This window comes from Podarcis muralis, chromosome 4, assembly GCF_964188315.1.
Source record: "Podarcis muralis chromosome 4, rPodMur119.hap1.1, whole genome shotgun sequence".
NCBI lineage: Eukaryota > Metazoa > Chordata > Lepidosauria > Squamata > Lacertidae > Podarcis > Podarcis muralis.
Window position 1 is genome coordinate 58,320,635 of NC_135658.1, and position 51,385 is coordinate 58,372,019.

Genomic DNA, 51,385 nt, shown 5'->3' on the forward strand with positions numbered 1-51,385 from the left:
TCTTACTTTATTTATATCCATTGCAGTTCTCCAGAGCACACTTTGGATCAAATAAAAATGGTTCTAGACAGAGATTCTGGATGGCTCCCCCCTTTTGCCACCTCGCCATCCCTCTTTTCAATGCCAGAGTTGGAAGGCGGAACCCCAAATTGGTCACAAAGAGATCAGTGAAAAGCTGCAGAGAAAGAACAAACCGAACGTTTCACGAGGAGCTGGGTGGGAGAGATGGCTCAAACTCAAATTTAAGCCCCTCTAAAACCAAAGTGGCCCACTTGCTTTCCATCCAGCCAAATCTGACTGTACAGATCAAGCCAAAGAATGTTTCCTTTGTTGTGTTCATGATGCTTACTCATCTACCAGCCATTCCCCTTTTAGAGGAGTCTATTTTTACAGCATAATTTCCATCTGTCTTTTGATCTTTTACCACATAAGAGGCTCAGATATTAACAACACCCAGCCTGCCCAAACCTAAAGAGACTGTGACAGCATGGACTCAGGGGGACGTCTGCCTTTTGCAGGTCCAGCCTCCTGATCAGATAGGCACTTGTGAATGGCAAGATCTGCTCCCTCTGCGCTCTTCAGCCCTGGGTACAAGCCTTTATTTTTAACCATCTTGGCGGCTCTGTTACCATTTGTGCGCACTGACATTAATCCTCCAAACACTACAGAAATATATGGTGGAACTTCCATCCCCCGTAAGCCCAGTGGGAGGTGATTTTACAGTTCCCGCATAATTTCATAAGTATCAAAGGAAGTGAGCTTAGTATCGGTTGTATGGTACTTTTTTCCGCTGTTTAGTTCCATTTTGCTCATCATTAGAAGCAGATTGTTAACATTATGCTCTTGGCACATAAAGCCTAAGCAAAAAAAAAGTTTTAAAGATTGGACACAGAGGGCGGAGAGGTGATGAGTTCACTCTGTCTTTCTGATCATTAATATGTGAGTCTTGGAGAGAGCTTGCTTAAAGCAGACTTCCAAGAGAGCAAGGAGAAAGATGCAAATGTATGCATGTTCATTCAGTTGAATGACAAGGCAATACAATACGCCCTGTCTGACCAACTGCAATAAGTCAGTACCTCTTTCTTTCTCTCACACACAGGATTCAATTCATAAATCTAGCATCAATAACTTACTCTTCAGACAAAACCTCATCAAGGTGACTTTGGAAGAAGTTACACTTGGCAGATATTTTCCTGAAAAGTATTTCTCTCTCCCGCCCCCCGCCCCCCAATTTGAAATGGCAAACAATTAGCAGAGGTGCAAATGAGTTTGTCTCTGACCAAGTGATCTGGCAAATTTAGGTGGGGCAGAATGAAGTTTGGACCTGAACCTCCATAGCCTTGTATGCCATCACAGGAAACATCCTGGAATTTCAGTGTATTTGCATCCAGTTTTCCAGTTCTCCAATGAGAGAAGTCTGTGCAGAAGAAGGAAGCTTGACTGGTGGTGTTTAGTGATTTCTCAGATAACAAGAGCTTCACATTTCTGTGGAATTCCCATTTGCTTGTGAGCTGCCGCTGCCGCTCGCCTGATTGATATATGACTGCAATGGCACTTTTCCATTTGACATTCTCTCTCTCTCTCTCTCTCTCTCTCTCTCTCTCTCTCTCTCTCTCTCTCTCTCTCTCTCTCTCTCTCTCTCTCTCTCCTGCTTAAACAACAGCCCTAACTTTTGTGTGTTGCAAATATAAAAGGCAAGCCATGTGACAGTGGGACAGAAGAACAAAAGCATTTGGAAGTAACAAGACCTCTTTTTCGCTCTGAGTTGCCGGAGTCCAAAGGAAGGTGAAAGCGGCGCGTTTTGCAAAGGTAAGCAGGCAGGGAACGGAGAGATTGGATCAGAACGCCAAATATCGCCTTAATGTGCTTAATGAGAATGATTTGTCTTTTGACAGCCCCGCGCTCTTTAAATATCCTGCTTTATTGTTCACGAACTCAGATTTCATTAGCCATTGCCTAAAGATTCGCTGCCTACTAGATCTTTTTTATTTATTTATTGCCAGCGTGCCTTAAATTATGTGTCTCCTGAGGATGCCAGGGGGCAGTCAGTGGGGAAAAAAAAAGAATGAGTCCTTCTGGGGGATAAAATAACTGCAGCATTAAATCCATCTCATCTCCGCGCAGGGGCTTCTCGGTTTGCACTGACCCTCGTTTGTACGAGGCTGAACTGGAAGGGTGGACAGGCAGCTGAGCTGTGCGAGTCCAAAAACGGGGCTGAAGGGTATCTCCAGCGCTGCCTTTGTCCCATTACAATGGGACTCCATGAACGCAGGCGAAGCTCCTGCTTTAAAACGGAGATGTGTTTACTTTTATGACAACTAATGTATGCTGATCCTCTGCCAGTCATCTGCTGGAGGGCTTGGAATAATTCGAAACAATAGGCAATATTTATTTCTAGGGTTGGGTGTCATCCTTTGCGAGGTTTTAGGTTTTGTTTAGGATCTCCCCCCCTCCCCCTTTCCCCCCTTTTGTATTTATCCAAACTTCTGGGAAGTTTTGCCACGGGGTGCACAGCACTGGTTATGGATTAGGATGGATTTAATATGTGCATTTGATTGGTTAGGAACGGCGAGGGAATCCACAGTGTTTGTCTTGGCTGCAGAACAGAGGAGATATATTGAGCAGTCGGCTTACGCCGTCAGCACAACCAATAATGCAGGGGGATGTCTGTTCGGCAGATCAAACCAAGGATGCTCCGGCAGGGCAAAGCTCTCAGAAATAATTTGCCAGCCTCCCCATACCTCCTGTTGAAAGAAGTTTCTGACGCTGCCCTGGAATCACTGGGTGATAGCTCGCTAAACCATATTGCAAGCAGATTCATTGAAACCAATGAGTCTACTCTGAGCAAGACTAATGTGACCCCCTTTTTTTGGAGGGGAAGGTTTCAAATGTTCTATTTTAGAGCAGCATAATTCTGAGAGATAATAATACAATGGGGTTTTTTTTTAACCAAAGATGTAATGGCAATTTTCATTTTCATTATTATTATTACTGTATATAAATGTATAGGTGGCTTCACATCATAAAGCCATAGAAGCAGTTCACACAGTAATAATAATAATAATAATAATAATAATAATAATAATAATAATAATAATAATAATATAGCTGTAAAAGCAATAAGAGCAATTCAGCAAACTCCAGAACAACAAAACTATCCATACAAGCTCCAAAAACAATAAAAACATTTCACCAGATGTAAAATTGATCATCCATAAATGACTGGGCTACACCTCAAAGAGAGCCTTTCTAAACAATAAGATCTTCAATAGGTGCCTAAGCATCATCATGTTAGGTGCTTGTCTGTTTTTTGGCTAGTCGGTAATTCCAGACAGCTGGAGCTGCAACACTAAGAGCCTGGTATCTTGCATAGGCAAAGTGCGCTTCTGAATATGTTACTCTCAGCAGTGTCCCATCTGAGGAGTGCTGTTGCTGGGCAGCAAGGAAACAAGGCAGTCCTTTAGATATTGTGGTCCTAAGTTGTTTAGGGTTTCAAAAGCTAAAAGCATGTTAAATGTAACAGCAACATCTACATCGAGGAAATTTAGTGGACAAATTCCTGAAGAAAACAGCATCACCAGACAGTGAGTTGAATGAATATTTAAAGCAGCGCGCATGATTGTAGCATAAATTTCATGTGGGCATGAAAGTGTTTTCTAAAGGCTGCATTTGAAGGGAGTGCTGCCAGCTAGTCTAAGATTCAGAAAGGAAAAAAAGTGAACGGAGCTCTCTGGCTCATCCCTCACTCTGAAGAAATAGGAAGAATAATAGTAGAATAAGTTTACTGCAAGTGATACAAGAATATTTTAAAGATAACATTTCCCCTATATGAAGTGTGATGTTTGCAATGGAAATGTGTGAACCACAGCAAGGCAAACAGACATAACAGAAAATAACTTAGAAAATATGTTTGAAATTTGTGGTTAAGGACCATCTTCATTAGCCCTGGCCCCATAATGGAAGCAACCAACCCAACTGCATAGAAATATTGTGTCATGCAATAATAAAAGACTGCCGTGCAGTTGGATAATTTCATTTTTTACTGGCTCTCCCCCTTTGTTTGTTGGTTTTGTCCCAGAAAGCTAGTGAGTACCACCCATTGATCTAGAAGGGTGATGTGATCAAGATGGGTGAACATAGCAGAAGCATTTGGATTTAAGTGAAAGCATGTTCTACAGTTAAAACTCGTGCAGCCTGAACCTCCCCTTTTGCATGGACGTTGAATGGCAGACGCTTGCTGTCATCACTGCTATGATTATACACTGGAAGGAGGCAAATGGCATCAGATTTGTGGATTCCAAAACAGTGTAATGTCATTCAAGAGGCTGGAGAGCCGAAAGACAAAGTCCTAATGCAGCAGAGAGATCTGCTGCCTTAGAAAGTTGCCTTACATCAAACCATGTGGCTCAGTATTGTCTACGATGGCTGAGAGCAGCTCTCCAGGATTTCACACAGGGATCTTTCCCAGCCCTGCCTGGAGAAGTTAGGGACTGAACCTGGGACTGTTTGCATGTAAAGCTTGTTCTGTGACACTGAGCTATAGCCCTTGCACTGAAGAATCTATTTCATTTATTGATTAAATTTGTATCCTGCCTTTCCTCCCAAATGACTCCACGATGGTTATTATATTTTCATCTTAGCTCTGTTTGGGTAGCTGGGGAATAATTCTGCAATAATTTCCCTCAGTTATGCTTACTGTCTGAAATGGCCTCTTCCACCATTTAAACGTTGACAGTACCATAGATGCCTCATGGTGGCTATGAAATTAACGACTTATGCTACATAAGCTATGTGAAATTTTAAGAGGATTATTTTAGATGGGAAGGCTAGGGCAGAAACTCCTGTTACACTTCTCCTGTTAAGAGCCATTCACAGTGAATCGCTTCTAAAGAAGCACACCTGTAAATCTATCACATGCAACACTGAGGATGTATTTGTGGTTCAACAGACTTAAAAGCAGGCTGGTGTGGATTCTGTGTGATCCTTGCAGGCAAGCATAGGATCCAGTGCTATGAGTGTGCCGAACTGAGCCTTCAGAGGATCTCTGTTTTCTAAAACTGGCTTTTGGTTCCTATTGCTTTTATTATTGCAACGATAAACCTGCAAGCATGTGGGCAACACAAAGTGAAATTTTAGAAACCACTATTGAGCTGAACAGGTTTCCAATGTTTCAGGGTGGCACGTTCAGTTCTCCCAAAGGGTTTTGCATAGCAGTATGAAATAAGCACACTTTTTTTAGTTAACACAGTTTGTTTAGGTTGCAGAATTCATGTGCCATAACCACCACATTGGAGTGCTAATGCAAAAGCTATCCAAGTTGACTGTCACTAATAGAATGCAATTTGCACATTGTCAGGGTGAGGAGACAGCTGCCTCTATGGCGTTAGAAACGCAAGCACTGATGTACTCAAGTCAGATCTGGCTTGCCGTTGGCGGTCTGCTTCTACCATTATCAGCAAAGACACTGTTACATCAGTGGAAGGAAAGAACTGTCTCTTCTCAGATCTCCTCATGCAGCCATTTGCTGGGTTGAGATTCCTCAGAACTTAGTGAGATTCAGGAAAGAGATTTCTTCTTTATTGTGCATGCATGATTATTTGTGTCCATGATGGTATCAGGGCAATTATTCGTGATCAAGACTGTTTGTAAAACAAATTGGAGTAGTTGTGTTTTGTTTCTAATAGGCACATGCTTTATAGCAGGACTGGATCAAACGTTGTTGTACTTTAAGTAGAACTGAGCAACCACTGCAGTGGATCACCTTTGGAGAGGGACAGCGTATTCTTAACTTATGGAATCCAGTGCAGAGAGATGTGATGATGGTTGCTACCTTAGATGGCCTTTTCAAAGGTTTAGACAAGCTCACGGGGCATTTATTAGCCATGATGGCTAAATGGGCAGTATAGCTTTGAAGATCAATTGCTGGGCATAAATGTGGGGAGGGCTGCTGCCTACCTGGCCTGCTTCAGAGCTTCCCAACAGCATCGGGGGGGGGGGGCGCTGTTGGGAACATGATGCTGGTTTAGGAAGTCTCTAAGTCTGATCCTGCAGGGATGCTGTTCTTCATCCTTCTAAGATGTATTTATTTGCACCCCACCTTTTCTCCAAGGAGCTCAAGGTGGGCCCCACCAGTTTTACTCAGACAACAATACATTGACGTAGGGTAGGCTCAGAGAAAATGAGAAAATGGCTGGTCCTAGATCAACCAGTGAGTTTCATGGCTCGGCAGGGATTTGAACCCTGGTCTCCCATGTTCTAGTCCAACATTGCAGCCAATCCACCACAGTAGGAGTTCCATGCCACCTTTCAGTGTGAAACAGTGGACACAGTTAAAATATAAAGTATACATGAAATCAATTCAGTAAGGCTGCAGTCCCATGCTCACATTCTATTGAACTCAGTAGGACTTACTTCTGAGTAGACATGTCTAGGATGCTCTAAGCTGAGAAATTAAAGCAGCCATCTAAGTTCCCTTCCAGATGTGCATTTGGGATGATTTGTGCTCTTAAAGGTATCAGGGTGGTCACATGTGCTCCTGAATTTAAGCTGGTTTGCATCCTCAAAGACTTTGAGATGGGTACATGGTCCATAGCTTCCAGGAAATACCAACCAACGTTTCAAACCAGAAATGTTCCTTTGGTCATGTGCCATGCTGCCATGGCAATGTGCCACACTGAAGCCACTTCTTTCTGACGTAAGCCTGTCCCGCATGCTTCCAGCTGATGCCGTTTTTGTCGTACTGAGGGGATGTTAAGCAAGCAAGCACAACCTGAATACTAAAAACTGTAAAAGTGAAAGCGTAGAGCTGTCTTGGTGAATAACTCCTGCTTAAATAAAGCGGGGGAATGAAGTGGGCGACCCTCATGTTGCGAGGGCTGGGGGAAGCTTTGCAGCTGGTGAACCTCTTAATTTTCTTTTGGTCGGAGATGGGTATTTGCATGAAAGCAGAGAGAACCCAAATGGAGGATCCATGTGATCAGGCAGTGAGGGGAGGGCTGGGGGGGGGGGAGGCAGAGAAAGAGAAACAATGGTGTAGGTGTGGCTGTGTTGGTAGTGGTTGCTCTTGCTTTATCCTCTTCCTTTCCCTGCAGGGGCTGAGTCAGCCCAGCTGCAGGGCACAAGGAAGGAGGGAAGGAGAAGGGGGAGAAGGGACTGGATTTCTTGCTGCCAAGGAAGGAGAGAGAAGAACTGTGGCAAGGCTGCTGCCAATGCTGCTGCCACAGCTGCAAGAGCCAGAAGAAAGGTCAGGGTGGCATGTCGGCATGGCATCACAGGGCAGCTTCCACTGTTGGGGGGAAAAGAGAAGGAGAGGGCAAATGGCAGGATTGGAGGAGTCAAAGGAGGCAGTGCAAAATCAAGAATGCAGAAGCCTCGAAGAGCTTTTCTGTACTGGAGGGGATAGTAATAACAATTTTAATATTATACCCCGTCCATCTTGCTGGGTTTCCTCGGCCACTTTGGGCAGTGCCCAACAGAATATTAAAAACACAAGAAAACATCAAACGTTAAAAACTTCCCTTCACGTTAAAAACAGGGTTGCCTTCAGATGTCTTCTAAAAGTCAGGTAGTTGTTTATTTCCTTGACATCTGAAAGGAGGGTGTTCCACAGGGAGGGCGCCACCACCGAGAAGGCCCTCCTAGTACAAATCTACAACATCCGCGTGCAAAGTGCAATATGCTTGCTGCCGCATCCACCTGCAGTACATACAGTACCCATCTGAAGGTGCCCTAGAGCAGACTACAGTCTAGCACAGGAAGCGCAGTAAAATAATTTCAGAACCAAGACAACAGTGATGCAAACAAGAAAACATTAAGAACTGAAGGAGCACATTTAACTCAAAAGCAGTGTGAAATCAAAGGGGTTACAAGGCCCATTTAAAAGCTGAAAAGGAGAGTGGGGGGGGGTCAAATGTGCATCCTCGATGAAGGAGCCACCACTAGAAAGGCCCTGACTCTGTGGGTTCCATATTACTGAGCAGAATATGCATAAGCCGATTGTACTTGTTCAAACCCTTTCAGGCAGGGATTACTATGAAGCCGGTGGGGCATGGCTAATAGAGTCAAAGAGTCTGACCTTTATGTAAAAGCTGCTTTGAGAACCATTCAATTCACAGGCAGGCTGTAAATCAAACAAACAAACAAACAAACAAACAAACAAACAAACAAATGCCTCTTTAGACTTTTCTAGTTAAAATCTGCTTTTTGTCCCGAAGCACAAAAGGCTAGGTAGTATCCTTTAAAAATGTTTCAAACTTTTCTTGTTTGGTCTCCTTTGTATTAATGCGAATCATTTGGCACTTGCTGTCTTTTAAAATCCTGCTAAGTTTCCGATTTAAGAAAAAAAAATTCTTGTGGCAGTGAGTTCCACACGATAATTTGCACAGAAAAAGTGATTCATCACGTTGCTGCCTATTTTCAGTTGACTGCCTCTCCATGCCCCTGACTATTCCTTTGTTCTTGTAATCTGAGAAAGGGGGACTGCAAAAGCTTTGATCTGGCATGCCTCTGTAATTCACTACTTTATGTGCCACTCTGGGTGGTTGCTGGGAGGAGCGAATACTGTACATGCTCACTTCCATAATGAAACATAGATGTATGAGCTTGTTTGCCTGATTCAATGCCAATTATGATGTGGAATCCACCTGGGACCCCACAATTCTGGAGGGCCCACAATTCTGCTCCCACATGGGGAGAGCGAGAAAGAGAAGGAGGGAGGGAGGGCGATGCTGTCGCCTGGTCTGACTTATGATCAGCTGTTACTTCCTTTTTATGTGTGTCAGTGTGGAACATATTAAAATTTCTCAGTGACGGTATGCATGGAATCCCTCTGATGCCGCACCTCTAACTTAGCAGAACAATAAAAGCAAGGTTGTAGTAAGCCTTTGAGCAGCTGGTTGTCTATATATTCACTCTTTTTTCACATAATCTAATTCAGAATAGAATCCGGGTAGCACTGGCACTACCACTTCCAAGCTCCACCGGCTCTCGTTCTGTTTGCTGGAATTTTGTGGTGCAGCTCGCCCAGTCGCGGAACTTTATCTAAATGGCAGGCAATGTATTCTTTCTCACCATTTGTCCATCAAATGCTGAAGCCAGCTCATACCAAGGGGACTCTGAGCCACCAGGAATTCCGCTGGATCAATATTATTTTAGAGATTTAGAGACAGACAGCTGGATAGATGATAGATGATAGATAGATAGATAGATAGATAGATAGATAGATGATAGATAGATAGATAGATGATAGAGAGAGAGATAGATAGAGAGATAGATAAGAATTGAATCCTTGTTAGGGGAGTCTGCCAATAAGGTTCTCATGCTTATTAATACAGCAGAGCTATAATCCACATTTGCATGGCCTTGCAGGCAAGTTGAGGATTTGAGTTAATGTTCAGCGTCTGGTTTGGTGAAGGAAGGTCAGTCATATCATGATAGTAACCCACATATCACTCCCACAACACTCAGACTGGGTCTGGATGGGAGCTTCAGAGCTTGCCACCCACCTTGTTAAAAGAAACAAGTTGATATCTGAGAACCTTTCATCCTTTTTCATCCAGTCCTTCCTTCAAGGAAATGACAGGTTTGACTGAATGAATCCAAAGGAAAGGATTTAATTCCTGACAAGGGTACACTAGAATGGAATTATATGAGGTTTTTGTTGGGGGTGTGTGTGACACACTGTTTTCTTTCATTATTATTATTTTCATCCTTTGTGGAAATTTCCCAGTGATTTTCTCAAGAGAAAAAGCAATGAGTGACTGAAAAACACTTGCATATCTACATATTACATACTGTCTTCTATTAGGAGCAAATCAACCATCCCTAAGGAGCAGGAGTGGGTGGCCTGGAGGGTCATCACTGCTATACACCTGGCCTTTGGTTGGTCATGTTGGTGCTGCTTAAAGGAAGGTGGAGAAACAAAGTGGTGGCAAGGTTAGCGCAGTGCAAATGCACTGGAAGATCCAATCTGGTGGGACCCCGAGTGGATTTCTGCCACGCGACTTTGCTGCTGCCGTCTCCCTTCCACTCTACCAGCAATGCTGCAACCAGCCAGAGATCAGGGGAGCATCACTGCCCCACCATGCTTTCTGCTACTGCTAAATAGTGATCAAGTTTTTGAGTTCTCCAGGCTTTTTCTTCAGGCTTAAGCAAAACAGGGAAAGTGGGAGAGAGCTAGACATTATGCAGAAACCTAGAGGTCTGCAGAAAATGACAGTCTTAAGACGGAGTGCAGGACACATTAGGCAGGCTTAATTTGATCAGTCTCTGGTAGAGCGTCCTGAAATCTGGAAACAGACTTTGGGTTGCACCAAAGTCTGCTGGGATAAAGAAACAATAATGAGTGTTCTCCATATTTTTTTTTTTAAAAAAGATTATAACATACAGCAGTTACTCAGATCCATTTCCAGCACCTGGATCCCTTGTGAGGCAGAGAACAGAAGTAAAGAGAAGTTTGGCAGTTTTTATTTTAAGCAACGTTGGAGGTTGATTTTGGGTGGCGCACTAAGAGTCAATAGAAGTCCAACTGGGAGACCCCCCATATGGGTGTTCCAATGTGGATGTCTTCTACAACATGCTGTTGACACAGTAATAGTGCATTAGTGGTGAATTTATTCTACTTTGTTAGCTGTCCAGCGATATTTCCCTATTAGTACCACATTAATGTTGTCTGGAGGGGCTATAGTGCAGCAAAAGCTGAACAGCAAAAACTCAGAGCATTTGTGGTATGAAAGGTTAACAGTAGTTTAGCAGGAAGTTACAGGATACACACAGATTGGAAATGAAACCGTATGTCTGCCCCCCCCCCCCATGTAGCCACAAATAATTTTGAAAGGAGGATTGAGTATGATTCCTCTGATAGCATTATTAGCACAAATAATAACGAATTATTTGTAGGAACCAAAATGCAGATGGCATATCCCATCTTCACATAGTAAAATATAATCTTCCTTCAGTTTTAAAAGTCTTCAAATAACAAAAATTGTAGGTGGTCATTTTGGTCTCTTAGGGAGAAAAGAATCCAAAAGCCACAGTGAGATTGTATCAGAACTCAAACTCTAGAATTCTACCTTCCAGCTTGTAGAAGAGTTCTGGAGAACTTGAAAGCTTGCTGTTTACCTTGCAACATGTTTGTTGGTTTCTGCATTGGTTTCTAGATATTTTTGAATGAACCAGCAATGGCTACCTACAACTTTTTTTTTTGTCTTCTGTGTCCATTCAATAATCCTGTGCCAAGCAACAGTACCCATTCCACATCACAATATTAAGACGGCACTAGTGAAGCTTGTGAAGCTGTTGCCAGGCCAACAGGGAACAGAGGTCGGGGTGGGGCATGGGGGGAAGAGAAGAAATGTTAACTGTGCCTTTTTCTATGGAGATGGGAAGAGGACAGTCCCTTCCACTTTGGCTTGCAAGCCAGAGCAGAACTCTTGTCCCAAATATCAGTCCAACTGACACCAGATATTTTAATTCAACTTTGTGGTCTTTCTCCTATATATCACTGTTAGGTGCAATTCCATGATTAGAGGTCTTGATGCTACTATGTCTGTTGTAAACAGTTACAATCAATTTCCCCCCAGTGCAAAGCTATTATCCTGCAATGCCCACAATCAAGTTACTATCCATATATTGCTGAACTAAAAAAAGCTTTCAGACAGAAAAGAAAATGTATAGAAAAATATCTGGACTTGTAAGCTTCTGACAGTGCTATCTAATGCATTTTTAAACATAAGTATGTCCCAATGAATTCAATAAGACTTACTTCCAGGTAAGCATGTAAAAGATTGCAGCCTGAATTGCTCTTCGTTTACTTTCAAAATGTTGTCTATTCTCCTGTGTTTGAGAGGTGACATGCTTATCATATGATTATGATTACTTTTAAAAAGATAGTTAATGGGTATTTTTGGATAAAATTTCATCAGTGCCATCCCAACTTCTCAAGTAACTAGTAAGGCAGTGAACTAGTTGTCTGATGACTGATGGTGCTAAGGTACAGAATAATAATTGACACTTTAGGCATACTGTGTTTATAGCTGAAATTTTATTGGTTAGTAACCTCATGGACGCGGGTGGCGCTGTGGGTAAAACCTCAGCGCCTAGGACTTGCCGATCGCATGGTCGGCGGTTCAAATCCCCGTGGCGGGGTGTGCTCCCGTTGCTCGGTCCCAGCGCCTGCCAACCTAGCAGTTCGAAAGCACCCCTGGGTGCAAGTAGATAAATAGGGACCGCTTACTAGCGGGAAGGTAAACGGCGTTTCCGTGTGCTGCTCTGGTGCTGGTTCGCCGGAGCAGCTTCGTCACACTGGCCACGTGACCCGGAAGTGTCTGCGGACAGCGCTGGCTCCTGGCCTCTAGAGTGAGATGAGTGCACAACCCTAGAGTCTGGCAAGACTGGCCCATACGGGCAGGGGTACCTTTACCTTTTTAACCTCATGGAAATTCTAGGCTGGGCATTTTCATGCTGGTTCCCTGTCCAGTTGCAGAGCTGATAGGGACATTGTGGAACCAGCATAGACCATGAAGTCTCTAGAGTCTCCATCCCACTATTGGCAATATGGTCTCTGGGTGTGAAAAGATGCTTTCTTTTCTAGTGGCATTGCAGTGTCCAACTGACTGTAGAGGCATGAGCCATATGGATGTTCTCCAAGGGGAGTAGAATCTCTGGGGGAGGGTCCCAACCAACAAGGTATCCCTCCTCCCCATTTCTTTGCTGATAAGCACCAAGGACTCTCTTAATTCCTCGCCAGTGGAGAAGTAAGCAACAGGCGTTTCAGATGTAAACCTTTCTTTTACACCAAAAAAATCTATAAAACTAGAGCAAATGGGTTTTAGAAAATGTTTTGAATTTAAGACCATTTTCAGCTGCTCACTCAGAGGAAAAGAGGCTAAAGTGATAGCAAATTACATAGCAGAACTGGCTTCCAGAAAATGACAGTGAAATCTTACTCTCCAACATCATCCTCAAAATGACAGGGTTATGCTGGAGAACTGACTACACAGGTGGATTCTGTCTTTGTATTGGAAGTACTTGACAGTTAAGAGGGGGCGTCATCGAGGACATAAGGGCCAGAAGTTAACAGACCCACCCTTAACTTTTGGACAATCTGACTACGGTGCCTCCTTGCTCTCGTCCAGAATGCTGTTTATATAACACTGGATTAGCGTGTGTGAATGGCAGGCCAAAGCTTCAACAGAAGTAGATCACGTTAGTTCTGCTACAGCCAGAGTTACTCTTGTCCTTTATGTCAGGCAGGATCTAGCCCCGAATGTTTAAATTTGGTATCCATACAAAACCGTGCTGGGTGGGGTGCAATTATTTCAGTTTGTTTGGAATTGACTTTTATGTGGCTTCAGTTCTCTATTTTCACCTCTTTCCCTCTGAGTGGATCACAGCTGCTTTATGACTTCATCCGGCATTTTTAAGTTGGACAACAATGCAGTTGCGAGGGTTTCAAATGCACTCGCATCACTGTCTGCCTGCCCAGTCATCAGCCGTGCACAAATGCTTAAATAAGGAAGCATGAAGAAGGGGGAGGGAAACAATCCCACTGCAGGAATATTTATTTACCGACAAAGGGCAAGACCTACTGGGCACTTCTTCTCTCTGTGCCACAAGGAAACAAAGGGGAGATGAGCCAAAGCACACTTTTCCTTTTGCTAAGTCCCTTTCACACTACTGTGCCAGAGTACGTTGGTTCTGTTTAAAGAAGCATTAGGGTGGAGCAATGTTGAATTAAATGAGGGCTTGATAGATTGCATGGGAAAATGCAAGAGGAAATCGTTGCCGTAATTTAAATTTTGGCGCTCGAGAGGGCATAGCACTTAGCAAATATCCAATATCAATATAATGGCACGAACATTAGCAGAAGAGAAAATACTCAGTGCCAACCCCTGATGTTCTTTATCTAGCAGTTTTTCAAGCACACCCCCCCCCCCTAATTTCCATCTGATGTTCCCTTTCAGGCATACATACGGAACGGTGCCTAGCGCAGCCAAACCTTGCATGTGTTTCATATGAAAACCTTTCTCTAGTTTTTGGATATTTGGTAACAATGACTTAACCTCTTTTATGTGCTGATTAAGTTTCATTTTGCATGGAGGACTGCAATAAAAGTTATGGCTTCACAAAGAGGTGGTTAGAAAAATGGTTCCACGTGGTGGCAGCCTGCATCGGAATTGCCCCAAAGAGAACATAGGTCAGGGCTTGGTCAGAAAGCACATTATGCTTTGCGCACTGGCTGGAGGCTCCAGATCAGATTCCTATAAGGCAGAAAGTGGGGAACCTTTTCCAGCCTGGGGCCAAATTTCCTCCTGGTCAATCTTCTGTGGGCCACATGTCAATAGCAAGTGGGCAAGAGGCAGAAGTGTGTGGAGATGTGAGTCTTACCTTTGCACAGCAGGCTATATTCCACCCATGCAAAAGTTAAAGGTTTCTGACTTTTGCCACACACTTCTTTTTTGCTGTATCCAGGCCAACAAGAGCCATTGTCACAATTCAATGACATACCGTCTGCCTGCCAGGCAAAGACAGTAAGCACCAGTAAGCACCAGCAAGATGTGTCTGGAAGCTGGGAAAGCAAGGCTGCCCCATCGGTGCTTCCACATGGACTTCATGTTCCTAGATCCCCTTGTTTACACCCATGTACACACACACAGCCTAAATCCACAGTTACCAGGAAGGAACATGGCCCTCAGACATGTTCTTGTGTCTGCCTATTTTCCCCTGTAGCTAGTAGCACTAGCCCTCAGCTGCTGTTTTTATTTACTCATTCTGCTGGTGGTTTTATTATTGCACTATATTGCACTGCAAGATGTGCTGGGAGGGAGTTGTTCTGAAAGGCAAGGTATAAATCAAACCAGGAAATAGCATTGATATCGCACTATAGTGTGTTCAAACTACTTCAGATACATTACCTTGTTGAACTCCTTACAATCACCCCGTTGTTGTAGATCTCCTCCCTCACCACTGATATTGTATGTGTGTGAGAGAGTGTGTGTAGAGGCTAAGGGAGAGTATTGTGCTTAGGCCTTCCTAGTGGTTTCATGGCAAAAGGAAGCAGAGTGCTTGGAGTGGCTCATGAAGAGAGTCTGCAAGAGGTCCATTTGCTTGCGGTTCTCCAGCAGGCGCACAGGTCACACCGGGATTAGCGGGAAGGGACTTGCTCCGAGCAGAGAGTCTGCCTCGTGCAGGGCTGCCATTTGCTTGCACAGCTAGCAGCTCCTTGAATTTTATGCCTATTATTAGATCTAAACCTGGCATCAGGTTGGCAGGCTCCGCAGCAAGAGCAACAAATCAATCAGGCAAACAAGCAGAAACTCTTCCAAATAAAACTCCAGCTCCGGAGATGGGAGGGCTGTGCTGGAAGCAAAAGAGGAAGTTGCGTTGCCCCCAGGGCGTCTCGCCCACTACAGACCGTAATAGGTTTAACTATTAAGGGTGTTTTACTCATTCGTCCTATATTCTGAAGTGAGTAGTCAGTTTTGCCTGCAGGCCCACCCTATGGAGCCAAGCCCAAGCAGATAAGCTTGACAGTGTTTCTGTAGAATAAAGAAGGCATGCGTCCTGCATGACAGAGGACAATTCTCTATTTGAAGGGCTGCCAGTCCTTTGTTTGAAGGGCCATCCATCCTAAGCCCACTTTAAACAGGAAGGTAGAGAAGAGACCTTGAAGTTGCCTATTAGATAGATAGGAAACTGAGAAGATACAAAAGTCACCTGGTCACCATCTTCCTCACTATGGTGGGATGTATTGTGTGTTTCTATTCAAATCAATGTGATCATTTCTAAATGATCACCTACTCATCAAAATCAGCACACACACATTTCATGCACATCTGTGCCCCTGTTTTAAAATGCTGTGCGAGTGGCCCTCCTACTGTAGAACATTGAGCTTTCTATCTTCCTCTGGTGCTACGATATGGTAGCCTGCATATGCAGATAACTATTGAGCGGTTTCCATAGGATTGGGGTATAGCCTCACCTGCAACTGTTGCACAGGGCACACCCTAAAAAGTATGGTAGTTCATGCTAAGCATAAGCCCTAGAAGAATCCACCAGCTTGTTCTTCCCCACATACCCAGCTGACCTGGGAAACAGAGGTAGAGCTTTGGCCTGGGTGAGCAGCCAGATGCCTGGCATAAAAACCGCCCAGCTGTGTTGGCAATAGACACCCAGCAGCACAGCGTCATGTCTAGTGAAGTGGCAGCTTATCAGAGGGGGTGGGGAAGGTTGCGGCAGGCCTCCATGGGAGCCGCTCCTCACCCTGTTCTTGCAGGGCCCGCAATTGTAATTTTCACTTTCCCACCACATTTCTTGCAAATGTATATAATCATCTTTATTGCAGTTTCTGTAATTTTGGCCTCTTTTTCATAGCAGCTTATTTGGAGCTAGTACTTCAAGGACCACCACAGAGTTGAAAGGAGGCTCTGTAGGATTCTCTGCAGAACCCTGCAGCCTCCTCCATCAGCCCATGCAGTCGCTGGCTTTTCTAAGTGCCACCACGCAAGTCAACCCTGCCCAGTTCACCACCAAGAAAGGCTTGTTCTCCAGTAGTGTTGGGTAGGGATGGGAGATGGAAGTAATTTCATTCCGTTCACCTCCAAAGGTGAAGCTTTCTAATCTGACACTTCCAGAATGAAAAGAACTGAGCTGTCCTTCAAAATTTGCGTTTATCTGAATTTTGCAATGCCACTCTTTATCCAAGTACAGTGGTACCTCAGGTTACAAACACCACGGGTTACAAACACTTTGGGTTACAAACTTTGCCCCAAGATGACAACGGAAATCACACGCCAGCGGGAGGCCCCATTAGTGAAAACACACGTCAGGTTAAGAACAGTTTTGGGTTGAGAACGGACCTCTGGAACGAATTAAGTTCGTAACCCGAGGTACCACTGTAATGTAATGCTAGAGGAGGATAAAATGTACATATAAATGCATATATTGGTGAGAATAGCATGCAAAAATAAATTATGTTAGCGGAGATTGTTTTATAAGAAAGTGTTTGTTAGACAAAGGTGCATGGGTTAGGAAAAATTCTTACAAAGATGTTGGTGAATTTTCACAAGGCCTTTTTTTTTTTGGAAAACTGATTTGGAAATGTGAAGAAACAGAAGGGAGAGAAACTGAAATAAAAATTGACATATTTTCCCCTGGTGGTAGAAAGCAGCCTCTGGGTGGGTGTGCCGCCACATGGCTCAGCAGTCCATTGGACAGAGCAGATGAACAACACCACAAGTAGGTCTTAGGAAAGACATGGAGAAACCTGTTCTCAAGCTAAACTAAACACGGTCTATTGCCATATAGTTTGCCCCTGCAGGCAGGTATTTCCATTCACAAATCGTGTTTGAGTAAGTGAACCAGATTGAGAATATGGTGGGGAGGGATAGGGGAGGCCACTTGGGAGGCTGGATCCAGCCTTCAGACTGTGGGCTAATTACCTGGGGTTATGTCCTTTAGCTTGCTTGCCAACAAGAGGCATGTCACTGTTCAAATTGCCTACCTGGAGCAAGGAAAGGTGGGCAAACAGCTAGTGGTTGGAACAGGAGAGCAGCCTTCTATGTCCTTCAGTAGGAATTCACTGGCTAGCCCAGTCCTACCGTTGGGCAGGGTGAGGAAGCCTCCACATGCAGCTGTTTTGGGGTTATGAAAGAGCAGCAAATGGCTTTTTAATTCATGATTTCTGTGTTCTGAATTTATGATTCTTTCATTTTTGGTTACTGTACTCCACATTTATGATTCTTAAAATTTATGGTTATTGTATTTTAAATTTATGATCCTTTAATTTAGGGTTATTTAATTTAATTTATGGGTTTTGTACTTAACGGCTATTATTTCATTTCATTTCTGTTTATTGTATTTTGACAGCTAAGGAAGGGGAGAGGGAGAGGTGCTTGCGAGGTTTTCTGCGCCAGATGCCAAAATAACTTGGCTGCCTTTGGCCTTTATGCACCTAGACATGTGGGAAGCAGCAAAATGTCTTTGGCCAGACCTGCTCACTGATTAACATTATTTCTTCTTCTCATATTGGTTGGTTGGACTTGACTGACATATCTTATATGCTTATTGAAAATGAATTTGGTAGGTTTATTGGTGGGGCTGAAGTTGCAAGATCTGCAGCTGTTGCTATTTAATCAGGTGGCTCATCTATATATTTCACCTTCTCTGTCAGCCTGTTTCTGTGTACCCATTGCTGGGAACTGTAGGTGGGCAGAGTGCTCTGGCACTTATGTCTTGCTTGTATGCTTGTGTGGCAAGTTCCCGCCTCCCCCCCAAGGAAATAAAGACACAGGACACAAGAATTCAGTTTAATGGGTCAAATTAGGCCACAACTTTATTGATTACAGGAATTGAGCAGTATTGGCTTAGGCATTGGTCCTAACTACTAACCGGCTCCTAGGCCGGAAGGGTTAATCACCAGTGGGAGGAGTCCTGCTGAGGCACGTCGACTAGGACCTCTCCCCGGTGTTACCAGAAGAAGAAGAAGAAGAAGAGTTTGGATTTGATATCCCGCCTTTCACTCCCTTTAAGGAGTCTCAAAGCGGCTAACATTCTCTTTTCCCTTCCTCCCCCACAACAAACACTCTGTGAGGTGAGTGGGGCTGAGAGACTTCAAAGAAGTGTGACTGGCCCAAGGTCACCCAGCAGCTGCATGTGGAGGAGCGGAGACGTGAACCCGGTTTCCCAGATTACGAGACTACCGCTCTTAACCACTACACCACACTGGCTCTCACATGGGGGCGTGCCATGGGCCCACACCTCCCTAGGCTTAGGACAGGACCACGCCCCCTGGAATCCTTTACTGGACTACCCTTGTTTGGGGAAGGTGATGGCATTCCTTCCCCACTTCATTTTCATAACAATGGAACAGTACCCCCACCAATGCCTAACCGCCAATACCGAAGAGTTGTGACGGTTTGCTATGAGGTAGGCGAAAACCAAATGGCTGGTGCCAATCTGCCATCTGGAAAAAATTCCTACCAGGCCCCTTGATGGCGACCAACCATAGTTCATAGCAACGTCAGAGAACCTAGCCTAAATAGGGTGGGACGGGAGGGAAAGCTGGGTCAGCTGCAGCAAGGGAAAGAGGAGGAGCCTCAGCTGCCGTGGGTTTAAATGGCCGAGGCCCGCCCCCAGAACCAGCCGATTGGCTGGCCCGGGGTATGATGCGGCTGGGGATTCCTTTTGCTATCGTAGGGGCTGGAGCCAGCCCCTGCGAGAGTGGGGGAGGGGCGTGAAGCCCGCAACCCCACCTCCTATGGGATCGCGGAAGTGGCTTTCTCACAGACACTGGGTTAGCTGGACTAGATGAGCTATTGGCCTGATCTAGCGGTGGTCTTCTTATGTTCTAATGTACATGTTATAAAACATATATAAAACAACTCTTGGTGAAAAAAGAGAAAGTACAACAGGATATCTATTCTTTCAGTGTCAACAGCTTCACATTTTCAAGCACCAGAGCAGGAATATTAGGAGGTTTTCAAGAATATATGTTTCTAGCCCTCATCATTTGATGAAATGCCACCACTGATACTTCATGTCAGGAGTGGGAAACCTGGGGGGGCCAAATTTTTATTTTTAATTTTTAATTTCTATACTAAATCTCAAAGTGATTTAAAGCATATTAAATCAATAAAACAATAGCCAGGCGATGTTCCTCCGACCTCATGAGGAGCCTCTTCAGTAGGGCTGGGTGAGTCTGAGCCTCGCCCCTAGGTCAGGTGGAAAAGGCCTTGCAGAGAGCGGCCTCCACACCTCACAGCCCTTTGCATCTCTCTATCTGATCCTCACACGATATCCCCCATTGAACCTGCTTGGTACACTCCTTGAGAGCTTCTGCCTAGCTGGAATGTGTTTTTGAACTGTGATAATGCCGCTTACATGCCTGGGTAGAGGATGGAGAGATGGATAGACGTGTGTCTGTGTGTAGAAGCCTCTGGCATCCGTAGTGCTGGAATGTAGCCTACTGTGCAAAAATCAGAGTCTCGTCTGTTGCCAATAAATTTGGCCCTCAGGCTGATAAAGATCCCCAACCTTTGGTGCGCTATGTGATCCTAGTGTGACTTAAAGCAAATGAATGTGGCTTTGGGGGCTATTTGCTGGAGCTTCTTGGGATTTATTTATTTTGGCTTAATGCAAGTAAATAAACATTTCTGTACAGGTGAACAAATTTAATATAGTCAAGTAGTGGCTCCCATCTCTTTCTTTGAGATGGAAAAAACTGACTGTTATAATGTGCCCTCCGCATGGTCACAGAACCTCCTATTAGTAAAATCTCATTCAGACTCGTTTTAGATCAGGATTTGTGAAACATGGGTGCCCTCTTACTTATGAAGGCAAGAACTTTCCCCCCTAGCTGCAGACACTCACCCTCAAGCACATGTCGTGTGTGTGCTCATGCACCCTTTGTGGATGTGTAGGTAAGATCTCTTTGCTAGCAGCAAGACTGCACAATTATTTTCACATATGTTCCATGCATCTCAGCCCATTTCAGTGGACACAGCTGTGTGCAGAGCACGAAAAAGCAAGTCTATCGTTGGGGCAATCACTGATTAGAATGGCTGAACAGATCACTGGAGAGAGGGATGAGCCCAGTGAATTAATTTTCGTTTCTGCTTTGAGCCAACATTTCCATCTTTAATGTAACTCTCTTTAATCCTCTGGAACACACCTTTCAATTTTTCATGCCAATCCTCAGGCCTTTTAATGTTCAGAAATCCTCAGGTGCCTTGCTAAATAATTGACATTGAACAGAACTGACTGGAGACTTCATTGGATAAAAACATTTTCTGCAATATTAAATGTCCTTATTATTAAAACATTGATAGAAGAGGCTTTGACCTCTTCTTCCACCACACCTACAATGGGATGATGTTTGCTCACTAAGTTTTTCTTGGCCAACACCGGTCTTTTGAGCTTTATTATTATTTATGCCTAGTTCACTCTAGAGGCCATTTTGTTGTTTTTCCAGGATCTTAATTTATTTATTTTCTATCCCAGCAGCCATGCAGGAGATGTTCTGATGGATTATACCCTCCACAAATGCCTAACTCAAAACCAGCAATGACAAGCCAGAGACTTAGCACAGAGCTCTCATTTTCCTCGAAAGGGACTGGGCCTCAGTCTTTAGAGTGCTTCTGATGCTCTGCCTCCCTCTACTGTATTTCCCGAGAAGTTCTCCAACGATGGGAAATCATGTATTAGCCGCTTCCATTTCCATGCTGTCCCTTCTGGCAATAATGGGAGACACAGACAGTAAAACAGACAGTACTTTCATGATCGATTCAGACCCAGACCGTTGCATGAGGCACCATTATGTGGATTCCATCAGCCACCCTTTGTACAAGTGCAGTTCAAAGGTAAGTGCTATCTTAAACTTCTCGACCTTTCTTACATGCAAGCACCATAAAAAACCAACAACATAAGGGAGGACAATGTGTTGTGTACACATGTATCTGAAGCACTCAGAATCCGAATTTTCACAGTGCAGTTTTGCACATGCTGATTTGCAATTGTACACAGCTATGTGTGATGACATCATCTAAAGTGGCAGCTGCTATTCATCTTATGTGCAATGGTGTTATCTACTCCTCTCCCCTCAAACAGAGTGTATATAAATTCTGTGTGTGTGTAGTTTGAAAGAGAGGGGTTGGAAACTGGTGTGTTGAAATATTATTTTTATTATTTATTATGCATTAAGTTTATATGCTGCCCTTCATCCAAAGATCTCAGGATGGCTCACAAGATACAAATACAGGATAAAAGCACAAAATAAATAGTTCCACCTCAGGGCCAGGTCTACCGTTAGGCAGATTGAGGCAGCTAACTCAAGTAGCCGGTTTTGGAAGTCATGAAACAGCAGCAAATTTATTATTGTTACATTTTTTACTGCCAAGGAGGAAGGAAGGAATTTGTAGGATGTTCTGCCTCAGGTGCTAAAGTAACTTGGCTGACTTTGTGCTCTGTGAATTTTGACTTGTGGGTGGAGTGGAAGGCACCATTTGCTCCTCCACATCAGGTGGCAAAATGTCTTGAGCTGCCCTGGTAAACCAGTCTTTATATTCCTAAACTTTTTTTAAAAAATCATATTAAATCCCAGTACTGCATATGCAGTGTTTCTCAAACTTGGGTCTCCAGCTATTGTTGGAGTGCAACTCCCACCATCCCTGGCTAGGAGCTTAGTGGGCATAGGACTGTAGCCGAAGTGAACTTCTCCAGCCATGACTGGTTGCATTTGAATTAAGGGAAATATGACATCTAATCCTTTGCAAAATAAATGAGTTAATAAAGCTGATACCTCCGAATACCACAGACTGAAAATCAGATGGACATCCAGAAAACTGATGGTGTAATTTGCCCTTTCCCAACCTATTGCCCTTCAGGTGGTCGTGTCATGTCCAGCCAGCATCCAGAATGATGGGAGGTGGGTCAAACATCACCTTGAGTGCCATTGCTTTCCCATCCCTAGTGTAACTGATCACTCACACAAAGAACGCTTCTTCTGAAGGAGAAGCAGAGGAGATGATGTCAGTACAACTATGTGTTTGTGAAGTTCCAAGGAGATTCTTAAGAAGTCCGACTTTTTTTTTTTTTAACGAAAAGGGCTGATTCCAGGACAGATCATAGAGATTTTTGCTTCCGGAGTGAAATATTGAAAAGATGCCTCCCACAAGGGGCTGAGCTGTCATTTTTTACTCCCCACCCTTTGCACTGCAGACCTATGTGCCATATCTCAAAGTCTCCTCAGTTTCAAAAGCAATTTGCCACAAAGCCTGAACTGCTGTTCAGTGTTTGAAAGTAGTCACACCGTTCTTTGGAGGCAAGAAAATCATCACTCTTTCTGGAAACTTGTCTGAAGTAACTGCCCCATGACGATGCCAGTTCTGTCTGATTCATGTGATATAATTTTTGATACACCTGCTTGAAGAAATTTATGAATTGGCCAATTGCAAATCTAGTCAGCTCAGCTTCCCTTGATGAGGTGGCAATTTTTCCAACCACAGAAATTGTTGCTGACATATTTTTGATCTGTCAGTTCATATATATTAAGTTTCTCCACATGAGCACATTCCTAGAGAAGGCATGGACTGCCTGCAGGGACACAAAATAGATTATGTGAATTGGCACTCAGCCTTTATGGCTGCAGAGTTGCGTTAGAAAATGTGACAGCAAGAAATGCTCTGAAAGGTACATTTATAAATTGAAAAATATACCATTTAAAAATACTAACATGTTCACCAGCTGCAATCAGAAATCTACCAGAGTACAAGCAAGCAAATACGTACAGCTAAAATAGGGAAATTAGCCACACTCATCCGGATTATATTTTCTTGTGTGCTGATTGAGTTGCTGCATTCACTGAAAAGACACAATGTAGGCTGGGGAGATTGTTTTGTATTGTGTGGAAATTTTCCTGACTCAGCTCAGTGTTCAGGACTGTCATTGTCATTCAGGTTGTTTTAAAGTACTTCATCTAGTCATTCCCTTCTCAGCCAGACAACTTCATTTGTTACAGACTTCCTGATATGTTTCATATTGTGAATGTATTAAGGGGAAAGTGTGACTGACCGTGTAGACAGTCTTTCCTTCAAGGTGGTGGTACTACCACCATATTTTAAAGCAGAACTTCTATAATGAGGGGAAAGACCAGAGGTTTCCTCATCACCATCAGAAATTTCTGTAGCCCTCCTGCCGAGTCCATATGATTTTTAGCGTCTGTGAATTATTAGCAAGGAGGAAGAGGAGGAGGAGGAAGAAGAAGACCTCAAGAAGAATTTTCAAAAATAAAAATTTATAGAATATGAAAATGTCCCTAGAAAATTGTGTTTCAGTAGGGCACAAGAATACATTTTCCCTCTTACAATATTCAAATTGTTCTTATTATTACAGGACAGGAAAACTGTAATATTGTACACTTGAGGAAAGTTTTTTACCAGAATGTATCATGCATTTTCTAAAGACATTTTACTATTCAATACATCTCAATTTTTCAATATAATTTGAGTCCTTGGCCCCCTTTTTGTCTCCTTCTGTTTGGTGATGCCCCCTTTACCTATTTTTATGAATTGCTAATATTAGTATATATTTCATATATTCAAGACAATATCTCCCAAAATAAAAATCAGTGTATTTTTTTGTGGTTACCTTGTAGACCTCATCACAATGAGACAAAAAGGTGCTATTGAGAAATAATCCCATGTGGATTGAAAGTAGGGCAGTGGGGTGGAATGGCCCTTCAGTAATTGGGGATGGGCCATAGCTCAGTGGTAGAACATCAGCTTTGCATACAGAAGGTCCCAAGTTAAATCCCTGAGAGCTTCAAGTCAGGGTTGGAGAAGACCCTGGTCTGAAACCCTGCAGAGTCACTGCCAGTCATTGTAGACACCGCTGAACTAGGTGAACCAATGTCTGATTCGGTATAACACAGCTTCTTATATTCTTAATTACATTCAGTTGGTAGCAAAATTGAGGTAAAAACACACCACTTGCCTTTCTTAAGGGATATGAAATTAATTTGAGTCCACACACGTCCTCCTTCCATGACAGCTTCAGATCCAGTTTTCTTTTGATCCAAATGTAGTAGATGTGGTTTAGATATGGTTTCAAGTGATTTTTGGCCAACCTTTCCTTTTTCATTTAGAAACATGAGAAAATGCCAAAAAAGGTGTTTTTGCTTGAAATATTGTGCTTGGAGAAACTTGCTGTGGCTTAATAGCAGCTGTTGAGTCTTCTGCTGTGTTCTGCTCCGTGGAAGTGGGGAAGAGAGGCAGCGCCATCGATTGTAGCTCCAACACCTGCTGCTGTTGCTGACCATTTGCCCTTCTTTTCTCCGCAAAAACCAGCTCAAAAATCCATACGGAGACTTGTCCCCATTATTGCCTGTTAAAAATGAACTTGCCTTCTCTGTTCAGCCTTTTTTAAAAAAGCAAACGACTGATACCAGCCTTATATTATACTATATATAGGATAATGTAGACTAAACATATAAAAATACGTAAGATGCATAAAAGAAATGCATAAAAGAAAACTGCAAAACATAATATACTGTAAATCCTTCATAGAAGATTATGTCAACTGCAAATTGAAAACAACAATTCAGCTGGAGAAGGCCTGAGTAGAAAGAGCAGTAGAAAGAACAGCGCTTAAAGCATGGGTAGGCAAACTAAGGCCCGGGGGCTGGATCCGGCCCAATCGCCTTCTCAATCCAGCCCGCGGATGGTCTGGGAATCAGCGTGTTCTTACATGAGCAGAATGTGTCCTTTTATTTAAAATGCATCTCTGGGTTATCTGTGGGGCATAGGAATTTGTTCATCCCCCCCAAAAAAAAATAGTCCGGCCCCCCACAAGGTCTGAGGGACAGTGGACCGGCCCCCTGCTGAAAAAGTTTGCAAACCCCTGATCTAAAGCAATGCCTGTGCAATTGCAATGAAGGCCCCCTTGGTGGTACCTACATACTGAATGTGTGACACCTCCAACAAGGGCTCACCAGTTGAGCCCAGGGGCCAGACAGGAATATAGGGCAAGTGGTCTCTAAAAGCATTACATACAATCAGTAAGGGATTTCCAGAAGGATAGCAGTGTTAGACTATTGCAAAGAAATTAGCAAAGAGTCTTGTTTCACCTAAAGACTGAGAAGTTTCTTATGGCATAAGCTTTGCTTGACAAAAGTCTACTTGCATTGTGTGTCACTGTGTGCTACAAGACTCCTTTATATTATTATTAAATCTGGAAGATATCATCTGTGTCTGGGGAACTATGGTCCATAAAAACAAGAGAGAGGAATGAATGCCAATCAGTATTTAATTCTATAACAGTAGCAAGCCTAGGGTTGAGAGAAAATTCTCCATGCTATTCATGGGCAGTGGATAGGGTGAGGCATTTCATTACCCATGAATAGAGCGGAGAATTTTGGGAGAGAATCCCAGAGGGAAGAAGAAATTCTGTAGCAGCATCTTGGGGCAGAGCTCACCATCAGCAATGGCAATAGCATGGCTTCTTCTTCTTCTTTTGCTAAGAATGTTTTAATTAGACTGCTGTCATATCTATAATATTATTGCACACATACATGCCTCTGCTTCGGAAGCACTACCATAGATTCCTTTTTCTGCTTAAGTGTGTTAGAGGAATAGACAGGAAACAACTGGACTAGGAAAAGAACTGGGGTCCAAATTGGCCATTTCCAGCTGGCCACGGGTGCTAGATCACATGACTGGGTTTGCAACACTTCATATCTTACCCCTCCTGATCCATAATCAAAGCTTTCTATATTTTAAAAAACCGCAAATATGCTGAAACAATGTATACAAAATGTAGCTGATGTGATAGAAAACTTAGACCCAGAGTATATATAAAGGTAAAGGTAAAGGTACCCCTGCCTGTACGGGCCAGTCTTGCCAGACTTTAGGGTTGTGCGCCCATCTCACTCAAGAGGCCGGGAGCCAGCGCTGTCCGCAGACACTTCCGGGTCACGTGGCCAGCGTGACAAGCTGCATCTGGTGAGCCAGCGCAGCACACGGAACGCCGTTTACCTTCCCGCTGGTAAGCGGCCCCTATTTATCTACTTACACTCGGGGGTGCTTTCGAACTGCTAGGTTGGCAGGCGCTGGGACCGAACGACGGGAGCGCACCCCGCCGCGGGGATTCGAACCGCCGACCATGCGATTGGCAAGTCCTAGGCGCTGAGGTTTTACCCACAGCGCCACCCGCGTCCCTAGAGCATATATACCCATAATTACATTATTAACACAATGCAATGAGGCCTAAATGGGTTGTGAAGTGGGCTGCTTAACAGGAGCCAGGTAGTTATGAACGATACAATTTCTTCCGGCATCACAAATCTGCACTGCTCTGGGCCTCCGTTCCTTGATTCCTTTGTCTCCTTCCTTTGCAGATGGTGCTGCTAGCTCGTTGTGAGGGACGTTGCACTCAGACATCACGCTCCGAACCAATGGTGTCCTTCAGTACGGTCCTGAAACAGCCCTTCCGCTCCACGTGCCATTGCTGCCAGCCACAGACTTCCAAGCTGAAAGCCATGAGGTTGCGCTGCTCAGGTGGCATGAGGCTCACGGCCACCTACCGTTACATCCTCTCCTGCCACTGTGAGGAGTGCAACTCCTAGGAGCAAACCTTCTGCAGCAGAAAGAGCGGGAGAGACACATGGTCTGCAGCAGAATTCTCCGAAGCAACAGCAGCCAAGGCTCACCTTTTCACCAACTTGCTATTACAGGTCTCACACAACCAAGGCCAGTTAAGCATGGATTTAATTTTCAGAGCTGCAGAAAGCAAATCATGATGTTGCTTGGGAATGTGCCAAATCATGAACAGACATCAGAATGTATATCTATGCTGAAGAAAAAAACCCTCTTGTGGTGGTGGAGGACTGGTTTTTAGAAATCTGTTTTTTTGGGAAAATACTTTGGGTAGTTTTTCTGGTTCAGTATTTCTTTAAATCCTGAATAAGGGCCCTTGAGGAATTATGACTCTTCATTTTGAGCGCCCTGCCAGTAAAAGTAAAAAGAACGAAAGACATTATAGAATATGTACATTGGATGCTATTATGTGGGAAATGTTTTATTTTAGAAGAAAAGAAAGACTCCGTCCCTGTATGCAGAAGCCTATTGTATCTTTTAAATATGCCCATTAGTTTATATTGGCCTTGGAAATGGACTGTATTGATGGTAAAAGTTATATTTTATCTGGTCTGGCAGCCAAGTGCTGGACAATTTATTGTGATTTAGGTGCAGTTACAAAATAAATAACAGAAAATTTATTGAACAACAAGTGCAGCTCCTCCAGTGTTGGGAAGTGGTGTTTACAATCAGGGACTGAAGCTTTGAAAATAGTTGTTTTCAATTGGGCCTCTTTGCTACTATTTTAACTTCTATGCAGGGTCCAGAGCTTCCAAAATAGTAATAGCTAGTCTTGTTTTCCTTCACAATAGGCACAAGTTTAAATGAAGGATTCTCTTATTGGTGAAGACATGGTTTTCCATTACTTGGTAAGTGCATCATTGACTGATTACTTACATGGGTGAAATGGTGTCACCCACATCATGCCCCTTGATACAACTTTGAGCACCATACTTTGTGGTGGGGACTGTATACACTCTTCTGCCCCCCCCCCAAAAAAAACCCCTAAACATTGTGGCATTTGTAATCAACAGCTTCCCTTCATTAAATACAAAGCAATGACACCAGAGTCTTATTTTAAGTCATGCATTTTTCCATTTTCCAATGGATATAAATTTATGTTTCCAAGATGACATTACAGTAGCACAGGATAGGATTATAAGCAGAAATACATTAGAGTCTGAATTAGTCTAATGGTTTATGAATTACTTCTTGTTGAAAGTTTAGGAGCAGGCGAAGCCATTGCAGTTACAGCTTTCTATGACTAGCTTTCTGTGGTTAATATATGTCCTGCCTTGGATGGCAATGTATTCTTCAGAACAATCAACCAGTTTTAGAAACACTTTTCCTCCGCAGAAACCCAAATAGATCTACCATATGAGGAAATAATGTTCGCCCTGAATTCTTTGACTTCCAACCCAATCCCCCAATCACTTGTATTAAAGATCTAAGAGCTGCAGCCATGCTAATTTAGTTGGAGCAGTTTTACTGCACCGCTCTAAATATGAGAAAAGAGTAAAGTTGGGGGCCAGAAGTGAGCAGGCAAGCAGCCCATCTGTTCTATGTCATCTAATCTGTCTGGAATAATTGCCATATATAGCAACCAGGATTTTGACAATTACATCACAGAGATTCCATTAAACGCACTGAAGGAGTCCCCAGTGTCTCTTGGGGAATGGTTGCCTGGCTAATGAAAACAACAAATGAAATGGCCCGTGGAGTTTGTAGCCAAACAGCTTTATGACCTACATGCCCATAATTGTGATCATCCAGGGAACGCCACAGCTCTTTGTTATTGGCTTTCCATCAATAAGCTAAAGAAAATGGAGATTAGTGGCAGGTGTGAGCTGTTTTGTGCAGCTAAATTCATAGACAGGATATCATTCATGACAGAAACGTGAAGAACATGAGGTCATCATAGATAGATATACATTGCTTCATCTTGACTGATATTTCTTTCACCCCTCTGAAATTATTATGAACTCATGAGCAAAGCACTTAGGAGAGTCTCTCTCTCTCTCTCTCTCTCTCTCTCTCTCTCTCTCTCACACACACACACACACACACACACACACTGCAGCAACTTTGTATTTCATTTGCTTATAATGGAAGCCTAGGCGAGTCTACTCAAATGTAAGTCCTATTGAGTTCAAAGAGATGGACTCCCAGCTAACTGTGCACAGGATTGCAGCATTACTATTTTAGTTATATTATGGTTACAGCTACCAAATTTTCATATCTATGGCAGGATTGCCATATCGCAGACCAAAGACCCATCTAGTCCAGTATCCTGTGTTCACAATGGCCAACCAGATGTCTATGGCAGTCTATAAGCAAGAATACAAGTGCAACAGCACTCAGGATAGCTTAGCTGGTAGAGCATGAGACTCTTCGGGTCGAGGGTTCGAGCCCAACAACAGGCAAAAAAGATTCCTGCATTGCAGGGGGTTGGACTGGCTCTTGTGATCCCTTCCAACTTTACAATTCTGTGATTCCATGATTCTCAGCACTTGTGATTCCCAGCATCTGGTATTCAGCAGCATACTGCTTCTGGCAGTATGGAACATAGCCACCGGGAGACTTAACCATGAATTTGTCTAATTCTCTTTTAAAGCTATCCATGTTGACACCCATCCCTGTGTCTTGTAGGAGAGACTTCCATAGTCTCACAATGCACTGTGTAAAGAAGTACTTTCCTTTGTATATCTTCAATCTTCCAACATTCACCTTCACTGGATGCCCCCTGGGTTCTAGCATTATGCCTTTCTACCCACTTTCTCCATACCATGTTTAATCTTCTACAGCTTGAGCATGTTGATGGGTGTCAGAGAACTCTGATGGAAATGGAAATTGGAGCCAATGTTTGCTTGTTCATTCCATGTCCAGAACGCAATCCAGAGAATACTGATCAGTATTCACTGCTATTGTTGCTTTCAGTCCACAAATGATACCTAACTGTTTACATTTCCCTTCCTCATATGCATTGTTTCCTCTGCACTAGAATTAATGGGGTGGAATAATGTAACTTACATAATTAATTGCGTAGGTTATGCAAGTTATGTTACTTCACCACTGCAGTGAGACAAATAGTGTAGTTTTTGGTGGAAGATAAACCGTAGTGTTGCATGTGACGAAAACAGGGTGGAATGGGAAAATGATGCCCTCTGACATCCCTAGCCATGTCCCTTCTTACTTACCTTTTTTTCTAAATTAAAAAGCGTTGTAATCTTTCCTCATTGTGGAGTTACTCCATCCCTTTGATCATTTTGATTGCACTTTTCTGAACTTTCCTCCAGCTTTAGATTGCATTTTGTGAGGTTAGGTGACCAGAACTACTGAGTCAGAAAGGGTAAGGAGATAATCTAGCCAGGTTCACCTGAAAGGGATCTTGTTCTGATTAGGGTCTGGGCAGTAAGGGAAATGGTTGCTGACCCCAAATATACAGACTCAATAACGTGAAACCTTATGACATCTGCATTTCCTCAAGGAATTAAATCCAGAGGCCTTCAGTTACCAGCATAATGCTTTCTCATAGATTATTATTTTACTTACACACACACACACACACACACACACACACACACACACACCCCAGAACCATTATTTTCAGTTTCAACAATGCCTAATACAAGCTGTCCCATATTTGATGCATGTATATATTACACCAAGACTTCCATTGAGTTTCTGGATCATTAGTAGCCTAGAATTGTAGTGGGTGTTCTTAAAACTGTTCCAGTAGTTGAATAATATTACCCAGGAAATGAAATTTCTTGCTATTCAAACACTGTAGCAATGTTATATATCTCAGCTAACCGCTGTGTTCAGCATCTCCATCCGTTCTCCACCCACCGGTTACATTTTGAGGCACTAATCATCTTTCCAAGGAATCATCTTTCCAGGAAGCAAAAAAAAACCCCTGAATAATGATGCGCAATAGAAAAGCATGTGGTCGTTCCATTCTCTCTCCCCAGCCCTGCATAAAAAGAGAAGGAGAATTTAAAGAAACATTTTCACTCCAGAACCAACTTAGGAAAGTATTTATAGTAAGACAAAAGAACTTGGGACTGTGTGTATTTTCATATTCCCTTTGGCTACCACAATACCAGAACTATTATCACCACAGTAGGACACACAAAAGATATTTGTGTATTATTAATACTCCTTCATAGATTCCTTCCTTTTCTGCTACAAAATAATCATGATCATATTCTTGTTACAGCACCAAAGTCTTTCCTTCATCCAATGAATTGTAAGGGCATTAACCCAGCTGTTTAAACATTAACTGATGCTCAATTTTTAACAACAAACCTAGAACGCTATTAAGTTTTATACAGTGTAAACAGGTAAATTTAGGTTCTTTTAAAAAAAATCATTTTTATTGATTTTCCAATAAAAAAACATCCAATTAATATATCCAATCATAACACTCCAATTAAAATAAAAAAGACCAAATTATAGTCCAAATCATAATTATTAATTTTTCGGAGCTCCCCACGGTCTGGATCTCTGAAGCATATCTCCACATCTCAGTCCTGCCTCTCCTCGTTGTTTCCATATTTTCCACATCTCGGTTTTGACGCTTTATCAGGTAAATTTAGGTTCTGATCCACCCCACCCTACATTATGTTGGCTGCTGCCAGAGTCCTGACACAAGGCATATGGGTGGGTGGAAAGGCCACTGGCAGTATCCTCACCAGTGAAGCCCAGCAGAAAGCCCCCAAATGTGGCATCCTGATGATGGAGCCGGCCTGGGGATCCACTGGCCAGCACCAGGCTTGACCTGCCTGCACCCTCAGCTTCTGCTGCCTCCTTTGGTGGCTGGGCTGAAGATGCAGAAATGGTTCCACTGAGAACAGCAGAAGGAGCCCTCTTGGTAGTTCAGCTGCCCTCAAAAGTTGTGGTGATTTTGCCCAGCAGAGGACATTCTCTACTGCAGTCCCAAGATTGTGGAATTCCTTCCCCACAAAAGTGCATCTGGAAATTTCACTTTGCTGTTTCAAGCGAATGCTTCAATACACAACTCTTTTTTAAAAAAAACATTTTATTAGCTTAATATAACTATTACAAAAGGGACGCGGGTGGCGCTGTGGGTAAAACCTCAGCGCCTAGGACTTGCCGATCGCATGGTCGGCGGTTCGAATCCCCGCGGCGGGGTGCGCTCCCGTTGTTCGGTCCCAGCGCCTGCCAACCTAGCAGTTCGAAAGCACTCTTAAGTGCAAGTAGATAAATAGGGACCGCTTACTAGCGGGAAGGTAAACGGCATTTCCGTGTGCGGCTCTGGCTTGCCAGAGCAGCTTCGTCACGCTGGCCACGTGACCCAGAAGTGTCTGCGGACAGCGCTGGGAGGTGAGCGCACAACCCTAGAGTCTGGCAAGACTGGCCCGTACGGGCAGGGGTACCTTTACCTTTTTAACTATTACAAAATCAAAATCAATTAACAAAGTGTTACAATTACATACATATATCCAAATTCCTCCATAATGCTGTTAATAAAGAAAAATATAGAAAAGAAAAGAAGAATGAAAAAGAAGAAAGAAGAACAATAATAAGAAGAAAGTAGGAAGAATTTCTTCCAAATTTATTCTACATGTTTTTCAATAAACAAATAATAATAAATTTTAATTGAATGACTTCCACCGCTTACACTGCACTTCCTAATAGACATTTTAAACATAATTGTATCTGTTATTCCATATATTTTTTTCTCCCAAAGAATCTCTTTTAATTAATCAAGTCGCTAAGTTCTCTGGGTCTCTCACAAGTCTACTCTAAACACAACCAAAACCTTTTATTTGATCCTTGTCTGTATAAATAATCATTTAAACATTTCCATTGTTTCTGAATTATACTCTTTGGTTTTTGTCTTATTAAATCAGTTAACTTTGCTAATTCTAAATATTCACATAGTTTATTCAACCATTCCTCTTTGGTTGGGATGGGATTTCCTTTCCAATGGCTGGCTATCAGCGTTCTTGCTGCTGCTGTTGCATACAGGAATATATTTATTTTCTCTTTCAGGATGTCTCCATTCAAGATTCCTAATAAATATGATTCTGCTCTTTTGTTGTATGATATTTTTATCAATTTTTTTAATTTCCTCATGTATCATATCCCAAAATTTCTTAATTTCAGGGCAGAACCACCACATATGATACAAAGTGCCAGGCATTCTGTTGCACCTCCAACACTCATTACTACCCGATTTATTCATTTTTGCCATCCTTGTTGTTGTTGTTGTTTAGTCGTTTAGTCGTGTCCGACTCTTCGTGACCCCATGGACCAGAGCACGCCAGGCACCTCTGTCCTCCACTACCTCCCGCAGTTTGGTCAAACTCATGCTGGTAACCTCGAAAACACTATCCAACCATCTTGTCCTCTGTCGCCCCCTTCTCCTTGTGCCCTCCATCTTTCCCAGCATCAGTGTCTTCTCCAGGGAGTCTTCTCTTCTCATGAGGTGGCCAAAGTACTGGAGCCTCAGCTTCACGATCTGTCCTTCCAGTGAGCACTCAGGGCTGATTTCCTTCAGAATGGAGAGGTTTGATCTTCTTGCAGTCCATGGGACTCTCAAGAGTCTCCTCCAGCACCATAATTCAAAAGAATCAATTCTTCGGCGATCAGCCTTCTTTATGGTCCAGCTCTCACTTCCATACATCACTACTGGGAAGACCATGGCTTTAACTATACGGACCTTTGTTGGCAAGGTGACGTCTCTACTTCTCAAGATGCTGCCTAGGCCTGTCATTGCCCTTCTCCCAAGAAGCAGGCGTCTTTTAATTTCGTGGCTGCTGTCACCATCTGCAGTGATCATGGAGCCCAAGAAAGTAAAATCTCTCACTGCCTCCATTTCTTCCCCTTCTATTTGCCAGGAGGTGATGGGACCAGTGGCCATGATCTTCGTTTTTTTGATGTTGAGCTTCAGACCATATTTTGCGCTCTCCTCTTTCACCCTCATTAAAAGGTTCTTTAATTCCTCCTCACTTTCTGCCATCAAGGTTGTGTCATCTGCATATCTGAGGTTGTTGATATTTCTTCCGGCAATCTTAATTCCAGCTTGGGATTCATCCAGCCCAGCCTTTCGCATGATGTATTCTGCATACAAATTAAATAAGCAGGGAGACAAAATGCAGCCTTGTCGTACTCCTTTCTCAATTTTGAACCAATCAGTTGTTCCATATCCAGTTCTAACTGTAGCTTCTTGTCCCACATAGAGATTTCTCTGTCTGGAGACAAATACCATCTATGGTGAATCTTCATAAAATTTTCTTTTAATTGGTAACAGGCCATAAAATTTATATTTTTTGTCCAAAAATTTCCCCCGAAAGTTTTAATCAGTTTCGTAACCTAAATCTTGTTCCCACTTTAGCATATTTTTCCTTTTAATTTCTTGATCTGTTTGTGTATTATTTAATGGTTTATACATTTTTGTGAGGTTTTTTTATTATTTTGTAAAACATCTTTATCTAATTCGTTTCGTTTTCAAATCCTCTACTCTGTATATCTTTCTCAAATGTCGCTTTCAACCGAAAATATTCCAGCCAATTTAAATATTCCAACCAATTTCCAGCCATCTTTTTAAATTCTTCATACTCTTTTAATTTAGGATTTTCATTCACTTCTTCCACCAATTCTTTATAGATTGGCCACAATTTTTTTGCATTGTTTTTAAGTGTGGAGGTTGCCTCTACTGGGGAGGTCCACCATGGAGTTTTTTCTATAATTTTCTCCTTTGTTCTCTCCTATTCTTCAAACAAGGCCTTTCTCACTAAATGATTCGTAAATATTTTATGTACTTGTATTTTCCCGTAAAATAAATAGCCATGCCATTTATAAATTTTATCACAACCTTCCAGTTCCAAAACCTCCCTATTTTTAAGTAACACAACTCTTTACCTGGGCCTTCGACACCCAGGGTGTAGATTTTTAGAGTCTATCCTTTCATTGTAAGTTTTTTTTTTTAATGTGGGACATGTGGCAAAAGGTTTTTCAGGTCAATGGAATAAAGCTGTGATAGGATGACGACACTACACATTTAAAAGACAAAGGGATGACTGCCTATGCAATTGGTGGATGATCTAAAACTAACAGCAGGGCTTAAGTGGCTGTATGAAGTCAACTTGAAGAGATGTCTGTCCAAAGAGAGCCAGTGCGGTGTAGTGGTTAAGAGCGATGGACTCGTAATCTGGTGAACCGGGTTCGCGTCTCAGCTCCTCCACATGCAGCTGCTGGGTGACCTTGGGCTAGTCAGACTTCTCTGAAGTCTCTCAGCCTCACTCACCTCACAGAGTGTTTGTTGTGGGGGAGGAAGGGAAAGGAGATTGTTAGCCGCTTTGAGACTCCTTAGGGTAGTGATAAAGTACGATATCAAATCCAAACTCTCTTCTTCTTCTTCTTCTTCTTCTTCTTCTTCTTCTTCTTCTTCTTCTTCTGAGGGATATGAGATGCTGTTTAAAAAGGAGTTGCTTTAAACTGTTTTACATGCTGTCTTTTCAATAGTTGTTACCCACTGTGGGACCTTAGGATGAAAGTAATAATGCTACTTTCTAGTCACAGTCAATCGTTATGAACTCAGAGCAATTAAGAGCTGCTGCATTAGCTCAGTTGGTAGAGCAAGAGAGTTTGAACCCCAAGTTGGGCAAAAACATTCCTGCATTGCAGGGGGTTGGACTAGATGACCCTTGTGGTCCCTTCAACTCTATGATTCTGTGTGTCTATGTGGCACATTCTTGATTCAATGCAATAAATTCCTGTTCTTAAGGAGACTTACTGCCCTAACCACGTACATGTGGTTGGACATTGTGAAGGCTAGGCTACATCTGGATACTGCCATGTAATATTATTTAATATTCCAGAGTTCTACTGATTTGGGGGACAAGAGAACTGGTCCCTGTGCAGAACACATCCTGATGATATTGTATAAACACTATCTGGGCAAGCCCCCAAAATACAGTTTTCTAAACTAATCTTGCCGCATGATCTTATATACCAAACCCCTTTCCCATGGTCCTGTTCTGCATGGGGTCTGAAAAACAAATCATTTGATAGCATGAGAAAACTGGCTGTGTGAAACCACCATTAGCCTCCCCCTTCTTCCTTTCGGCTCATGTAGCTTGACAACAACAGTCTCTTCCGCATGCACACCTCTCATCAAACGCCTTGCCGTTCCATGTGGATGGTATTAGCTTTCTGTCCAGCAAAAGGACGGTTAAATTTCAGTAAGATAAACTAACAATTTCACGAGAGTTGGGAGTGTTCTGAAGGCCAACTGGTCAGAGATGGGAACTCTGAGCACAGCATATAATATAACCAAGTTCCTCACTGGTATTGTTTATTTGTAAGAAGTGCAGTAAAATGTTTTATATCATGATCTGTCAGGAGGAGGTTGTGATGTCCCAGAACACAATGCTCATTTAAACGTCTAGTAAACTTTGAAGGCTAGGGCATGGGTCCAGCGAAGCAGTGATTTGTATGAATAATTTCAGCACAAATGTTGCTTTGTTGGTGGGACTGCTTGCTGCTTAAAGTTCTCCCCTCCATGCTTAACTGCTTTGCCAGATCAGCTGTCATAGAAAGAACTAAACAACTAAAGCAGGCTTCTCCAATCTGGTGCCCTCCACTTCTTGTTGGACTACAACTTCTGTGAGGAGAAATGTGATTATAGCTTTAAGGACACCTCCCATATCTCATTCAGGAGTTGAGGCCCAGGCAGGACATTCACAGCCAGCATGACCAATTGTAATGACAATTGTAGTCCAATACATCTGTACTAAGAGTACAAAGCTAGGAAAGCCTGAATGAAAAGATTATTTCACATGTGAATACAGGGAACGCAATGTGGTTTTTTCGGTTAGTGGTGGATGTTTTCCAGTGCATCAGTCTCTACTTAACATCTGGCTAATTCAACTTCTTTTCAGGGAACACAAGGACAGAAAGTGTTGCCTTCGTTGATCCCATTAACTTAAACAAAGGCTTTGGATCAGCACTTATGCTAAAATTTGGCATGACTGCCTCTCTCGCTCTGTTCAACAGCATTGTTTTAGCACCCCCTGCAGCATAGCACCCAGTGCGACCACATCGGTTGTGCCACCCTATAACCGCCTCTGCTAAAATTGCTACCAACAAACATGGAACATACTTAACACTTCCTTTGAATGATCTTCTAGGACCCATTCATGAATTAGAGATTCTGTGCCTACCTGTGTTTATCACTATGTGGGGCTACAAGCCATTTGGGGAATGAAACCTAAATTGCACAAAACGAGCATTGGCTGAATTGCCAACTGGCAACATTGCACAATTCAAGATAGGTGTTTGGAGGCATGGCAAATCCTGCCAATATTTTTATGCCAGGCACTGAAATGTGCTATAGTTAAAGGTAGCATTTTTGTGACTAGTCAAGAGAGATGTTTAAAAGGCAAAGTTCTGGCTGTAATTGGGGATGTTCCAATGTCCTTCTATTTGCACCTGGGCCCCTTTTTATTACTGCCTTCACACTTATGAATGAAGCAACATCTGATAAAGAAGGAGGAAAACATCTGCTTGGAGGGAACAAATGACAATGTATCATTTTCTGTAAAATAAAATGTACTACAGTGTGTGATTGTTTGCCATTAAAGCTGGCGGGAGATTTGCAACTGAGCACAGCAAGAACAGGATAGAGTCCTAATAACAGGAGGACAGCTTTCCTTGGCAGAGGGTTTTTGGAAATACAACAGAGATGCATAGAGAATAGCTAAAAGGCATCATAGATTCAGAGTCACAGCAGGAGACTGGAACAACGGTGCACAGGAAGACATTTTGTTTTGATTTCCTTTGATGACTCAGTAGAGCTTTGAAAAATTGACAACTCACCTATAAAGATCACACTTCTAACCTGAGCTGGCTCCAGAGGGTGGCAAGTTCAGGCATTTGCCAGTGCCAGAGTCAAGATCTCATGGCCCCACCAAGGTTGTCAGTCTTGGTGACAATATTTATCATGAAGCATCCAAGGAGGTAGGAGTTAAGTCTTGGGTTGCAGCACTACCTTTTCCAGGTTCAGGGGAGCATTGTCCAAAGACTCCCCAAATCTCATAGCTAGCACTGTTCCTGGGTATTGGACACTGTATGAATAAACACTTCAAAAACCTTTTCAGGCAGCGGATGAGCTCAGGGCCAGAGCAAAATGTTTTGCTACCCTGAGTAGAAAATGATTTGGGGGGGGGGGATATAACCCAGGATCTTGTGCAATGATGTAGATAATTTGGGGACAGGAGACTAGGATTGCACATTCTTTTCACTGGCATGACTAAAATACCAGTGTTCCAAATGACTGCTTGTTTTTATTCATTTTGGTGGACCGACCCGAACGTCACTGCAAGTTATGGTTAGGCTCTATAAGGGCACAGAAGCCCAGTCGCTACTTCCTCCAGTGGATGAAGCTCATCATCACCCCGCCTCCTTCTCGTGAAGGAAGGCTAAATGTGCCTATGTGAAGAAACAGGGCTGGCAAATGGAGGCAAGTGGTGGCAATTAGCTGGCCTCTGAAGAAAAGGCAGTGAGGAAATTGAGTACAATATATTCTCCGGTAATTGTGGGCTAGCTAAATTTCTTTTCTTTTAATCCGCAACTGCATTTTCTAGAAATACAAATATCCTAAACATGCCATTTCATAAACATACCATTTCAGAAAGCAAGATATTTGCCATTTCCCTCTAACAAAAATAAGCCTTCACAGTGTCAGTTGATTAAAATGATTTTTTAAAAAAACCACGGTGTGAAATCTCAAGTGAAAAACAAAGCACAAATCTTAAAGTATGGGCTTTAAGGATTAACACAGCCAGCCTCAACAGACATTTGATCAGGTGTTTGAAAATGAATACAAAGATTTAATATATCCCAGACTCCAGTGAGCATAGGTAATCCTTCTAAATCCTCTAACTTTCCTTAACGTATACAGTAGCAACTATATGCTGCATGTGCGGCATAGTAACAAGGGAGAGAGAAATGAATTAACCCTTCTGGCTAGACTAGATACAATTGTGGGATGCCAACTCCATCCCTTCCTCCATACTGGGTGGAGGAGGAGTTGCAGTGGTGGAAGGTGGCAAAGGGAGATTAGTGAAAGAAGAAGGTAGAGATCTTCCCTTCACAAACATATGACTTCTGACCTTGAGGGAAAGGCACAAGAAGCTAAATATGCAGCCAAACACAACAACAACAACAACAACAACAACAACAACAACAACAACAACAACAATTTATACCCATAGCCACTCTGAGCGGCTTCCAACAAAATACTAAAATACAGTAATCCATCAAACATTAAAAGCTTCCCTAAACAGGGCTGCCTTCAGATGTCTTCTAAAACTCTGGTAGTTGTTGTTCTCTTTGACATCTGGTGGAAGGGCATTCCACAGGGCTGGTGCCACCACTGAGAAGGCCCTCTGCCTGGTTCCCTGTAACTTGGCTTCTCGCACTGAGGGAACCGCCAGAAGGCCCTTGGCGCTGGACCTCAGTGTCTGGGTAGAACGATTAGGGTGGAGACGCTAAAGATGCAAGTCATAGTAGGGCTGAAACTGGAGTTTTGGTGGAGCACTGGGATGATCCATGGGAATTTGCAGACCAGGTTTGAGAGTTGAGAAGCCAAACCAAAGGGAGCTGCAATGAGGAAAAGCAGGAGGAACTGTCACACTAGGAGGAAGGGGGAGGGAAGATGGCAGACAGGGAAGCAAGAGGAGAAAAACACTGACTGACATTCATTGGTCATATTTAGCCACCACAATAAACCATAGCTTTGTATTATGAGAACAAGCTGCAGTCAGCCTTGGGCTCCCCCATCAGTTTCGCTTTACCACAGCTTCTTGTGCCATCCCAAGCGACCTGTGGTTAATCTTAAATATGGCTTGTTTGAAACAAGCCAACTTTAACTGGATGTAACATCCAAACTGGGCCATTAGGGCTGTCGCAAGAGATTCTTCTACCTGAGGCAGCTGGAGGCTCTGCTAGAGCCCAACTCCTTCTCGCCTGTACAATAGTTATTGCCCACACATCCTCCCCAGCTCCCATTGGCTTTCCCTCCACAACATTACTGGCAGCCCCAGTGGTGGTTCCTCTGTCTCCCTTCCTGCCTTACTCTGAGGAAGGGCTGAGGTGCTTCTTCCTCAGAGTGAGGCAATCTAGGTGAAGTGGCCAGGGGAGTGCCTGTAGTGTTGCTGCAGCAGCTAGAAATGCTGTTTAAACTCTAAGAATTCAAAGTGACTTTAAACTTCATCTCTAGCCACTGTAGCAAACCAAGGTGGCAGTCCAGGTGCCCTCCTGGCCACCTCACCCAGAATGCTTTGCTCTGATAACTCCTTTGGCCTCTTCAGAGTGAGCAGAGTGGCTAGAGAGGTGGAAGCCTTGCTTGATGGGTAGCTGGTCATAGTAGCAGCAGCAGGAGGGCTGGCTGGCTGGCAGGCAGTGGCGTAGCGTGGGTTGTCAGCACCCGGGGCAAGGCAAGTAATTTGCACCCCCTAACCCGTGGATTTGCGCCCCCTAACCCGTGGATTTGCACCCCCTAACCCTAACCCCCAGATGTTGCGCCCGGTGAGGCCGGCCCCCCCTGCACCCCCCACGCTACGCCACTGCTGGCAGGCAGTGAGGCAGACAAGAAAGGGACCAATTCATTGCCCCCTGCCCCTTCAGCTTGCCTCCTTATGGTGACAGACAGCCCTTTAGTGTGTATAATTGTGTTTGTGCACACTTGCAGCTCCAACTGGATTGTACATGTCTGCAAACAGCTATGAAAATTATCCACAGTTATATTTTTTAATGTTGTTTGTGTTAAACTTACATTACGCCAATAGAAATTGCAAAGCTTCAAAGCAAAATGATTTTTTAAAAAAACCCTGGCCCCAGGGCATTTCACATGATTTCTTTTCAGACACAGCTAAGAACAACTAATGCATTACTAGCGTCTCTAAACCAATGAGAGATAGAGAAGGAGAAGAACAGAAAGTCTTAAAAGATGACCATAAGAAGTTCCAATTCTCAGAAGGCAGAGTAAGACATTTTAAGAAATGCAGAGCTCTCTGGCTCAAGGTTATTCATGCTCCAGAAACCTCCCAGTTCGATTACTGCAATGTGTTATGCTTAGGGCGACATTTGAAGATAATTTGGAAGCTCCAATTAACACCGGATGCAGAAGGGCCAGAGTTTTGACAGGCGCTCCTTGTTTTGTTCATATTATTTACTCTAGTGTTGAAAGAGCTTCAGTGGTACGCTGGTGCTTGAAGCGCTAAATGGCTTAAGGTCCCGTTACCTGAAAAAGCACCTAATCTCCTGTCACCCTACTTGCAGTGTAAGATCATGAGCTGAGGTTTTTCTCCATGGGCTTCCCCAGCAGAGGTGAGGCCGGCAACCATAACAAAGAGCCTCTATGGCACCTTCTTTCTGGGATGCTCCCCCTCAAGGACACTTGCCTGGTGCCAACACTCTTATCCTTTACAAGCTTGGCAAAACAAAACAAAACAAAACTCTTTTATGCCACCCAGGCATGGGGGAACTTGCTGAGGATTTTTCTTTTTTAAAGCCAGGCATTAATTTGAAGTTTTTATGGTGCTCTTGTTATGTTTTTAATTCATTGCAAACCATCTAGGAATTGAGAAATGAAGGGCTGCATATAGGTATTTAACAATAAATAAATAAACAGATGCAATTGATGGTCAACTGAACTAATTTGTACTTTCTGAAATGATCTATGAACTGAAAAGCAGCTTTCCTTCAAAATTCACACTTGTTCCAATTTTGCAATGCAGTTCTCCAGTCAAGAAATGTGTGCAAAAATGCATATATTAGTGAAAATAACGCATGAAAATGCTTTATATTTTGAGAAATTGCTTCGCAAAAATGTGTATATTAGGATAAAATCACACTGGTATGCTGGTGAATTTTCATGAGGACTCCCCCCCCCCAAAAAAAATAATAATCATGGAAATGTGGAGAACTTAAACGAGAAACAGAGTAGCTGAAATAAACAGATTTGCCCATCCCCAGAGTGACTTAACATCTTTGCATTGTATACATCCCCCCCCCATCATCTCATACCACTTTCTAAATGTGTCTTGTAGGAGAGACTTCCATAGAAATGCCATGAACAGGTTGGTTACATGTTATATTGCGGTAGATGTTAAAAGAAAGAGGGAGCAAAGATGCTGAGAGCAGCAACAGCAGCTCCTTACCTCTTATAATCTCTAGTTCTGCCCAGAAAGTTAATGGAACAAGGCCATGATCAACTGGTCAGAACAGAAACAGCTCTGGAGAGTCCTGTTTACTTGGCAACCTTGACAGAAAATTGTATAATCAGTTGTGGAGCCTAAGCGAAACCACACTTCCAAAACAGAATCCCCCAGAACACAAAGTTCTCACTCTGACTCCTTCAAGGCAGAATTTATCTGCAGCACCTCTCTGCCAATGCTTCTTTTTCAATATCCTCCTCTCCTCTCCCAAGCTTTGCCTGATTTCATTTAGTCAACAACAAGAGAAGTGGCAAGCTAAAACAGGCCTCCCTAGACAAGTGGCAAGCTAAAACAGGCTCACGACAAGACCTCTTGGCACTGATGCCCTCTTTTGAGGCTCAGGACCATTCCTCTTGTTATGTTTCATAGGTACATAGGGGAAAGGCATCCGAAATGTCACTGCGCATTGGATATTATGGTGAAGGCTGGCCCAAGATGTTTGCGAGCAACAAATGGCACCTCTCCACGCCATCGCCAAAGCCAAAGTACGCACGGTCACTCATGTTATTTTGGCACTCGAGCTGGAAAACCCCCACAAGTGTCTCTTTCCTTCCCTGGCAGTAAAAATAGAATAAAATACAACAGTAATAAATGAAATAGCAACTTGCTCCCCCTTATATGACACCCAAAATTAATTGCGTGAGGCAGCTCATTCTTCCTAACAGTAGGACTGGCCCCAGTTGTGCTCAACTGGAGATCTAGGAAGCACCTTAAAGATGAAAAAGCAGCAGCATGGCCACTCAGATGTGTCCGTGGCCAAGGGCAGCCTGCTCATTAGGCTGTAGGAGGGGCAAATTGGCAAATACTCCTTTAAAAGCAGCATTTGCTCTAATGGCTGGTGAGAGCTAAGGTTGAAACCAAACTTGCATTGGAGTTCCCCAAGCATTAGACTTAGCAGCACTGCCTGTTAACAGGCTATACTGATACAGCAACTGGGCTGTAAGCTTATTGTGAGGTTGATTTTAAATGACCCAGTAAATAGCTTTCAAGCTGGCCCTTAAATCAGGGATAGGGAACCTGGGGCTCTCCAGGTATTGCTGGCTGCCACTTCTAACTGCCCAGGCAAGTATGGCCACTGGGCGGGGATGATAGGAGTGGCAGTCCAACAACATCTGGAGGGCCAAATGTTCCCCATCCCTGGCTTACGCTCATTAATGACTGGGGTCTCCGTTGACCTGGTTCAAAGCAACATATGCTGGAGAGTTGCAAGAGTCAGTCTTGGCTGTCCTCATGCGTCAAGGGTGGACTTTGGCCTTTCAAGTTTCAGCAGCAGCGCCATGTCAAAATTTGGCACACTGCCCACCTCTTGCCTCCTGTTTTGTTCCACCCACTACAACTATCATACATCATAGTTGTGATGCCCTGAAGCACCCCCTAGGCTCAGTGTCCAGTGTGGCAGAACGGGTTATGCTGTCCTGCCTCTGCCTCTGTGTGCATTAGAGCTATTCTAGGAACTTCAGCAATTCTCTGGTAAGATGGAAGAAAGGAAGGGGTTTGCATGGCAGGTGGGGAGGTGGAAATTGCATAGAGATATGTGGTAGCTGCTGCTGTTGGGGTTCAGGTTGACGGTAGTGCAATGGGATGTAGTGTAATAATGTGGACATTGTTCTAACCACATCTATGGCTGATGATGCCAAGGTTGGCAAAAAAACAAACAAACAAAAAACAACCCTCATCAGCCATAGATGTGTTTGGAACTGTATTCAGATTTTGGTGCATGCTTTTTTTTGAAAACTTTAGATCTATTCAATGTGTTTCCCCTTCCTTCCTCACCTCTTCTCCAGGGCATCTTGTTTCTTGCTATATGTATAATTAATCTCAAAAGTTTAAATTTGCGTCTAGTTAACTCTCATACTTCTGAAACATTTTCCTTTATCTGCTAGTTTTCTTAGACTTCTTTTCTATCTATTGCTCTCTTTCAAGGCTTGCTAAAAGTTTTATTTAATTAACCAGCAGGTGTCATGATTGGCTAACATGGACCATTTCTTTCAGAGCTAAAGGCTCTTCATCTCCAGTGATCGGTGCTTTGCTAGAGAGTCAAACCATGATTACAAAACCACACTGACCTTTATTAAAACAAAAACAACCAACCTAGATGGGCAAGACTGAAACACTGTGGGTTTTGTTTGTTTTTTAAAAAAAGAATGTTAGCTTGAACAAGCAACATCATAAATATGTAATCTCATGAAACAGGTACACTGTGAGTATGTAATAAATTGCTGCCTTTCAAACAGAGCAGCTATTATAGCACAGGAGATTAAACAGCTTTTGAGTGAGTATGAGTGCACTTCTGTGAGTCATAAATGCTACAAAAGCAAAATGGCTTTTCCAAAATCTGTTGTTGCTTGGCCTTGCATGATGCTTGGCCTTCCTTGTATGATTGCAGGAGCTGCAAAATGAGGATTGAAAGACTGTGCCCATTTTAATTAAGTGCTTTCTTATTTCTTCTAACCAAGTTTTGTATGGGTAAAAATTACTTTCACACACACACACACACACACACACACACACACACACACACACTTCCATAAGACTGGGTGGCTTATATTAAAAAATAATAAAACAAAAAATAATTACGCAACAGTCAATAAAAGGACAATAAAAAGAGCAGCATAAAATCTTATCAAGTTACAAAGACTATGGAACTATAAAACTCCTTACTTGACACTGAAAAGTTGTCAACCTAAGTACTAGCTGAGTCTGAAAAGGCTTCCCTTCCAGATACCATCTGCTTCACCTTGGCTGTTGGATGCACCCAGAGGAGGATATCCAAAGATAACACAGGGACAGGGGAGGACTTTGGTAATTTTTAGTAAGATGGCATCCTGAGTGAAGCCAAAATTTGGTGCCCCCAAATGGAACTTCTCAGTTATTGATCATCTCAGTTTTGTGCCCCCTTGGCTCGGTGCCCTGTTTGGGGGAACCACCCACACTGCCCTAAATCCAGCACTGATAGGAAGCTGCCTTAAAGGTAAAGGTACCCCTGACCGTTAGGTCCAGTCGTGACCAACTCTGGGGTTGTGGCACTCATTTCGCTTTACTGGCCAAGGGAGCTGGCGTACAGCTTCCGGGTCATGTGGCCAGCATGACTAAGCCACTTCAGGCGAACCAGAGCAGTGCACGGAAACGCCGTTTACCCGTACCTTCCCGCCGGAGCGGTACCTATTTATCTACTTGCTCTTTGACGTGCTTTCAAACTGCTAGGTTGGCAGGAGCAGGGACCAAGCAATGAGAGCTCACTCCATTGCGGGGATTCGAACCGCCGACCTTCTGATCAGCAAGTCCTAGGCTCTGTGGTTTAACCCACAGCGCCACCCACATCCCCAGGAAGCTGCCTTACACTGAATCAAATCATTGGTCCGCTTAGATCAGTATGGTGTATATTGACTTTCTGGCAGGGGTCTTTCTGAGCCCTATCTGGAGATGTTGGGGGGTTGAAGCTGGGACCCTTCTGCATGCAAAACAGTTGTTCTTCTACTAAGCTACAGCCCTTGTCCACTGATGATAGGGGCACCCAGGGTGGGAGAAGACGTTCCCTCAAGTCACCAAGAACTCAAGGATTAACAAGTTAGCACCAACCCTTTGAACTATGCCTAGAAGCAGACCAGGAGTCAGTGGAGTTCTTTAAGAACCAGTGAAATGTGTTCTCAGTGGTCAGTCCCAATTAGAAGCCTACCAGCTGCATTAGAAACTAACTGAAGTTTTCAGGCAGCCTTCAGAAGCAATTCCATGTACTCTATTTGTACTACGAATATAAGAAATGATTAGACTCAGTCTTAGAATGTATTTGCTATTCTATTTTCATACCATTATGATAGGTTTGTAGCGTGTTTTGCATTATATATAAATATCAATACTTGTCATATATTTAAGAATAAACTAATGATTTAGAAATAAATGCAATAATTATGGCAGGGGAAACTCTGGAGTTGCTATGCTAAGGTCGCAGTATCTTTTCCAGGAAATACAAGCGAATTTTATGGGGTCCAAGTGCATGGTAGATAATAAGGAAATAAAATGGATTAAAAATGAAAACAAGAAGCAAAACTGAAAGGATGGTGACTAAATCTATCTGACACCCAAGCCAATTGCTGCATGAAGAAAAATGATATTGTTCATGCAGACAGCACAGAATCAGGATGGAAAATTCTGCTTTCTTTTTGTACGGAGGTTCTCATGACTAGTCAAAGAAATAAGACTTTTTTGCCAATGGACTTGTATTTTACTGGAAGGAAACTGGGCATATCGCACAAATGCAGGCACATGAAAGCTTATACCAAGAACAAACTTAGGTGGTCTCTAAGGTGCTACTGGACATTTTTAAAAAATTTTAAATCTACGGTATTTCATATTTCATATTTCATATTTTAAATCTACGGTATTTCATATTTCACAGTAATTGCAAATGGGAATACATACAATCCACCTTTAGGTGGTGCTAATGCATTGCTGAATATTGAAAGGAGACCCCCTTTTGTTCCTGCTTGCTGCTACAATGATGTCTCCCGGACCCGTTCTCTGTACAAAAAGGCTATTAGGACCCTTGCGTACTACTCATCCCAGCATTCTCACAGCCGTTTATCACTCTTAATGATAAACAATGTTTGCTGAGATAACACAATTGCCTAGAATATCATTTCAAGGATGCACCTTGAAGCATTTGGAACAAATGGAGCGTTTGAAGCGGCAAACTATTTAAATGATTAGCACAGAGGAATGGAAACAAGAGTAATAAATAAAGGCATGAATGCTCTATCACTGCTACAGGTAACATATAGCTACTGTTCCTAGTTCTTTCTTCTTATATGTTAACAGCTGAATATTTTCATTTGGCTACAATCATCCCCATAGATATAATTGCATCTGTCTATGGCACACATCTACAGCGGATTAATCTTGCTCAAGATTCCTAGTCTTTCAAAGCACCGGGAGGATGAGGATGCTAGTTTGATACAAGAATGGTGTAACTATGGGTGGAAAACTGCACAAGACAAGAAGCTACCTAAGCTATGTTGCTGGTTTTATGGACCGGTGGTATAGCTTTATTCAAGTGGTGAAGACACCAAGGGCCCCTCTTGTGTTTTTTGCATTCTACAACATGTCATTGATGCAATAATAGTGCTTTAGTGGTGGAATTAAACTTGATCGTCTACATATCGTTCCACTTTATTTGTTGTTCTGCTGTGCTTCCAGAATGATACTGCGTTGTTGCCACTAGGAGAGCACTCTTGTGCTGCAGCGCAATAAAAGCAGGGACTCCACCTGCCCCCCAAGAAAAAGTGACATGAAAAGTTAGAGGATTTCAGCAGGAAGTTGTAGGATATGCACAACTGCACACACAGAAGCAGTATGTCCACCCTGAAACATTTTCAGGCATAAGCAGCATTGAAAGTGGGATCATAAACCTTCTAGAACTCTGTATCTAATGTTATCTCAGAAATTTATATTCCTTTGGACTCTGAGATTTTTTTTTTGCTGGGTTATTTAAAAAGATGTTATTATGGACAGTGATCCTGAGCTAGAAATTAATTTGATCCCCCCAGCAAAAATAGTAATTGCAAATACAAAAAACCCCTCACCTCCTTCTAGTTTTGCATGAATTAAAAATATTTGGTCTATGGTTGCAATGATTAAATTAACCTGCTGTAGGAGAATCAACCTCATATATTTATGGGGAAATGGGTTCTCTTGCTGTGTAAGAATAACAAACGCAATGAATATATACAGCCATATGCTGTATTTAGTTTATTCTAAGTTACAATTTGGAATTTTTGGATTAATGTAAACTTTGAAAATAAAATAGTATATTTTTAAAAGGGGAGAAAAGGCAGGGTCACATATAACTACCTCAATACCATCATGAGCACAAATCATCCTGGATGTGTAGTAGTAGTAGTAGTAGTAGTAGTAGTAGTAGTAATATAAAAAATACAAGGGCCCCAAATGAAATTCTACACATGGGGACACTGTGGATTGATCTGTTAGGATACAGCTTCTGAATAAGATACACCAAAATGGTGTCTCAAATAATGAATGTGCATAGCCCTGGCAATGATAAGCAATGGTTAATGCATAGCCCTAAGATCAAATATGAGTTATTGTAAATGTATGACTATGTATATGAGTGTGCCTTAAACACACACACACACACGCTGGAGTAGTCCTGATCTGGGCTGAACCACAGTGCAGGTGATGGGGATTCACTTACCACCACTATCCCACTGCTGGTATCCTGCTGAAAATCTACTCTAAAGCTCTTCTTTGCCCCAGAGGAAATCTGCTATGGCTGCTAATAGCAGGATCTCTCATGGGCCAAATAGCTTTAGGGTGTGGTGTGTGATTTTCACAATGATCACTGTTTAGGAGAAGGACTAAGAACCCATACTGCATGACTATTCCAGACCAGGAGCTTAGGTGGCTGCTTTAAAAAACAACCACCACATAATAAACAAATGCCAAAATGTTGTTGTTTAATCGTTTAGTCGTGTCCGATTCTTCGTGACCCCATGGACCAGAGCACGCCAGGCACTCCTGTCTTCCACTGCCTCCCACAGTTTGGTCAAACTCATGCTGGTAGCTTCAAGAACACTCTCCAACCATCTCGTCCTCTGTCGTCCCCTTCACCTTGTGCCCTCCATCTTTCCCAACATCACGGTCTTTTCCAGGGAGTCTTCTCATGAGATGGCCAGAGTATTGGAGCCTCAGCTTCACGATCTGTCCTTCCAGTGAGAAATGCCAAAATACATTTAACATAAATTGTAGCCTGACTCTTAGAATAGTTTGGTGACATTGAATGAATCCAGGCACTGTGTAACCACGGTTAAAAGAAAACATTTGCCATTCCTCTGGTTGGGCTTTACTCTCTGTGTTTCTTTTAAAGGAACATTTACTAGTTCCTGCAAAATATGACATGTTCAAATTCAGCCCGCCTTCCCGGCCATAGTCTGGAAGCTACACAGTTACCTTTATTTACTTACAGAATATTACTTCTAGTGGCCAATTAGTTCTTGACATTTTAGAAGACAAGAAGTAATTACTGTTATAATGAGCTTGGGGTATTTGAAATCACCAGGCAATATTCCAAATGACATTTTCTCCATCTTGGTTTGCAGCTGAAATAACCCTAAAGGCATACTTCTGAGCAAAATATATAATGCATTGGAGTAGTGTAGGGAAGCCCTTCAGAGACATAAAAAAAGAGAAAGTTCATAAAGAAAGAAACGTACTCAAAAGATATAGAGGTCTCTTGTCCTGTAAAATTATTCAAAAGATACCCTTTAACTTCAGTGTGAACAAGAAATGTGCAAGTTCCTGGAGCAGAGATTGCCGTCGCTATGCTCCTGCCCTGGTTTATCTGCTGCTACATTTTGGTCCAGCTCAGCATTACAGCCAAACCAAAGTACATGGTTTGTTTTGCTCTAGAAAAACAATGAGCTGCAACCAAGGTTAGTTCTGTGGCTTAGTGCAGTTGCAGCAGGACTAGAAGAGGAGAAAAGCAGCTACGATCTACTTTCCAGGAGACCGCATGCTTGCTCATTCATTTTGAGCCATGGATTGGCTTAGCATTATGGGTGAGCTGGGCCAGAGACTTGGATCCCAAGATCTGGAGATCTGAGGACACTCACAGAAGGAAAGCCTCCACCTCTTCTTTCTCCCAGAAGCCTCTCCATGTCCCCATTGTTCAGGGGACTGCTTAGCTATCTGGGATTGCCCAAACATCATCCCTGCTCTCCCCACCCATAGTAAATGACTTAGAAACAGAATTTTATGGAATGGAAAATCTGGCTTGCTATGATCTCTGTGAATTATTCTAGCAACTGCTCTATGCAGGCTCATTTAGAATAATGGATACAGCCAAATTGTACACAAATGCCTAGATAGCCAGTCATTCTTTTTAAAGATGATGCTACACTATTTAACATGCAGTAGTTGCGCAGAAAGATTAATAGCGAATGGCAGCCCTGTTGCATGTGCCAAAATCAACACGGGCAGCTATTCGACAGTACATGGCTGATGCACCCCCTCTCTTCCTTTCAATCTTAGGAAGCATCATAATCATGCCAGACTGGGGACAGATGGATCAGCCTATTTCCAGCATGTGTCAGTTTTGCAGAAGTACCGTAATCATATGTCCATCCCATTTTCTGCTATTCTTTTTCCAAAAAAGAGACTACAGCAACAATTGTATTTAAATTGTACACATTTCCCCCCTAAAATATGCAGTTTTGTATGTTTATCCCTCTAAAGTATGCACTACCCCCTTATTAAGGAGCTGGAGAGAGCTTAGAGCTTAGAATTGCATTACCAAATTTGGAGTGAAATTCACAGAATAATCTGGTTCCAGCAAGCAATTGTGCATTAGCTCAGTTCAGAAATGGAATGAATTTTTCCTCCATTCCTATGTCAGAGAAGCTAGGGTCACAACTACACTTACAGTGGTACCTTGGGTTACATACACTTCAGGTTACATACACTTCAGGTTACAGACTCCGCTAACCCAGAAATAGTACCTCGGGTTAAGAACTTTGCTTCAGGATGAGAACAGAAATCGTGCTCTGGCAGTGCGGCGGCAGCAGGAGGCCCCATTAGCTAAAGTGCTGCTTCAGGTTAAGAACAGTTTCAGGTTAAGAACAGACCTCCAGAACAAATTAAATACTTAACCTGAGGTACCATACCACTGTAGATGTCATTGACAATATAAAAGAAAAATAATTTTACAGACGGGAGCAGCCATGTTTTCCTCTCATATAACCACAGTGTGACATGTCAACTCCTGAGCCTTATTGACCATGTAAATCAAATACATGGGAAACTGTAGGCTAGCCATCCCCAGTCTGGTGCCCTCCAGAAGATTTGGACTACAGCTCCCATCAGCTCCAACCAGCACAGCTGCCCTGACTTGGCTGATGGGAATTGGAACTTAAATTTTCGAGAGCATGCCAGGTTGAGGAAGAAAGGCTGCTGCAGGCTGTGCAGACGAACAGTTTTGTTTATTGAGTCATAAAATCC

The 51,385-nt window shown here is 42.9% G+C and overlaps 1 protein-coding gene across 2 annotated transcripts; it reads left to right on the plus strand.

Annotated features, from left to right (window-relative positions):
• Positions 1-1,244: 1,244 nt before the first annotated feature.
• Positions 1,245-27,777, plus strand: NDP (norrin cystine knot growth factor NDP). 2 transcript variants are annotated; one of them, XM_028727337.2, is made up of 3 exons: positions 1,245-1,809; positions 20,998-21,356; positions 26,888-27,777. In XM_028727337.2, the coding sequence occupies exons 2-3, from the start codon at positions 21,138-21,140 to the stop codon at positions 27,113-27,115; spliced, it is 447 nt and encodes a 148-aa protein (XP_028583170.2). In that variant the 5' UTR covers positions 1,245-1,809; positions 20,998-21,137; the 3' UTR covers positions 27,116-27,777. The 2 variants fall into 2 exon arrangements, with proteins under 2 accessions (XP_028583170.2, XP_028583171.2); XM_028727338.2 differs by having other exon boundaries at positions 21,001-21,356.
• Positions 27,778-51,385: the final 23,608 nt, after the last annotated feature.

Excerpts from the sequence above, each read along its gene's own strand:
- NDP (XM_028727337.2), top strand. The coding sequence starts at position 21,138 with ATGCTCTGCCTCCCTCTACTGTATTTCCCGAGAAGTTCTCCAACGATG. Across the intron at positions 21,357-26,887 it reads TGTACAAGTGCAGTTCAAAG|ATGGTGCTGCTAGCTCGTTG; the intron begins GTAAGTGCTATC and ends CTTCCTTTGCAG.